This window comes from Simochromis diagramma, unplaced genomic scaffold (genome assembly GCF_900408965.1).
Source record: "Simochromis diagramma unplaced genomic scaffold, fSimDia1.1 OVJJ01000113.1, whole genome shotgun sequence".
Taxonomy (NCBI): Eukaryota; Metazoa; Chordata; class Actinopteri; order Cichliformes; family Cichlidae; genus Simochromis; species Simochromis diagramma.
Window position 1 is genome coordinate 478802 of NW_024387142.1, and position 65988 is coordinate 544789.

Sequence of the window (65988 nt, forward strand, 5' to 3'; positions counted from 1 at the left end):
GATAAGACGAGGCCTGATTATTCCAGACCTTCCATTTGAGGAGAAGAATTTTAAACACTCCTGTCATGTTACTTTCACAGTGCTAAATGTGTTTTGCCCAGTGCTGGTTTTGGATATTTTTGTTTAGCTTTTTCATTCTACAGAACTCAAAGGGATCTATACACATTATAATTTCACACCGCTTGCTCCTCTTTTATCCTTCAAGTTCGGGTCCTCTGCCAGAGGTCTGGGAGCTTGAGGGTACTGTGCAGTATCTTAGCCGTTCCTAAGACTGCGCTCTTCTGGACAGAGATCTCGGATGTCATTCCTGGAATCTGCTGGAGCCACTCACCTAGCTTAGGGGGTCACTGCCCCGAGTTCTCCGATGACCACGGGGACCATGGTTGTCTTATTCTGCTTCTCCACCACTACTATATTTGGTTGGTTAGCCATCGCCAGTTTGTATGACTGTATCAGTTGGCTTGAAGTTAGCCTCTAGTGTTGTTCGCCACATCCCCATTGAATTCCTGATGAAGGCTCTTGGTTGATCTTGTATAGTTCTACACATTCAAGGATCCATGTGTGAGGCATCCCGTGACCAGACTTTCTTGTAGTCAATCCAGGTAGTGCACAGGTTGGTCAGTCTGATCTTACAATCTCGTACAACTGCTCTATCTACCGGGAGCAGGACTGTCCAGCCTTCAGTTAGCCATTTTGGGTGTGTCTCATTCGTTAGCAACTGGTTCATTTGTGCTACCAAGCACTCATGGAGTACAGTTAGCTTCTTTAGCCAGTAGGTTTGAGTCATGTCAGCGTCTGATGCTGTCCAACTCTTCATGCTTGAGACTCTGTTTTGGATGTCTGCCACTGTGATGGTTACTGGATCCTGTTCAGGGAGGTTGCTGTGGTCTGCTATTAGCTCCACTAGCCATTTAGCATTGTTATGTCTTGTTTCCTCCTTTCATGTGATCTTCCAGTGTTGCTCCATCTCCAGCCTTGGTGGGGCTGTTTTCATCATGTTCCCCTGCCATTTAGCGTATACTTAACCTGTGGTAGCTATAACTCAGGTGCTAGAGCAGGTCACCTACTAATCAGAAGGTTGCTGGTTCGTTTGCCGAATGTTCCAGTCTGCATGCCAAGTTGCCCAAGTTGCTCTCTGATGCATCATAATATGAATGCGTGTGATTGTCAGATAGAAAGAGTATATAAAAATAGTTTTTTCCCACTGTCACTAAGTGTTTGCTCATAGGTGGCTGTATGATTGTGATGATTTTTTTCTAATATTGTAGGGTTTACCTTATAGTGTCAGGTGCTTTGAGGCAACTGCTGTTGTGAAGGGTAAATGAAATTGAATGGAATCAAATTAACACTGGGACCACTGGGACCACCTTTAAAAAAGTTATCTTTGAATTGTTTCAGGGCGTACCGAGCTGCTCTTGACTACACCAAGACCAGTCTGGGTATTTTCATTGACCTGGGCTGCAAGGAGAAGGAAGCATATGGCTGGCTACAAGCCGGGAAGATCTACCAGCTGCTGGGCCAGATTGAACTGGTGGACATTTATGTTCAGGTCTGATACCAGTGTTTTCATTTGTATTGTCTTAAACTTTTATTATTCTCAGAATTGCAAGTTTACATTGAAAACTATGTCAGCCATCATGAATATCTCTCAAATTCAATCCATCCATTCGTCTTCTTCCACTTATTCTGGGTCAGGTTATGGGGACAACAGCCAACTGCCCAGTCACTTCCTCCAGTTTATCAGGGAAACACTGAGGCATCCCAGGCCTGGTGAGATGTAACCAGGACACACTGGTGATGTAATCTCACCAGTGTGTCCTGGGTCTGCGCAGAGTAGAAAAGTATTATAAAAGAATTACTCCACTTACCACAACTCTTAAGTCAGATAATCAGCAAAGAAAATGTGTGGACGAAAGAGCAGTCTTCACAATTTTAGCGATTTCGGCTTTGGCCAAAATGAAATTTGTTTATCATACACTGAAATCCTGTATTTCTGGTGTTTTCAGGCAGCTCAGGATGTAGCTTTGAGCACAGGAGACACAAGCTTTATCTTGAAGCTTCTTGAAACCGCAGGAGACATTTTCCTCGACAGCTGCCGGGACCGGGACAAGGCTGTCATCTTCTACAGGGTACTTCATATTAGAATAATGTGATTTCAGTCATTCTTATGTAGGATTAGATTATTTATCCATGTTTGTTAAAACCTTTTCAGCATTATTGTGCTATGATGATGTTACTGTAATTTCTCCAAAATTGGTGCAAACTAATAAAAGCTGTAATTATCATAATTAAATGGCTGTATTTTTATGTTCATTGCATGTAGGACCGTGCTCTGCCAATCGCAGTGAAGAGCAACAGCGTTCACAGTAGACTGAGGTTGTGCAATAAGCTCACTGAAGTGATGTTCTGTCTCAAGCTGTATGGGGAAGCAGTGGAGTTTGCTCACATTGCCGCTGACATCAGTAAGAGTCTGGGTAAGCAAAACCAGCACACACCAAAGTCGTTTCCATCTTTTGTCTTTCATGAAGTGTGTCAGCACTGGACCAAAGTGTATTCTCTGTACTTTTCAAAACTATTGCTACTATAATTAAAAGCACTTTAAAGATGCAGCCGGTCCCCTTTTTTCAGGCTCGTCAGGTGCTGATGCTGACCTAAAATATTCAGGTTTAGGACTTGTTGGTTGTTCCCAGTGTGTACCTGTACTGTCATTGATTGCTAACCTACATAACACAGAACATAATTTAACTATTTTTAAAAACACTTTGGATAATAGGTGTGTTTTCAGGTGACTACATGCTGAACTATGGAAGCATTAATGGCATGTCGGAGCGGTAACATTAACAGTTTTACAAACTGTACATATGTAAGGGGCTTCCATTTGTCCTACAGGCAACTTCGAATAGACACTCAACCAAGGGTTTCCTCAGCACACAATTATTGCTTACTAATGTTTTCTGTTCCTGTCTATTGCCACTCAAAGTAAGAGTGTTAGTTGGTTATTTGCTAACTTTGTTTTGTAGCTTTTTTGTGGTGCTTTGTGCATCCACAAATCCCAGAGCCTGAATCCAGTTAAGCTGCTTCACACTGCCCACATCAGCTGTTATTTTAGATAAGCTGCCTTCAACATTAACTTCTCTATAGTGTTCTGAACATTAGTTTGTCTAGTATTTTCATTATCTCCTGTATGACCTGAGACGCCTCAAGGTACTTTGAATTGTGAGATAAAGACTTTAAAATAATACAGAGAACATCCTAACAGTCAAACAAACATTTTCATTTTTAATGTAATTTACTTGCTGTTTGCAGTATTTTTTTCTTATTAATCTCTATTAATATAATGACGATAAAATTCTAATGTCTTCTTTTGGTTTTAGTAATTTTGGGGTGTGTAATGACAAATTATAATAAATCATGACAGCTGTGAACAGCAGGTACAGTTAGGCTCCAAAGTTTGCTCCTATGAAAACGTATCACTGGCTTACTTGCTGACATGAGGTCCTGTGCTAAAACCAAATGAACTGTGTACACGTAGGTGAGCGTCTGAATGAGCGAGTGGCGTGCCACCGTCTGGGCTCCCTGTACCACTGTCTGAAACACTATGAACTGGCTGAGCACTATTACCTGAAGACCCTGACCCTCTGCCCAACACCTCTGCAGTTCGATGAGGAGCCACTGTATTATGTGAGGCTGTACCAAACACTGGGAGACATTATATTCACTGATCTGAAGGTAATGGACTGGGTCATAGATGTGGGTTGTTTTCTGTATTTGAAACAATAAAATGTGAATCTGATGAACAAAGTGATCGGCGATATGCCTAAACTGAAATCCTGCCTCGACAGGACCCTTTTGATGCTGCTGGATACTACCACTTAGCTCTCGCTGCAGCCATGGATCTGGGCAACAAAAAGTCTCAGTTGCAGCTGTGCACCCAACTCGCCACCATCTACCACAACTTCATCATAGACCGGGAGCGCTCGCTCTTCTTTTATCAAAAGGCACGAGGATTTGCTGCAGAGCTGAACGCAAAGAGGATAAATATTTCCCCAGGCCAGCAGTACAGCAGCGCACAATACAAGAATATAGGACAGTAGGAGGGACACTGCATGAAGACAGGAGATGTTATTTGTTGGTACAGAGTAGACATGAAGCAACGCTCCACACTGAAGCTGCTTTTCAAAGTTTCACGGTTTTGTTTTCCAACATGATGATAAAATCAATAATTCCAGAGAAAAAACAGATTTTTTCAGCAGTTTAAATAATAAAACGTCATAACTCTGAGCGTTGCTGTAAGACGAGCGTGCCAGCAGCATAAACCAGGCATGTACTGAAATCTTATTTTTTTTATCATTGAAATGAAATACATGAAATACATAATGAAATATTTATTTAATATCGTTTGTTTTAGGTCACATAGAGGGATCTTTGTCTCAAACCTAATTAAGCTCTTTAATTCGATGTTTCTTTCTGAGACGCAGCGTGTTTGATGCTGTTTGCTTCCCTGAAATCTGAACGCCCGTAACTTTATCTTTGTGTTTGCTTCATATTTCATTTAAATAGACAACTGTGAACAGCTACGTCCTGACACGTGGAAACAGGGAAACACTGTTCACTTGTTTAAAAGCGACAGCTGGTCACTAGTGAACATCCCAGGCTGGATCTTATTCATGTAACTTTCCAAAGTACACTTGCTTCTACTTTGATGCGACTTTGATGGGAGAAATAATTATTCAATCCCCTGTTGCATTTTTATTAAGTGAATAGTCTTTTACTTCTGTAGTCTAATAGTTCTTTATAATAATTTCAGTTTAATGGAGAGAGACAGAATCTCAAAAAACTCGGAAACATTAAAGTTACTTGAAGTTGATTGAAAAATTAATTTGTGCATTTGTACATCAGACTTGGTCAGAATTTTGTGTTGTGCTGTTCATTTTGTCTGCTGTATATTTCTTTATGTAAGCTCTTAGTGGCAGCTGACTAGCTGGAGACCAAATGGTACTGACTATAAACTGGGATTGGAGCATAACAGAATGCATAAATGTACTGTCAGATATTATCTGTCACGCTGTCCCATCTAGAAAACATCTTGTTGGCAACAGCTTCATTCTGTAGTTTGGAAATCATTCCTAACCAACGCAGTAAAATCATCGTAGAATAGACTGAAGTCATGGATTCGCCTTCCGAGAGTCTGGAATCTCAACATGGAGGAGGTAGTGTGGGATTATATAGACACCGACAGGAACAAAGGAGAGATTGTTGAAAGAGTGCAGATCATCTACCTCCTTTAAGATGCTTGGAAAACTGTAGACCTGAAGACTATTTAAAGGAAGTACAACAAATGGCACCTAAGAGAGTCCGGCCTGTGTTGAAGAACAGAGCTGGCCAGTAGAAATGTACAAAGCCTGGTTTTGCCTCATGTACTGTTTTTCCATGTAAATTAGGTGCAGCTATTGATTAAACCTATTTCCCATTTTCCTAGCAAAACATTAAAAAGTGACGATTGACCCAAGACTTTTGTATAGTGCTGGAAATAGTTTTTGTTTGTAAATCATACAATTTTAAATTCTAAGTCTTTTCAGTTTTTATTCTTTAAACGTTTTAGTGTTTCAGGAGCTCAATCCTGGATTTGTTTGTTTGTTAACAATAATAAATGTTTTTGGATATCAGAGAAACAACCTTCTGTCTTCTGAGTTGACACAAGGACAAAGTCATTAATATAAAAAACAGAAAAACCATTAATGCTTCTAATGATGTCAGTGACACACGTTGTGTAGTTTACATTATTGGCTCTAAGAAGACGGGAAAGAGCTTGGGTTTGGACAAATGCTGTGGGTGGAGTTACAAACAGTTTGTACGTCATGAATCCGTTACCCTGACCTTCCATCAGCAATGACACCAGTCTGAAACATTCTGTGGAAGCTGGTTTCTGCTACTGGAAACAGTAACTCCAAGAATAACTCAACATTTCAAGTTAACAAGTAGAAATTTAAGAAAAAAAAGAACAAAAACATTTGACGTTAAGTTAAAATTTCTAGTGAGCATTGCCAGTCTTGAATTACATAATTTCTTCCACTTCTGCTTCCAGCTTCTGCTTCAAGCGTAACAAGGACATTACGTAACTTCACAGCACTTCCTGACTGCCTGGGCTAACTTGAAATTTCGAGTTCACTCGTCAGAGTTAAATGACTTATATGAGACTGTGAGACTTGGATCTGACAAAAGAAGCATTTGAGTTATTTAGGTGTAGGCTCTGTGACGAGCACTTCCTGCCTCAGCGAACACAGTGTTTTTATTAATATGTATTGTGAGTAGGATCTTGTTCTATTCTATTAAACCGATCATAACTTTGTTTATTGCACTGATGTTGAAGATCTTATGGTTTGCAATGAGTTTTGAGTATGATGCAGATAATCGGAGGCTGTTCATTAACCAGCCTAAAATATGTAACGTGTTCAGCTGCACATTTCCTTTGCATCTGTGCCAACTGGTCATTCTGTCTAGTTAAGGAACACCTATGAAAACAAACTATCTTACTGAATATCTGTATTTTTTAATGTGGCATCACTGAATTCAAACATTCAAGACTGATTCTCAAGTGCTCGAATTTTACACTATTCATACTCTGATTAAAATAAACTTTTAAAAAAAAGTGGACAAGCGGTTCTTATGTTTTTAATCATATTTTTAATAACAGTATTACCATCCCCAGTAGCATAGTTTTTTTTAAATTATGATCTTTTCCTAAAATTGCATAAACAATAATCTCATGGCTGAAAACTTTGCTTTCACCATTTTTCAGTATTTTCATCTCTTGGCAGTATGTTACATGACTTTAGCTGCCAATGACCTGTTTTTGAGTCCGATAGCTGTGATGTCACAAAACAGGACTGCTCAGTTGTAATGATGGTGCTGATGAACATTTCTCATGACTGTTGGAACAACATTAACAGGGAGACTCAGTACTAGTTGCTTTGTTTTGGTTTGGTAAAGAAACTTTCACTTGAGGCAGATAAAACTGTGGTGTCCTTGATGTAGTCTCTCTCTTCACTTGCATACCTACAACTGAGGCCATCAGAAAACGCCTACAAGAAGACAGAAGCGATCACCCCCGATCAGATCTGCACACTGTTAGACCTCTGCCTCACCACCACACATTTAAATACAACAAGGGTTTTTACAGACAAAAACATGGCTGTGCCATGGGCTCCCCCGTGTCACCTATTGTAGCCAACCTTTACATGGGGGAAGTGGAAAGGAAGGCTCTTGGCTCTTTCAAAGGAAGAGTACCCAGCCACTGGTACAGATATGTGGACGACACCTGGGTCAAAATCAAGACACAAGAAGTGGAATCCTTCACTGCTCACATTAACGCTGTGGATAAAAACATCAAGTTCACCAGGGAAGACACAAAGGATAACTGTTTGCCTTTCCTGGACTGCGCTGTGCACATTGAAGAGAACGGCAACCTCAACATCGAAGTTTACCGGAAGCCCACACACACGGACCAGTACCTCCTTTTTGACTCCCATCACCCTCTGGAACACAAACTTGGAGTAATTAGGACCCTACACCACCGGGCAGAACATGTTCCCTCTAAGCCTGAAGGAAAAAAGAAGGAACACACACATGTAAAGGAAGCACTCAAAACGTGCGGCTATCCTAAATGGGCGTTCTTAAAGTCAGCAAAGAGGCACAGAAAAGAAGACCAGACACCAGCGAGGGAGGATAAGAAGGACAGACGCAACAACATTGTCATCCCCTATGTAGCCGGTGTATCAGAGAAACTCAGGAGTTTTCTCCAAGCATGACATCCCGGTGCATTTCAGACCCAGCAACACACTCAGACAGAAACTGCTTCACCCGAAAGATAAAACGCCAAAACACAGACTTAACAATGTGGTGTATGCTGTACAGTGCAGCGAGGAATGCCCAGACCTCTACATCGGAGAGACCAAACAACCACTTCACAAGCGCATGGCACAACACAGAAGAGCCACCTCCACAGGACAAGACTCAGCAGTCCATCTGCATCTTAAGGATAAAGGACACTCTTTCGAGGATGCCAATGTTCACATTTTGGACAGAGAGGACAGATGGTTTGAAAGAGGAGTGAAAGAAGCCATCTATGTCCACTGTGAGCGACCATCTTTGAACAGAGGCGGGGGTTTACGACACCAACTCTCTGCCATCTATAATCCAGTTTTGAGTTCCCTTCCCAGACGCCTTAACGCCCACTCACATCCTGGGCCATCTGACCTCAGGAATTCGCATGATAAGGTGGGGCCAGGTTTCACAATGAGCTCACCCTTTACCTTGGCTCATGTGATTAGGTAGAGGATCATTAGGGGTTGTGCGGGCACTCCCACAGGGCTTATATCTGGGTTTTGGTTCTTATTGTCATGTTTCTGCTTTGTGTAGCGTTGCCATCCAGTCTTTAGGTTTCTGTCACCATGCCTCCCCTGTGTGGTCGGCGTTCCCTTTCTGTCTCTGTCTCAGTCTTTTTTCCATGTCCGTTTTCTCCTTTGTCTCCTTGAGATGCACTTTACAAATTTGATATTTAAGAGTTTGAGAGTGCGGGCACCACGGTGGTGCGGTGACTTGCGCTGTTGCTTAACAGCAAGGACCACATTCATTTGTGGGGTATCTGGTTTTGCAGCCAAGAAACTGGGATTTATGTTGTGTGTGGTACTTTGACCAACATCTAGACACGGCTGTAAAACTTTGTATTTCTTGTTTAATGTTTATTAAAAATTGTGAAAAATCTTGACAGAGCTTTCTTTTGAAAATAAAGATTTTCAACATCTCCAAACATGTCAGTTTCTTTAAAAATCATACATTTTGTCAACACAATTGCAGAATTATTTCAGAAAAAACAAAAGTGAACAAGTTCAAAAACTGAGCTTTTATTTAATTGAGCCATAGAACGAACCTCTGCTATGCAGGAGGTGCTTTAACTGGATTTTTCCAGCCATGAGCATTGCAGAGTTTTTTCTACAGTATAAACACTTCAGCAGTGTTTCAGCTGACACAAAGAACATGGGGATGTAGTGATAGCCTTATACTATAAATGTTTTTATGCAAACACATAAAAATAAAGAACATAAAGAATAAAAATGATGTTAAGTTAGATCAGAGTAAAAACGGCTGCTGCTACCCTCCTGTAGATGCTCTTGTAGAATAAATGTGAGTTATCACATTTACATTCAGTTATCTGGATTTTCACGACACTTGATCTCTGATCTTGATCTTGGCTTCAAGATCACTGAGATGTGAACTTATCCAAGAATTTTAGAATCTGCACCTTTGGTATGAATTTTAAAATCCTGTCACCTCGTTCTGGGGTTATGACATTCAAGATAAAACAAACCGATGGTTGAGTTCGGCAGGTTGGAGACTTCTGTGAACAGTGTTAAAGAGATGCTTCAACAGGTTTCTGAAGAAAAAATGAACAAAGATCAAACAACCTTGCTTGAAAGTTTCAAGGACGCTTCTTTTCAGGACTTTGCAGACTGCACTTGGACGAGATGGCTGATCATTACTGAGAATAGCATTAATGAAGCGGAATAAAGAAATGAAAAGGTGACTCTCACATACACTGCTATGATCAAAGCATGGTTTTAAAATGGCTACAGTGTAGTCTCATTGTGTATCATCTGGTGGTTTAAAGGCAGAGTCGGAGAAAGCGACACTGTTTGCCAAATCAGGAGCCTTAAAATAAAAGCAAATTTTACAGGAAAAAGCAGCTAAAGTAAAAAAGGAAAGAAAAGAGCTGGAGATAAAAACGGCTGTAACAGTATCTAATGCTTAATTGTAGCTTTAACTACTATTACAGCAGTTGTTATAGCTGGTGGCTAGTAGAAGCTACTAGTGAAAGGGGTTCGTATCTCAGAGCATCTATTTGTGATGGAAGGATAGAGAAGCTAAGAATCCCTTATTACCAGCAGCCAAGCACAAAGCAACGACATTTAACGCCCAAAGATTAACTGCCACAGCTACTCAGCAACAAACAAATCAAATTTGAACCACTAAAGAAAAAAATTACTCAATGTTACATCTGTGAAATGGTTATCTACAGCTACTCTTAGTACCATTGATGTTAAGTTAGACTCTTTTTCTCCAATTGATCTTTCTGAGTTAACTTCAATAATTACTTCCTCCAAACCATCAACGTGTCTTTTAGACCCCATTCCTACAAAACTGCTCAAAGAAGTCCTGCCATTAATTAATTCTTCGATCTTAAATATGATCAACCTATCTCTAATGATCGGCTATGTACCACAGGCCTTCAAGCTGGCTGCAGTTAAACCTTTATATAAATGTATATATATTTATACTATATTTTGCATATTTGTCACACTTAAGATGTTCCAGATCAAATACATTTTAATATTAGACAGTAAAGATCCAAGAAAATGCAGCTGTTAATTAATAGCATTTATTAAAGGGAAAAAGCTAAACTTACCTAAGCCTGTGTAAAAAAAAAAAAAAATAAAAAAAAATAATTGCCCCCTAAACCAGGTAACTGTGCAGTAAGAATGTCAGTCAATGGCTGCGAGTCTTTCACCTTACTGTGGAGGAGCTTTTGTATACTTGGGTCTAGTCTTCTTTGCAATGAAACAAAATAAAATGAAATCAGCCACCCTGGAGTGTTTTCCAGCTCAAAGCCTCAGATTTAAGTCCGGACTTTGGCCAAAATCGTTTTTTTCGGTCGTTTAGAGGTGGATAGTGGAGGAAACTGTGCTGAGGTGGACGGATCACAGTCCTGTTGAATAGCCAGAGTGTGTCTGAGCCTCAGAGCATGAACTGATGGCCCAACATTCTGCTCTTTGTTAGAGAGCAAAACTCGTGTTTTTGCTGCATGAAGTGACAAAACCAATCAGGCTTCAGGGTTTTTTTTCCTTTTAATTAAATTGTCATTTAAAAACTGTATTTTAAAAAAAATAAAAGCTTCTTATTGGGTAAAATTTATATGAGCAAAGGGTGAAAAGGGATGTTTTCGTACAGAAGGTGCGCCACATTTTATTTGATGATATATACACATGTATATACTGTATAATGCATCTTTCTATATCTAGTTATAGTGATACACAAGTCTATGTGTAGATCTACAAATGTGATGGAAAAAAACAGCATATCGACATTTCTGGTGTGAAGTTAGAAAAACTGGACGCAGAGACAGTTAAACTATAAAAATATACCAGCTATCAACCAGCAATGATGTTACCAGAACTGCTGAAGCATGGCGAGGTCTCAGGGCTGCAACTAATTTGAATTATTGTTGAGTAGCACAGTTTTCTTAAAGTTTAAGCACTCGTGTGCAACTAAATGATAATGAAAATGTCGTGTATGGAGCAGAGGATTCATGAAAGCTTGTTGAAATCTCGAGTGTCACAGTTTGTAAAGTTTTTAATGGACTTGTTAAACATTTCCTAACATTGTTGGAATTTGAGCCCAAGCAAGTTCAGGCACTGCACAGACAGGCAGAGGTCCTTTGCAGAGCACGACTGGGTTTTAGAGTTTAGGCCGCAGAGATCCAAGCACAGGTTTGTCTGAGCAGAACTCCTTCCACCAGGATGGACGCTCCAGCACTTTGCTGCCCTGCATTACTGTGGACCACAGGTGGTTGTAAATCTGCAGGAAGAGGACAAAGGAAAAGTGTTTCTTCACTTATTTAACACGGATTCTCACGCTTATTATCTGAGATTACTTGTGTTGCGATGTAGCCAAATGTAAATAAAAGTGAAATGTTTCAATGTCCTTGAAATTTGACGGACAGCAAAGTCTTTACGATACAGCTGGATTTTCTGTGTTTGTATGCGTTTACCTGTCCATCAGCGCAGCCAATAGGTGAGTTGAGGATGAAATCAGTGGGTGCCATGACATCCACCAAGGCTACTGCATCATCCTTTAGCTGTGAGAGAGACAGAGCAGATTTTACAGTCAGGCCAAGCCATCATTTCTTCAATGTCCTTCTGTTCTAGGAAGACATTCCCAAAGTACAGGAGAGCACAAGTAAGGCGCTGTTAGACCATACGAGTCAGTGCGTAACTACACGGTCCAAACGATGGATGGAGCCGCTTTGAGGTCACCGACAGATTCTGAAGCTTTGAGTTTTTTCGCTGTCTTTGTGTTTAGAAATCAAATGTTGTGAATCACAAATCTGACTGAGAGCCAGGATGCGGCCTTCTCCGGTGGACATGTCAATCAAAATGTGGACACGCCCTGAAGCATACCAGAGTTTGACTGGTACCAAAACAGTCAATGTCACGTTTAAGATCAATGTGTAAGATTATCTGCTTTACTCTGTCAAAGGAGCCACTCGTGTTTTTATTGCTCGTCTCTTAACTCATAAATACAAACAGCTGAATAAAGAACAAAAACACGACAGTACGAAATGCACACGTGTGCGTATTACAGCAACCACATTTGTAATTGCTTTGATAATTAGTGAAGCTGCGCCCTATACATAGGAATGTATATGCATTTCTATATACTTCCTGTATATCTGCCATAAAACAGATCCGGCCTCTTTCTCGTGTACCTGGGAGCAGAGAGTGAGGATTGCCATCTGGACCAGCTCAGCAGGCTTACGTCCACTCCAGTAACTACCTAGAAACAACAACACTGTGTTACATCACTACGATGAAGATTTCTCCGGGTATACAGCATCGAGCCCACTACATACCCTGGTACAGTGTCGCCATGTGGCTGCTGAGGCTCCACAGCCCATACAAGGCACAAAGTTTCCTTAATACTGGTCTGAGACCAGCTGGTGTGTCCTGATTAGTGGTCAGCTCATGAAATCTCTGCAGGCAGGTGTGCTCAATGTAGGCCATGGCCAGTGACCTGCAGTAGTAAACCTGTACACATACACATACATTTAAGTACACTGAAGACATAAAAACACAGAAACAGCTGATTTGTAATCTAACCACGTGCACGTGATCTGGACGTGTCAATCCGCAGGCCCACAAAACTCCTCTACAGGAAGCTGATCCTGGCTTTTTAAAAAGTCTAAACCTCTGATCCTCCGAGTCTCACCAGTAGATAAAGCAGAGTTTAACTGGAGCCAGTGTGGGTAAGGGGCCTTACCTACCTGCTCACCCTGGTATGAAGAAACCTGACCAGCCTAAATCAGACCCTATCAGTCCCATCTGTTAGCGGTTGCTGCCCACTTGTTATTTGTGGGATGATTTCAGTAGCCTGGACAGCAAAGAAGGATGATTTTTTACCCTGTATTTGTCCCACTAAAGAATAAAATTCAGACTTCTACGTTTCACCAAAGATGAAAAAGTGAATGTTCACTATTTGAAGCAACTTAGCACTAACAAAATAACAATCAAATACTATACTTAAACTATAAACCAATACTTATTATACTATACTAACCAATCTGCTCTGAGCCAATGCTGACTCTGTTATGTTTGGTAACAGGAGGTTGGAGAAAGGATGAGCACAGAACGATCCTGTTATTCCAGGCCGAGCTCCTGGACGTATGATGCAAATCGAAATCCTTCTGATTTAAGCTTTTAGCACAGAACAAATGAGCAGACAAAAAGCCACAAATTAGAAAATCACGTCACAGGTCGGACTGCAGCTCCGCCTCTACTGCTGCCATGTTCAGCTGTGACCGTCTGAGATCTTCTGAACTGCTCATCTGACACAAGATAAAAGGGAAGAAGCTCAAATCTATTTTACACCCCACTTTGCACTTTGGTACCTGCTCACCCTTTCTCCCCCCTCTCTCCTGCTGGGCGTCACATCTTTGCATGTTGACCATCCAAACATGTAACCATCAGTGTCCACCCACATTTATTCTACTTCTCTCTGACTCTGAGTTTAAACTTTAAAATCACTTCATTACAGTTTCTTTGCTTTTCTCAAGTTCACATCACACTGAAACATTCAGTCACATTTGGCTTCATGCTTCACTCAGTTTATTCTAATTAGATCTGTGTAATTTCACATGAACATTTCTGTAACATGAACATCAACTCAAATACAGAGTAAGACTTTCTTTTACTTTTAAACTCTGTTAGGTTATTTATTTATTATTTATTTATTTCAGGCCCGTTCTTGTTGCCTAAAATAAACTTCTCTGTAAGTCAGACGCTCTCTGACGTTAGCGTGTCGCTTTCACACACACACACACACACACACACACACACACACACACACACACACACACACACACTGCAGTATATACAGTACTGCAGATACAGGCTAATGTCTGCATCATGGTGCTGCACAGCCTGCTATGAGTATTTCTGACCTGATCTGTTTACTATGATTTACATCCTGAGTAGACGATATAAGGTTGGAGCGGACAGACAAATCTTAGAGTTAGAGGCAGAACATTTCATAGTGTTCATACTCTTTTCCCCAGACCATAGAAGCTTCCTGCTGACTAAGAAAAAAAGGCAATCAAGTTCCAAGGTCCATCACTGACAGCAGCACAGGCTGTGTCAGTAACAGGTCATCTCAAATACTGGGTTCATGCCAGTCTGGAGTAAGTTCATCTCAGATCGATGAATCCAAATCAAACGACCTTTAGCTCAGTCTGATTTGGATAAAAAGCATCAAGTTTCTGTCCAAACTTCAGCCAGTGAAGCTGCATGTGATGCTGAATGTAGAGATGGCACGATACCACTTTTTTATGTCCGATACCGATACCGATATCATAAATTTGGATATCTGCCGATACCGATATGAATCCGATATAGTGTTTTTTAATCAACAAAACTGTTTTTTAAATATCTTGCTGCATTTTGTATAAGTTCATACTCAAGTTTAAAACAACAACTACACTAAAGCTATTCTGTTATACCTGTATGCAAAAAAAATATTTCATAGTTCAACAATACTGATCAATCTGATAAACTTAAACCTACACCATCCTCCCTATTCTGGTATTTTAAAGAGTACTTAGCATAAATATTAAGCAACCTAACTAATAGGGTTCCAACTCCCAGCAACAACAAAAATAAATAAATAAAAAATAGGGAACCACCCCTCACGCTCCACCTCATGATGCTTAATCGACGTAATCAACCTTAATTTGATGCAGTGTGAAAAAAAAATGCACAGAAATCAATTATTTTTCAAGAAATATTAAATAGATTCAACATCTTTCTTCAACAAAATTGCAGACTGCACAGATGGTACCTTCCCAAAGGAAAAAGTACTATAGCTTACTAGGGTATATATATTAGACTTAATTACTATATACAGTAATGGACTTCTATTCATTTTACATCAGATTAAAACTTTGGGTGTCAGATAATTATTTATTAAAAGCTAGACATTTTAAATGAGAATAAGAAAGAAAAGTATGTCTTTGTGCCCCCTTTTCCCTGTTAATGTCCTATCGGCCCCCCTGGCTAAACTTTGCTAGATCCACCCCTGCACAGTTACCAGCGTCAGCTACGTAGAAAAAGATCCTCGAGTAGAAAGTAATATTAAATAAATTCTAACAACAGCTGATCAAGCTTAAACGTGCTGCTGTTGTTCAGCCGCTGGTTTCCTCTTTCTGGTGCAAAGTGGGCCAAAAGCAAACTAGAGACACGGACTCGCGAGAGAAAAGCCGATCAGCTGATCATTAAGCAGTTTCATGATTGAAGTAGCAGCAGGAGAGGCAGTCGCTCCATATATCGTTTGTTAAGCTTAACGCAGGAATGCTTTACAAACATTCAGAGATGGACTTACACACTTGCTTTACTTCTCTCGGGGATAACTTTGTCGGAGATGAAATGCCGGGTTGCTAGCGAAGCTCCACATGCTATCCAGACCACCGACAGGTCCCGCATGCCACAGCCGCTCTATCACGTGATGCATACTGCTCCGACGTGCTAACGTTCTGAGGTGAGTTACGGCGTGTTGCAAGTTTTGTGAGGTGCTTTCGTGATATTTAATGGATCGGATTACATTTTTTTATTTTTCTCCGATATCCGATCCAGTAATTTAGGTCAGTATCGGACCGATACCGATACGTAATATCGGATCGGTCCATCTCTAGCTGAATGCCACCAGAATCAGATGTTTGGATGTATGTGTGTGTCTGCACACAGTCGTTGGTCTTACTTGGCAGTTGTTACGGGCTTCAAAGTCATTGTTGCCCAACGCTCGCTCTTGTTCCAGCTTCTTCTGACTCTCCTCCAGCAGGAAACACACAAGCCACTTATAGGCTGCCAAAGGCACTGACAGACAAGGGGGAGGATGTTAGCTACACTGGAAAGGTTTCAGTAATACAGTCTGTAGTCAAGCTGAACCAGTCACAGCAGAAAGGCAGATACATTTACATGTTTATGGCCAACTATTATAAATCACAATCAGGCAGCTTACAGTGCAGAGAAGCAGACACATGCGGCTCTATCAGTTCCCCTTTTTATTTATGTTCCTTTTTTCTTAAATGTTCCCCACCTCCCCTCCTTTGTAATCACATCGATGGTGTTGGGTTAGGACCAGCGTGCAGTGTGGGGTCCTCTCAGACCCACAGCAGAGGCCTGTTTCTTACTGGGTCAGCAGGGAAATGAATATATGACTATCAGGGCTAAGTGACTAAAGTTCACTATACTCTTGTTTGTGGAACATATTGAAAATTACACATTTACCTCATTTGCAAATCTCGCTCTGTTTTAAAAGGTTTAGTATATAAGAGGATCTGAAAGGAAGGAATTCCACTATCTCATGTAAAAGTTGATTGGAAGCTGTAGCAGAAAGTAACGTACCTGCAGAATCCACACAGTCGTCCACTGTGAGTGCAGTGAACCTGCTTTTGAGGATCTCCTGAGACTCCTCCAGAAAATCCACGGTGTGAAAGGGAGACTCAATCCGCACACCATCTGACCCCCCATAACCAAACACCAAAGAGAGAAGCTTCAGTGACTGACCCAGCCCATCTATTGACCTTTACTGCAGGTATTTATAATCTGTTGGTGAAAGGAGGACTGACCACGCTGTTTTGCATGGAGCCAGGAGAGCAAATAGCTGCTGGTCTGTTGCAGCAGCACGTTGTTGTCTCCTTCATATGTGCAGTTTGGGTCATTGTCATCACGCAGGTCACCCAGCCGATTCACTGAAATAAAAAAGGAAACACTGACGTATACACACAGTACTGCGCACAAGTGTTAGGCAGGTGTGAAAAATGCTGCAAACAAAGAAAGCTTTCAGAAGAAATGATGGTTTATTGGCCCCAAATGTATTCTGCAGCAGGACAACGAGCCCAAACACACAGCCGGTCATGGAGAGCTATCTTCAGCGTGAAGAAGAACAAGAAGTACTGGATGGTCCGGCCCCCACAGAGCCCTGATCTCAACATCGAGTGTGTCTGGGCTTACAGACAGAAGGATGTGAGGACGCCGACAACCACAGCAGACCTGTGCTTAGTTCTCTGAGATGTTTGGAACGACCTACCAGCAGAGTTCCTTTAAAAACTGTGTGTGGACATAGAAGAAGGCAAAGGTTGGTCCCACCAAAGATTGATGTGATTTAGCTCTCTCTCGATACCTACTGCAACCATTACCGATCTACACCACAGCAGCAGTGATCAGTGAGATGCTTGGCTACAAGCTCAACAGTCAAACAGAGCAGTACCCTCCACAGAGAAGGAGACTAGAGGCTAAGCTCAAGGTAGCACAGAGGGAAGTTAGCAAACTATCGGAGCCCCAGAAAGGTGCAACAAAGAAAGTGCCTAACAAGTACAGCAAGCTGTCCATTCCCGAGGCCTTGGAAACTGCCAAGCAACGACTCACAGCCTTGACCAGCCAAGGAGGTTCACCAGAGAGACAGAAGGCAGGAGAATGAACCAGCTGTTCTCTACAGAACCATCCGAGGTGTTCTCTCAGTGACACGAGAACAATGTTGCTACAAAAATGGTGAGAAAAAGCCAGTTAACAGTGGAAGAGAGACAGACCATCATGACACTTAAAAATATAGGTCTTTCCTCCAGAAACATTTCAAAGAAAGTCGTCAGTGAATCGATTCCTTCACCATCCAAAGGCACTCAGGAACTGTGACAGGAAGAGGTCTGGCAGACACAAAGACACAGCTGAATCAGAGGACAAGTTTCTGAGAGTTAACAGCTTGTGTGATGGCGGCTCACAGATCAACAGCTTCAAGCGTAATAGCGGTCGTAGTGAGCAAGTCTCAGCTTCAGCTGTGAAGAGAAGACTTCGAGCTGCAGGTTTGACAGGACGAGCTGCAGAAAGAAAGCCAGACGTCAGACTGAGGCTCGTCTGGGCCATGAAATGCTACCATTGGACTACTGAAGACTGGAAGAAGGTGTTATGGACTGATGGATCAACATTTGAAATCTTCGGTTCGTCACGCAGGATCTTTGTACGCCGTCGAGCAGGTGAAAGCTCCACAGTGTGTGGCATCAACTGTCAAACATGGAGGAGGAAGTGTGATGGTCTGGGGCCGTTTGCTGATCCAGGGTCAGTGATGTGTACAGAGAGAGAGGCTTCCTGAACCAAACTTTAACTTTACTGGCAACCAATGAAGAGAAGCTAAAACTGGAGCGATATGTGACCTCCTGTTTGTGCCAGTTAAAAGTGTTGCTGCAGCATTCTGCACAGTCTAAAGAAACAAGCAAAGAGACTTTTACAATAATCCAAACAGGATGAAATAAAAGCATGAAGAATCATCTCAAGTTCTCAAGATCCTTAGATCAGGGGTCTCAAACTCCAGGCCTCAAGGGCCGGTGTCCTGCAGGTTTTAGATCTCACCCTGGGTCAACACACCTGAATCAGATGATTAGTTCATTACCAGGCCTCTGGAGAACTTCAAGACATGGTGAGGAGGTCGTTTAACCATTTAAATCAGCTGTGTTGGATCAAGGACAACTTAAACCTGCAGGACACCGGCCCTCGAGGCCTGGAGTTGGACACTCCTGCTTTAGATGATAAAAACGGCTCTGAACCAGCCGTTTGGAGTGATGCTCTATTGAACTGTTGAATATGACACTGAGGTTTCTGAGGTCCGATTTAACAGAAGAGTCTAAGAAACTGATATGCTGTCCAATAATCAAATTATTAATATTTTCATTCATCCAAAGACAAACATTTAAACATAGGATAGTAGATTTTTCCAGAGGTGCCACTTTGTCTAAAATAGAGTTAGACTGACTGCAGAAGGATGAAACCTTTGAGTCCACATCACTAAGTTTAAATCAGCATCAAACATGGCAGAGAACCTTTCAGCAGCATCCTGGTTTATAATTCGTCTTGGAATAAAATGACAAAATAAAAAATATGCAGCTGTGGTCACTCACATGGAAACCCTCCACACAAACAGCAATTATAGTTAAATCCAAGGAGAGAACAAGGACCAGTGTGTGTCCTTTATATGACTGGGACCAGAAACACGCTGCCTAAAGTGAAAAGATTCTGTATTTTTGGATGAGTGCCTCCCTTTTATGACACTGGTTTGGTCAGGATGCACTGTGCGTTATCTTCTCTAATCTTTTTTGAGAGGGCTTTGCAGATTATTTTAAGTTCAACATTAATATACTTGATAATAGCTGACATGCAGACTTGGATCAAACCAATGTTCTGATTAGTAGATGACCTGCCTGTCCTCCTGAGAGACAGCCAGCCCTAAGTGAGCATGTGCAGGAGTGACATTGAAACAGAGAGAGAGAGAGAGACTGACTGGCCAAGTATCCGTGTCCACCACAGGCCTCCCGGCACTCCTGGATGCCTCTTTGAGCAGTCCATGATCCCAGTGGTTTGCTGGAGCAACCAATTGCATGGATCTCTCTGCCCATCCCTGCCTGAGAAACACAGATATATTCAACTTTACTTCACAAAAACCGAGCATTCCAAATACACACATGCTGCATGCTTACTCACTGTGTCAGTGTTGTCTTTCAACATCTGTCCAATCTGAAACTCAACAAAGTTCGTTATGATGGATTTGGTGAAGTTTTCAAGAGCATAGGCTGCCGCCAAGTACGGAATCAGACGCCATTGCTGGGAAAACACACAATAAGTAGATGGAATATAATAACAACAGCCACACTCATTCACTTATTTACTGTTGCTGTTCAATATTAAAAAACATGATTCCCACAATACACTGATGGACTCAGGAAACTCAGAATATATACCAAACCTTATTTACTCTGCACTGTGTCAGCATACAGATCATTACATAAATCGTTACTGTATCTGAATCCTTCTTATGTGAGGATTTATAATTTCTGGATATTCAGTAGTTGAACTGCTTTCACATCTTCATTAACAGCAGTGTGACGGTGTGTCCCCGAGGAAAGATTCAAAGCTTCCAGTCCAGATTTTATAATTCATCCAACTTCAGTCGTTTGTTTTATTGTTACTTGGCATCCATTTCCATAATGTATAAGATATTTTAATGATTCAATTATACTTTAATTCCAATAATAAAAGCCGCACACAATAGTGATGTAACTGCCACAAACAGTAACTTTAAATCTAAACAGAAACTCACCACAACTCAGACCTAACGCTGAAAATAAGAATGAATGAAACAGCTCTGACAGTGGTTAATATTAATCTATGGATGGCTCCTAAGCAATGATTATTTAGTAAAACTGACCACGTTTTAGTCGCTTCAGAAAGGCGAGCTGGTCTGATGGGCTCTAACAGTAACTGTCAGCAGTCCTTCAATCACAGAGCTCACATGCATAAATGTGCACAGCTTCCTCATTCTGATAAAACCAGGGATGCAAAACTCAACCTAAGGTCCTGTTAAAGGTTTTCACACCACTGCTACGTTGGAGCAGTTGTGTGCATGTGCAACTTTAACATTTCAATCCGAGCCCCTCTTGGTCGGCACTAAATCAACATGAACCAACAGTTTCTCTGTTACTATCAATAACTCGCCGGTCTTCGTTTCTTCCTCTGTGAAAAGTTTGGGTGTCAACCTCGACAGAGCTCTATCTTTCAATTCACACATTAATAATGTTACTCGGTCTGCATATTTTCAATTGCGCAACATTAATCGTCTCCGTCCTTTTCTCCGCCCACGTCGCTGCCATTCTTGTCCACAGCCTTGTTACTTCCTGGATTGATTATTGTAATTCACTTCTTTTTGGTCTTACTCAAAAATCCATCCACAAGCTCCAGCGCGTCCAGAACTCTGCTGCCCGTATCATCTCCAGGACCCCTTCTATCCACCACATCACTCCTGTCCTGCAGCAGCTTCATTGGCTCCTGGTCAAATATGGCATCAATTTCAAAATACTCTTGCACACATTTAAGGCTATTCATCATCTCTCCCCTCCATATCTCTCTGATCTGGTTAAGATCACCGCCCCATCTCGGTGTCTCAGATCTTCTTCTTCCCTTTCGCTCTCCGTCCCCTCCCCCCGTCTTGCCACCATGGGGAGCAGGGCTTTCAGCTGCTCTGCTCCACGACTCTGGAATTCCCGACCTCCTGATTTAAGAAACATCTCTTCCTTCTCTCTCTTTAAGTCCCAACTCAAAACCCACTTGTTCAAAATAGCTTATCCCACATAACCTCTCCACTCTGCTCTTTTATTATTCTACTGTGACCTTGAGTGTTCTGAAAGGCGCTTTCAAATAAAATGTATTATCATCATCATATTATTATCATTATTATATTATTATATTGTTATTATTAAACTAACCTGGGGATTATAGATTACATAGTATTAGTACACTCTGGTGTTATCTTTCACGCTTTATGCGGCTATCTTAGTGCAGGCAGCACCAATGAATCAGCTGCTAATATACGTGGCACACTTGGAAACCCTAACAGTCCAGGTCAGTCCTGATCCTGAGAAGGGACCGGACCCGTCCATCTGCTGGCCAATAACCTGCCTCAGTAACACACGGGGCCTCCTGTCCAGCATCAGAGGGGCAAACATGAGCAGGCAGCTCGCTTACTAACATGCTGTCTATCTGCTGATTCCAGGTCTTTCTGCAGCTCTCCACAAGTAGTCACTGACTCTTGGACAACTCATATTTCATTTCACCCCTCTGTCTGAAATCTTGCACCTGGTCGTGGACGGTTTATGTGCTCACTCGAGCCTTCAGCAGTTTGGAAATTCTCGTTGACATCAGTATGTTTCCCAACAATAAGGTTGCAAAGGTGTTGAGAAAGCTCCCTGGGGTTAAACATCGAGAGGTTTCCTGTGTGACACCTGCTTATGAATGAATCAGCTGGTATTAATGTTGATATCGTGGCAGTGCTGTCTTCTAATTACTGACAGGTGGCAGCTGTCAGGCTTCAGTGTCCTAACTTTCCATGCATTTGGCACCTCACTTCCTTCATGTGCTCAACACCTTTTCCCCGTTTCACATGTCATTTTACACGTAGCTTAATTCATAGACATTTATGGTTTGATTTTTTTGAGTAAATTGAACATGTTGTTCCCAACACCTAGTGAAAATGTCAAAAACACCTTTACAAATGTATTTAGTTAGAAAACTGGGTGAAACTTATTTTACCCACTAAACGTTACCTGTACCTGATATTATTACCTGTAACTGGTACTCTAAAACAGGGATTTCCTCTGTGTCTGTGGGTCCAAACTGTCTCCTGGCAGCTGAGAAGCGGATTGCCACTGTCAAAGCTAACTTCAGGTTGTTAAGAGCCATCCTGGTGATATACACTCTGCCCCCTGATAAGGCACCAAGAGATGCCCCAAAACGCTTTTTAGGGTCCTGGAAGAGACAAAAGAGACACTGATGAGGACTGATTAAAAACACAGCAAAGATATTATTATTAGTCATTTATAAAATGGCCGTGTGGTCCTTCACAGGATTGCTGAATTGCGTTTCTGAATATGAAAGCATAAAGTGATTATTTAACTGCACTGCTAATGTTCTTGCATAAAATGCAGAAACCAAATGTGAATTCATTCATTTCTGGATCCCACAGTTCCAGCAACTACATGCCATTCAAATGCTGGGCAGGCACAGAGTACTGACAGAAATATACACACAATATTTATGCCAGTAATATGTGCTGCTCTGTTCTAAACATTTCATTTGATTATTAAGGTCAGTGAAACACTGCTGTAGGAGACGGCCTGAAGCTTCGAACTGAATCGACCTTTAAGCACCGTGTCACAGTCTGCTGATGGCAGAATTATTACAGCCTGGTTACAGAAATCAGGCAGGGTAGGATGTTGGCTTTGTTAGGGATCTGTTAAAGATCTTTGTGAAGGCGCCCATAAGCTGGTCAGCACATGCCTTGAGTACACAAACCATCAGAGGCAGCAGCCTTCACTGGGTTCACTGCACTGGGCACTGGGTCTAATGTGTTTTTCCTCTGTTGGCACATTCTACGTACTGTGAGTCCGTCTTTAACCATGCTTTGTTAGAATCACCAGCACTGATGAAAGCCCCGTCCACCATGTATTTGGTGATGATACTGTGCACCTGGCATTAGCCATGCTAACGTAACCCAACCACTGCAGGAGCCTTCCTATACCCTGCACCCTGCACTGCGTGGTGTTGGATGAGGGTGCACAGCAGAGACGAGTCGGACACAAGTGTTCGATTTGTGGCTGGACTGCACAGTTTATTCAGACTAGGGTCGGGTGATATGTAAAAATTTTCCAACCAACAGTCAGTCCAACAATCGCCGATGGGCGATATATTCTTTTTGATGGGCGGGGCAATGTAATTATGCGCAGACGGATTTGCACATTTACAACACAGAAGAAGTCAAACATGGACGAACTAGTTTCCAAAAACAAAAAAACCTCGCTGTCAGCGTTAACGCGGCTTAAACATAGTCATCACAATTAAACATGTTAACACGTTCGACACATCTGGAGTGCAGAACGAACAAACTTTCGACAAACTGCTTGAAATGCGTTGACAGAGACATTTCAGGGATTCAGACTCAGTCTGCACTGAGTACGTAATATCGGATTGGTCCATCTCTACTATATACCACGATGGCGGCACACACAGTTGGAGCAGCTTATGGCTCTCCGTCTCAGTTCTGCTTTCAAAATTTGCTGCACCCGCCAGAGCCTCTGATAAGTGGCCTGACAATAGGTTGGAGATGGTCCAGGATGAGTCTTTCCAGGGTCTTCATGACGTAAGAAGGCAGTACCACAGGTCTGTAATCCTGGGGGTCTCTGGGACGCGGCGTCTTCGGTACAGGATCGAAGCATGATGTTTTCCACAGCACTGGGACCCTCAGATTCAGACTCCTCATGAACAGTTTATGAAAGACTCCACAAAGCTGGGGGGGCACAGGGCTTGTGGACGTGGGGACTCACCCCGTCTGGTCCAGCAGACATGCCACTCCACACCTCTCTCATGCTGCTGGAGTTTCCACTCCACCTTTCTTCTGTAATTGTTCTTAGCCTCTCTGATCTTGCCCTTAAGAACACCTGAACCATTCTCACCTCCTCTTGTTATTTGGGTAACAATGGACCATCCGAGCTGGGACAATGGACTAGGTGCAAAAGGTTGTGTTGATACACTCAGTAAGCTCATTGATGTCCTCACCATGTCCTCACCTCACAGAGTGTCGCCCAGCCTATCGCCTCAAAACAGCCCTGTAGTTCTGCTAAGCCCTCCTTCATCCATCTCCTACTAGTGGTCACAGGCTTGCCTTTCACACAATAGGCACAAAGCGGGGAGCGAGATGAATCAGGTGGGGGCTGTGGGGTTAGGCGAGGGAGGAACATAAAGAGCCCCCAACATTCTCCAAAAGTTGATCCTGTTCATCTGGACGTAGCGTTTTGTGGGAGAAACGTTTCGTCATTCATCCAGGTGACTCCTCCAGTCTCAGCTGACTGCAGGTTTCAATCTTATAAACAGGACATTTGCATAATGACTGAAACCAGCCCACTGAAGGAACAACATTACATGTGGGGGGGACTCCCAGCAGCTTTCAACCGCTGGTTGTCAGAAATGCCGCTTTCAGCCAGATAAGTGACTGTATCTCTACATTTACTGTTGATAAGTTTTTAACCGCTTATAATTTCAATAACTTATAAATAATTAGTTCTTTAAAGAAAGAGCATCTCTGAAATAAACCCATTGTTCTCTAGAATATGGTTAAAGGTTATATCTAAATAAGCTAAGGCACAGGAAATCAGGCTGTTGAGTTTGAAGTGCCTTCTTTGGCTGCCACTGGAAATCTGCACTGACCTTAAATGGTGTCACGTAGCGACCATCAGGAGTCAGATCTCCGGTCTTATTCAGCAGGTTCTCGCGTGGGATTCTCACATTGTGGAACATCGCAAACCTGTTGTGAGAGAAAGATGTAAATGTTACACAAAAGAATTGGTTACACATCAAAGAGCGAGCCATTCAGTGGATCCTAATGTTTCTTTGTTTCTGGTGTGCAGGCAGGTCAGGCAGATATTTGTTGTTGTTGTCATCATCATGATCATCTTTTTTTTTTTCTAATTTTTAGTCTTATGGCACCAACACATTTAAAAGAAAACAAAAGTTTGGACGGAGGCAACAAAGGACTGTAAGATGAGGCGGTACATTTTCTCAGAAAGTAAAGATGGGCAGAGGTGGAACCATTTCTGAATACTGCTAAAATAAAATTGTGAATTTTATGAATATCATCATCTACAGTACAAAGTGTTAACAAAAGATTGTGGAGCAGTTTTCTTTTGTTAACACTATATTAACAATCCAGTATTGGATGACCATCATCTTTAGGCCACAGGTGGCACCGGATTATATTCTATTATTTAAAATATAGCGCAGGGCACTGAATTGGGTGATTCCCACAAAGCTGTGGTTAGTAAGTCAGGTCATATTCTCCAAAACCAAAGAGACCTCCAGGAATAAATGTTTTTTTTTTTCAAAATTCTCATCACCAGTATGTGTCTGGATCAATTTTTTTTTATGTTTTTCATTAATGTCATAAAAATCCTTATCATATAAAATGGATATAATTCTGCCAAGCTATGTAAAATCTCTATATTTATGCCTAATATTAATATATATGGTATTTAACCAAAGAAAATATTTGAATTTATTGAAAATTACTGTGTCCACGCTAAATGTTTCTCATCACCTGCTCAATAAAAAGTACTGTGTCCCTTTAAACTGACCAGCAGTCCCACAATGCATCTCTTCAGAGATAAAATCCAAAATGGACATGTGGTCAGTTGTTCCCTCTTCTCTTACTTTGTGATGTTTTTGTAATGTTACTGAATCTTCTGTCGTTATCATTACCGATATGAGATTATTCTCAATACTTTTTTAAAGGACAACATGGAGCGTCTGATGGTCTTCTAATCCCGGGTGGGATACTGTGGATCCAATCCGAAGTAAAGTCCGGGTTCAGACTGAGGCCAATGTCTATCAGTTCCAGATGACTTAAAGTAATTAGTGCGTTGCAGAAGGACACAATCTTAAAGTCTTACTCTTTACTGGAAGCATTAAATTACTTTGGTCAGAAGCACATCGATGGTTTATTATCCCCTATGTGCTGATGTTTAGTTATATCTGTGAATAGGCTTTGTTGGTTATTACAAGGTCTGGACAAACACACAAACATGATTGGACTTTTGCCCTCAGAGATCTCTGATCTTTCCCTTCCTGGGAGGCGTTCTCACTTGATATTGGCTCTCTGCAGTAGAGTATCACTTACTGTTCCTTTTATAACACTAGTGGTATTTTTGTGAACCTTATCTATGTAGCCAGTTTAATTAATAACTCATAACATCTTATTTTATAAGTCTAATCTTCATGTGTTTTATCTTGTTCGATCACCTGCTTTTTCACAGTATTCATTCACGTTGTCTGTAGGGATTCACCAGCTTAGCTTAGCTCGTAGCCTACTCACTAGCAGCATGGCACCTCCACCTGTCCCTTCTGCACTTTCCTGCTCAGTGTTCCAAATGTTTAGTTATGCACAGCTACTTTCAATACCACTGATATTTAGACTCTTTTTGTCCAATTGATCATCGAATTAACTTCAACAATTACTTTCACTAAACCAAGGGTTCAGTTGAGGAGTTGAGGAGGTCATTTAGCCATTTAAATCAGCTGTGCTGGATCAAGGACATCTAAAACCAAAAAAAAAAAAAAAGACCTGGATGACCTCTGCTTCCACATTCAGATAAAACTGAGAAATCGAGGAGGATGAGGATGATGTTGATGATGATTTATTTTTCACTTGCAGTTGCCTGCAGTGAAATTGGACCTCTTCCAGCCATACATACATTACACAAACGTCACATCGGTGAGACAGGTCAGAACAGGTAGCGTAAAGAAAAACAATGAAATGTCCCTTCTTCTTTTTGCGTTATCAATTGATCCATTTGTGATTAAGCTGCAAGCTGACAGTTGCATTAAGGGCATCATCAGAGCTGACCAGGAGCACAAAATATCCTTATATGCTGACGTTCTCCTGCTGCATATGTCAGAGCCTTTATGCTCTCTTCCCCGTGCTCTTGTCATTTTTGAATGTTTTGGCAAACTTTCAGGTTACAAGTTGAACCTGCATAAAAGTGAACTTCTCTGTGTCCACTCTGTAGCCAGGAAGGTTTCATTTTCAAATTTACAATTTAAAGTTAAATCAGAGTATGTGACCTATCGGGGGTTAAGGTTACCCACTCATACAAAGGTCTTTATGAAAGAAACTTTGTCCCGCTGCTTGAGAATACTGAGACAGATCTTCAGAGATGGACCAGTTTACCACTGCCATTAACTGGCTGCATCAGTTCTACCAAAATGAACATACGACCCAAGTTCCTTTATTTGCTTGCTACTTACCCAATAAGTATTTTATAACACTGACTAAGCATATCTCTGAATTTGTTTGGAATGGCAAAAGTCCACGAATTCGTAAAGATTTCATGCAGAGGACTAGGCCAAACTTTCAGTCTTATTATTGGGCAGCAAATATTTGAAATATGCTGCACTGGATGAGTAGTTTCACTACAGAGACTCCAGCTTGGCTCCAAATTGAGTCATTGAGTCAAACGTGCCTATGAGCTTTGTTGAGTGCAGCTCTCCCATTAGAACTGTACGACTATAAACGTAACCCTTTGCTGTATGACGCTCAGAATCTGGGTGCAATGTAGGAAAAGGTTTGGGTTACACTTAATGTCAATTAAAGCACCTATCAGCTCAAATCATATGTTCCCTCCATGATGGACTCTGCCTTTAAAATATGGGAAAGTAATGGCCTTAGAAATATCAAAGACCTTTTTGTAGATGGGATTGTTGCCTCATTCACGCAGCTCCTGAAGCAGTTTAATGTTCCTCTGGAGCATTTTTTACGCTATTTACAAATTCTCCACTTTGTAAAGAGTCGATTTCCTTTATTTCCGGAACTACCTGAGGAAACTTCTTTGGATAAAATTATTAATAAACATTCATAATACCGCCCACCCCTAAGACACAGTCATACAGTCTACATGTCAAATGTGTGGTTAAAAAGATTCATGAAGATAACTAATGTTCTTTCAGTACTCTGAAGCACTGTGTACCACTCCAGCAGACCAACAACTCTACCTGTTGACTGCAATAGCCAGTGAGAACATATTTCCACAACATCAAGGGCATCATGTCTTTATTTGCTTGTGTTTTCCATCTTATTTTACAAATGCAGCATGTGCAGTCACCTACCCATTATCCAGTCCGTTCTGACCCAGCTTCTTCCCCATGTCTCCGACCAGCACACCAGGCAAAGCCAGCAGGGTCTTGGGATCTCTCAGCTGGAGCAGAGTGATTACAGCTTAACTGGCTGTGTGTCAAATAATACACAAATCTACACAAACAGCTGAAAATAACACAGTATAAGATACCTGCAGTATGACAACTCTGCTGATCATACATGATTTCTAACGCTTTTAGAAATCGTGGTGTTCAAGTCTTTTCAGACAGTTATCATTTTTAAGAAATAATGAAAATGAAAATAACACACCATTTTGCTTTTATTTAAAATAAATAGTCTTTTGTATGCATCTTCCTTTTTGTAAGGGCCGTGCAGCCCACGTTGTAGGTTATGCACAGCGCACAAGTGAGCGATAGCAGAGAGTCCAGGCAGGGTAGGTTGACATGAGGATTTGTGAGAGAAGAATAGCAGTAAGAGTGAAAAGGAAAGGTTTATCTGGTGGACGTGAGACCTGCTGACAGGATGACAAGCTGGAGGTGGCAGAGTGGAAGATACTAAGGCTTCTTTATTGAGAGTGAAGAGAACGGACCAAATTAGGAATGACATAAATTAGAGAGACAGCACAGGTCAAGCATTCTGGAGACAAAATTAGACAGACATGCAAGCAACAGGAAAAGAGGAACCACAGAAAAGATTTACATGTCCTCCACTAAGGGAAGACGTGTAGAGGGCTGCTGTAGCAAGAGGATGCTTGGGACGGGGTGAGACGGAGGCAGATATCTGCTGTGGTGCAGCTGAAAAAAAGTTACTTGAGGGACGCCATCTGAGCTTGAACAATGATCAGGTACTAGTGATGAGCAGAGCGAGGCGTGTACGGAGGTTTCAAAACAATCTGAATCCCATCTCCACAGTGACACCTGCTGGCCAATGTGGCTATTGCAACCCCGTGACAATCTTATTCTGTGAAACCGTAACACAGACAAGTCCAGCACAATTCCTAACAAAGCTACTTATTCCACCACACTGTCAATAATGGTGACCAGCACACACTTTGGGGAAATCCCCGCACAAACAAGGCAAGAAAATATTGAGCCTGCTGCAACTGTAATGAACAGGGATGGAAATTGAGAAAACCAGTTCCCAGTAGTCCAATTCCTTGGACTTGTTAGTCTGCCTATCGATCCAGTTCTAGCACTCGCACTACAATCAGCTGATTTCAGTCTGCGGGTCAGAGGAGGAAAATAGCAACATTTACATTTATTGCACAAAAGGATGAGATAAACGGTAAAGTGGGAAACTGCATGCAGGACAGAAACAACCGCAGAATGTTCCTCACACAACTTTGACAACTTTGGCAAGCATCTGCCAATAGAGCATGCTAACGCAAAGCTAGCTAAGAACACAGAGTGAAAGCTGAATGAGTGCCGAGCCCAGCAGCCATCTTTTCTTTTTGCAGTCAGCTTTGAATTCTACTAAGACAAAGACCTTAGAGATGGAAGATTTGTGCTGGTGTGTGGAGTTGTAGCCTCATTGTTATTTTTATTGCTAGCTTTTTTATAGAGCAACTTATGTAACAAGTAGTATAATAAATAACCTTTTCCCAGGAGTAATTAAGTATCATACTGCATTACTTTTAAGTAAAGTGTTCTGTGAAACGTGTAATAACGGCGTTTTTAATTAACAACTCTAATCACAACAAAGAAGGTAAACACCTCAACAACCGTGGACACATCTGACCCACAGCATGGAATTAATCTGCATGACTGTCATTTCTTTCCTGCTGCTTAGCAACGGCGGTGACTCTCAAAACAAAGTGAACATGAACCCAGTGAGACTCGATAAGAGAACAGATAAGGTATCAAACTGATATTGATAACGGAATAAGAATCACTACATTCTTATCAATTCCCATCACCAGTAATGAACAGAGTGCTTCAACAAAATTCTCCCTCTGTTAACATTTGTGTTGTTCACAGTAACTCAATAAAATAAAACGTAAATGATAATATTAAGTATAACCACAGGTTTTTTGTTAGCTTGCTCACAGCCCTCAGAACTTTCTAGGAGCTCATGTCATCAGGTTTCCTCTACACACTGTCAAGTAAAGCTAGTAGCTGGCATGTGTTAACTTTTATTTTTAATTAATTTAAAATTATATTTAAATGAAAAAATGTAATTTGTTTCCTTCTTCATAAAAACAAACATTTGTTTACAGGGTCTAATTCAGATCAAGTGTAACAGTCCATTTCATGCACGTCCATCAGTTAAATCATCCTCTGCTGAAGCGCACCGAAATCTAGTTCGCTCTGAGTCGCGTGACCTGGATGATTTGAACCACACTGAAACATCAGCACCTCAGAAGCTCGACAGAGTGTCAAAACAGCAGTAGTGAGCTTCACATCCCTATCAGTTACTAGAAACTTAGCTGTGAGGTCTCCTATGGCTCTAAACACTGTTGGAGTGGATGGTCTTATTTCAATAGCTACCTGACAACACACAAGCTCTTGGACTTGCTGATAGTTGCCTTGTACCTTGTGATGCAAGCAGCCATTTCTTTAAAGATATTCAAATTCACCAGAACTCACCGGGACAACAAAAGAGTGCAGTCCGTGGCACACCTGATCAGGTGTGTAGAGCTGAGCATACACCACAGCATGGGTGGCAGTCTTTCCCAGGTTCCCCACCCAGAACTTTGCAGCCTCAAAGTCCGGAGAGTTGATCACGAACTCCTACAGAAGAGAAACAGAAATCAGTTCAAGTGAGGAGAAATTGAAATTCCTCCATGTGACCCTCAATTAGTCAAATGAAAAGTCAGCTATTAGAGACTTACACTGTATGACCTAAGGGGTGCGCTCTCAAATGCCCTCATAATTTTAAATTAAAATTTTATTTGATTTCATTATCTTATGACAAGATCGCATGAAACGGCCAAAAGTCGACAGTTAAAATTAAGCTCACAACTTTAACAAACTTATATAAAAGTCTTAAAATGTAATGTGGTTGGTTGGAAGTGGAAGAGAAAGCTTAGCAACTTCTAGATAAGAGCCCAGATGAAGCATTTCTGGAGGGTGTAGCTGTAAAAGGGAGTTTTTCCTTCCCACTGTTGCCAGAGCGCTTGCTCATTAGGGGTGTCTGATTTTGGGGGTTTCTGTATTATTGTAAGGTCTTTATCTTACAGTATTAAATGCCTTCAGGCGACTGTCGTTGTGATTTGCCACTATATAAATAAAATTGAATTGAACTGGATCTACAGGGCAGAGCCCCACACCGTAATCACAGTGCAGTCAGACAAATGCCATTTTCCAGGCGACCACCAAACCAAGACTGCTCGATCAGATCAGCAGTAGGAGAAGCAGTATGAGAAAATACCTACCAATCCTGGAGACCGAGCAATACTGGAAGACCATATGGGAGAAGGACGATGTCTTTCACCCGAGTGTCTTGCCCAAGGACACAACGACCGAGACTGTCCAAGCCGGGGCTCGAACCGGCAACCTTCCGATTACAAGGCGAACTCCCAACTCTTGAGCCACGATTGCCCGTACAATGTAGCTTGCCATCACCAGTGTGTGAATGGGTGGATGACTGGATGTGTAAAGCGCTATATAAATACAGGCCATTTACCATTTACTTAACAACAACGCTCAGTTTCCACAAGAGTAGACCACAGCAACCTCCTGAACAGGATCCAGTAACCATCACAGTGGCAAACATCCAAGAAAGAGTCGTCAGCATGAACAGCTGGATAACACCAGGCCCTGATGATCCAAACCCACTGGCTGAAGCAGCAAACTGCACTCCATGAGCACCTGGCAGCACAAATGAACCAGCTGCTATGGAAAAGACATGCTCAGAAGGGCTAACGAAAGGCGAAACAGCAGCTACTGGTAGACAGAGCAGTAGCCCGAGACTGTAAGACCAGACTGACAGACCTGTGCACCGCCTGCATTGACTATAAGAAAGCCTCAATGACTCAATGCTCCACACATGGATCCTGGAATTCTTAGGGATCAAGGGGACCCTCAGAACCTACAGTGGGGATGTGAAGAACAACACTAGAGGCCAACTTCAAGCTAATAGCGCAAGTGGCATCAAGTGCACGATCTACCAAGGAGATGCTCTCTCCCCACTGTTCTTCATAAGCCTGAACCCCCTCGGTGAAGTCATCAAATCTGGCTATGGATACCTCCTCTACATGGATGACTGTACTCCAAGAGTTCACGAGACATTGATTAACTGATCTATACCACTAGGATCTACAGCAATGACACTGGAATGTCATTCGAACATGAGCAGTGTAGTTGGATGGTAACAAAAACAGGGAATAATCAGCTAGTCAAAGGAGGACAAGCCCGACCTCAGCATGCATGAAGGGTTTCACTCCAAAGCACCCTGAGACTACAAGCTAAGGCGAAGTAAGGTTGCCATGGACTACTGTGTGTAAAAAACACTTTTCAAGATGAAACTACAAAGATCCATGAGTACATTAGGAAGATGGCCACATTCGATTATGTGTTTAGTGAATTCCTCAGGCAGCAGAAACCCAAGAAAGATGAAGAGCAAGAAGTGGAACCATCATGGAAGAAGAGGCCCCTGCATGGCATGTACAACCAGCAGACAGAAAGTGGCTGATATCAAAAAACCCCAGGAAGCGGTTCCTGTGGTACTCTGAGCATTTGGTGCAGTAACCCCAAAAATGGGAAGTTGGCTCCAGCAGTTCCCAGGAATGACATCCAAAACCCATCCAGATAAAGACTGCCTGCAAGGTGGTGTGTGTGTGTGTGTGTGTGTGTGTGTGTGTGTGTGTGTGTGTGTGTGTGTGTGTGTGTGTGTGTGTGTGTGTGTGTGTGTTTGTGTTTTCAGAGTGCACTGACCTGAGTAGAGGGGTCATACTTGGCCGTGGTCCTCATGGCTCTGGTGTTACTGCCATGGCTCAACTCAGTCAATGCAAAGCATCCAAAGATCTATAAGCACATATGTAAAAGTTTCATGAACACAACAGCAGACAGTGAGCAGTCGACTCCTTTCTCCTCTTACTCAGGATTCGCTGTCTTACCCTCAGGTCTTCGGTGTTTTCAACAAATTTCTTATGTCTGCTTGACCCTGAGTTGGCAACAGTTGCTCCAAACATCTGAAACATAAAAGGTTTTGAATCTAAGTCACTGACTGACACGATAAAAGAAAAACAAATAATAACAGCTATGTGAAGATATTAAACAAATGAAAGCTTTTCCACAATTTTAAAAACTGATTTTAACACAACCGATCTTTATGCAGAATACCCTTTTAGTGATGTTTTGCTAAATGCATCCTGGAGAATAACAATAGTGGCTCAATCCAAAAACTAGAAACTTCCTAATGTTTGTGGAAATTCAAACAAACAAACAAACCACACGTTCTATGGTTTAAAATTACAGTGTTGCTTGTTTTAGAGTGAAAATGGCTGTGGCTTTGCAAGTCATAAACCTTCTTAACATTGCTCAGAAACACATTCTTAGTTATTTCATATAACATACACTCTGTGTGTCTGTGTGAGGACATTTTACTCAAACACAATTACCCCCAGGCTGAGGAAGAGCTTAGCAACCAAGGCCCAGTCATACATGCCCAGACAGTCGTCGAGGTACATCGCTTTCCAGGGACTGGCCATCGCCTCTTCCTTGGTGACAAAGTTGTACCGAAGCAGCTGCTTCATTCTGTGAATTTTCATATGGAGTTTTATTGTCTTTAGAAAGTACCGACTTACAGAACAGAGGACACGACAGGTGCTACATAACTTCAGCTGTAGTTTACCAAGTAGATACCTCAGAAAGTTCAACTCTCTCTTTTTCTCTATGGGGACATCTTCACCAGGCTGACGGGCAAACAGAGGGTCGTTCTCCAGTGTCCTGAACACATGTTGCTGTAATGTGGAAATGACCAGACAGAGTAAGACAAAGTGAAATCCACCTGACAAAATGCTTCATAGTTGATAGCCATGGCTTAATGGAAAAAAATATGAACATTAAAAGAGGTGAAATGTCTCCATGTGATCTTGTTTGCATGACATTCATTGTATAATACAGTTGTTTGTGATATTGACATTTTTCATCCTAAAGTTAAATCTAAGCTGATAGCTGCTTGAGCTTTCATAAATTAAAAGTATTTGTCGCATAATTCTGCAGATGAAAGTTGAGCCCTGCTCTGAAAACTGCCAGCGTTTGAAGAAGAGCTGCAAGAAGCTAAAGTGTTAGCCAAAGAGGAAGGCAAATTCAAAGGTTGTTCTTCAGCCTGGAAATGGTAACAAGAACGTACAAGAATCCCACATTCATCTTAACATCAACTTATCCTGTATGTTAAGATTTTATTTTGGACTACTTACTTTAGGAACACTAAGGAATACTTCAAAGAACCTCCTTAATCCCACAGACACATGCTCCATAGAGGAAGCAGAGTCTGGAGACGAGGGGGGCGACTCATCCTTCAGTACGGGTGAGGTCACTGAGGCAGTTAAACAAATGCTTAGTGGCAGAGCTCCTCGGGTGGATGAGGTTCTTGAAGGTTCTGGATGTTGTAGAGCTGTCTTGGTTAACACACCTCTCCAATATTGTGTGGAGATACGGGGCGGTACCTGAGGAGACAGTTCCCATTGGCAGGGAGGGAGACCGAAGGGTGTGCTCCAACTATAGGGGGACCGGTTCATAATTTGAATGAGAGTGTGTGTGTGTGTGTGTGTGTGATGTTTAACTTCAAATCTTCCTTCACAGAAGGCCACACTCTGAATAATGATAAACCGTGAGTAACCTTTCAATGCTTCAAAGATATGTCAGCAGTAAGAATCAAAAGCAACAGCAGGAAGAAGAAACACGAAAAGCTGGAGGAGTACCAAGGGCTCAGAGAAGAGCTCGAGAAGATGTGGAGGGTGAAGGTAACGGTGGTCCCCGTGGTAATCGAACCAGTCGGTGCAATGGCCCTCAAGCTAGGCGAGTGGCCCCAGCATGTCTCAGGAACAACATCATATCTCTGTCCACAAGATATGATGCTGCACTGGACCTGCAAGCTGTGTGTGTGTGTGTGTGTGTGTGTGTGTGTGTGTGTGTGTGTGTGTGTGTGTGTGTGTGTGTGTGTGTGTGTGTGTGTTGGTCAATAGCTCAGAAGCAGAATCATGGAGAAGTGTGATGATTTATTCTAAGAGAAGTGAAAACGCAATAGTTAAAGGTGAGGATGTAAATACATCCTCCTGTCTAGGGATGGGTATCGTTTAGGTTTTATCCGATACCGGTGCCAAATCGGTACTTTTGAAACGGTGCCGGTGCTTAAACGGTGCTCGAACCGGTGCTTAAAGAATGGAGAACACAAAATTGGTCCAAAAACCTCTCATGTTCAGCTGGGTTTTTTTGTAAAAAGATAACAATGTTAGCCTTTTCTGCAGCTATGTGGCATATATGGTATCACTCTTGGCTGGAAGCAGTGCTTAAACAATGGAAAAAACACAAACTTTGTCCAAAACCTCTCATGTTTAACTGTTTCCCACTTTTTCTTTGGTCATTTTAGCCTTTTGGGCCAGGGTGAAGGGAGTATCTGCCATCAAACAAGAAGACAGCCGCATGTAGCTATGATGATGTTTGCTAGTTCACCTTACATGCATTAATGTAATAACGTGGTTAGCCTACTCAACGTAAATTACACACGAACAACATTAAGCTACTCACGCAGAGAAGAACGGCTGCTGCTGCATCATCATCCGTCATCATTTCTGCTACACTGGCAGGGCTAGGGGCCAGGACTCTATTCTTCGGGTTTTTGGGGGATGTTGCTCCGGGTCCGATAACTGGCAACCCACCCGACGTGCACAGTGTGAGGTCTCGCAGCAAGCTATCAAATGCGGCGCATTTCTGGGCTTTTAAAAAAAACGCTATGCGTCGCCAGCTGTTTAATCGGATTCTTGGTGTTACCTCCTTTGACAGTATCACAGTATCAGCTTAAAGCACTTGTTGCAGGCTGCTGAGTTTGCATATTTTGCTGTGAAGTACAGCCAGACTTTTGACCGCTTCGCCTTGGACATTTTAAATCTGTAGCTCTGCTCTAACAGAACGTACGTACCTGGCCCCGCCTACTATCCTCGGAAACGTAAAATGATTGGCTAGAAGTGTATCACAGCTCAGGAAAAAAAAGCACCGAAATAAAGCACCGAAATGTGCGCTGCTTTTCGGTCTGGTTACTACCGTTTATGTCAGAACCGGTGCCATCATGGCACCGGACACCGGTACCCATCCCTACTCCTGTCTATGCTCTAAGTGAAAATCTCTTGGCTTCTCAGTGGCAAGTTACAACAGTTTAGGCTTACCATATAATTTTCCTGATCTTACGCAAACGCTGTTTAATACACAATGCCATGAGTACAGCCTGTGATGTTACCTTGAATAGATATACATCTTCTCCATCTATAAAGCGGACCATGTCCTTCCAGCTGAAGGAGGCTTTGTTCCTGTAGACATCGAGTGGGCCGCTGGGGAGGTCAGCCACGTCACGGTTCATCATGTTTTAAGGCACTGTGCACTCTGAAGAGATACAAGACAGAAGAAAATGGGACAATAAATGAACAGAACTGGTCCTAGCACTGGACGCTGTGAAAGCACACTTTAATGTGTGCACTGAAATATTATGCTCAACAGTACTGAATGCTGCAGTGATGTCTGGCAGGTCAAGCACAGAGATGAGTCCAGAGTCAGAGGCCTTACTAAGACAGGTCCTGTGCTGTGATGAGAGCTGACTGAAGCGCAGTATCAGATATTTCTTTTAAGAAAGTGTACAAGTCAGATTAAATGCATTAATGTACACATTTTGGTGGCCTTGAAGATTCAATAACATATAAATGTAATGCTGGGTTCAAAATTGTGCATTAACACCTGATAACTAAACTGCACACGCGCTTAATTTAAAGTATAATTTTAATGACAAGTTTTTTCTTCGTTGGTTTAGTGACGCTATGCAGGTACAGGTCAGTCACCCACGGGGAGGCCTACAGTGGCATTCACTGAGTGTGTATTTGCACACAGGCTGATTGTAGATTTGACCAAAGTCTTTAGCAAAGGTTTTACAGCTAGCACATCAACAATGACTACTGCACTTCAAATAAGCTCTTTCGTGTTGATATCGGACGCACAGACGGACTTTTTTACGGCTCAAGAACATCACCGACGATCAAAGACCAGCGTGACCTTTATACCTTTTTGTAACTTATCAGCTGCCAAACGCGGACCAAAGTTCAAAGCTAACAGCGTCTGGACCCGCTAATGCACGTGAAGGAGTTCCACGGCGTTGTGCTCAGCGTCACCTGCTGTGGACTGGCAGGTGTGCAAAACTAGAGAAGTGACGAAAGGAAATCCTCAAGGTTGATTCTGGTCATCTGGACGTTTTCATCGAGAGAAACGTTTCGTCACGTATCCAGGTAACTCCGTCGGTCTCAGCTGACTGCAGGTTTCCCCAACATTATAAAAGTAAAGTCTTCACTTGAATAAGCCTTTAGGTGCATACGTCACGTCACGTCACGTCTCATATCTTACCGAACGCTGCGGTTGTCACGCCGGTGTGTTGCTGGCTTCTCTGTCAGTTTCCCAACTGACCTGTGAGCTACGCGTAAGAAGGTAAGTAGGAAAAATGACGCTTCCTAACAGCGACGACAACACTTCCTCTCTGCATCCTTCAGAATAAAAGTATCCTCTAGCGCAGTGAAAAGTAACATCATTTGTTACATTTTAGGAAATCCATGCGGAATCACGTGATCACATCGCTTATTACTAACGCTGATGTTACACTGACGTAACATATGTAAAACTCCAACGGTAAAATATCACTTTATGAGTTGATTATTACTGTGGGGCTGTATACTGTTGATCTAAAGTGGAATTACCCTGTGGAAACAGGAATTTTCCATTTTAGAGCATTTTGAAATCACTGAAAGGTAGGTCAATTATGGACAATTTAAAAAGGCTTTTATTTTTGAGAGCAAAATCAGAATGACTTGATATTGATATGGTATCACTGTGGGGTTAGATACTGTTGATCTAACATGGATTCATCCTGTGGAAATAGCAAAATTCTGTTTAAGAACATTTTGAAATCGTTAAAAAAGTAGGTCGTATATGCTCAATTTGAAAGGGCTTTTATTTTGGAAGGCATAATCAGAATGACTTGATATTGATATGGTATCACTGTGGGGCTGTATACTGTTGATCTAAAGTGGAATTACCCTGTGGAAACAGGAATTTTCCATTTTAGAGCATTTTGAAATCATTGAAAGTTAGGTCAATTATGGACAATTTGAAAAGTCTTTTATTTTGGAAGGCATAATCAGAATGACTTGATATTGATATGGTATCACTGTGGGGTTGTATACTGTTGATCTAAAGTGGAATTACCATGTGGAAACAGGAATTTTCCTTTTTAGAGCATTTTGAATCGTTAGAAGATTAAGTCAAATATCGGCAATTTCAAAGGGCCATTACTATGAAAGGCAAAATCAGACTGACTTGATATTGATATGGTATTACTGTGAAAAAGACTGTGGTTGGAAAGTGGTGATATAAAGTTCAAATAGTATTTGGAAATACGACTTTTGCTTTTAAGAGCATTATTAAGTAATTGAAAGAGTACTTCAAAAATGAAGATTCACAGGGCTTTTACTTTGAAATCCAAAATAAGATGGCTTTGATAGTGACAGGGCACAATTAGGGTACAAGGCTGTGTCATATAGATCTAACATTAGAGTTTGTAAAAAAAAAAAGAAGCCTAAATTATATGTTATTATGTTCTTAACATATCTGTTAATTCACTCGAAGTTGGCTTTTATTTTGAAATCCGGTTTCCACATCCATTCCCGTAATACTTTGAATACACAGGGAACGTAAAATAAACTGGAGGCTGGCTTGACTGCAAGTCTCGAATTGGAGGCTGGCTTGACACCAGTCTTTGCGACTTCGAAATACCCGCCTTCGAGTATTTCGAAATACAAGTGAAGAAGCGAGAAACCGCCGCCTGTCCGCCGAATTTGAAGTCAATTTAGGATACTTTTCTTTAATAAACGGTAAGCATTATACATATGTTCCTCACTTGGCTTGCTGTTTGTTTGCTAGCGATAGGCTACTTGACGACAGCATTAGCTAACCAGTGTTCTCTAGACCAGCGCTCCCCAACTTTTTGGGTGTTTCGTGGCCCGGGGGTTGGGTCAGGCAAAATTGCAGTAGCTTCCCTGATCATTTTACAAACATAAGTGAAGAGAATCTGGACTAAAAGGCCTAGACTTATGGTTGTGTGCTGAATCTATGAATCAAACTATCACCTGGAAACATAATTAACTGGTCCATAGCTGTGAAACTGGACATGAGTTCTTGATTCTATGGAGATTAACAGTAATCCAGAAATTTACAAATTTGTCCCTGGGACATCGTGTAAATGTTGTCCCAGGGACATCGTGTAAATGTTGTCCCAGGGACATCGTGTAGATGTTGTCCCTGGGACATCGTGTAAATGTTGTCCCAGGGACATCGTGTAAATGTTCAGGGACATCGTGTAAATGTTGTCCCAGGGACATCGTGTAGATGTTGTCCCTGGGACATCGTGTAAATGTTGTCCCTGGGACATCGTGTAAATGTTGTCCCAGGGACATCGTGTAAATGTTGTCCCAGGGACATCGTGTGATAGCTTGTTAATAATGGAATGAAAATTATTGATTGTTATTAACTTGTGAAAAAGAAGTGTAACAAATCCACATGTTATGTTCTTACACCCTTACAGAAACTGTGACTCCTTCACAATGTCAGGTAAATGTCAACTCATGTTGAATAATCAACCAATCAAGCCTTTTATTATCAATGCAATGTTACACGTACAACTGCAATGAAAATTTCACCCCCTTCTGACCATACATATATTGCTTAAACATCACATTGGGAAGACAGGTCGGAAACAGTTAGGAAGGTCAGAAAACAATTTAATTAATAGATGAGGGGAGAGGAGGAGAAAAAAGAACTACAACCAGACAAAGCTCCTAGAAGACTGAAATGGATGATGGTTGCAGCATGCAAAAAGAAAATGATATCTGTTGACTACAGCATATGCTTTCTCACAGATTACCTTGTGGGAGTAGCTGGACCAAACTCTATTGGTATTTCAAGTTTGAAATCCCTGTTTGACCAGACAAACATTTCAGATGAGGTACCTCTTGACATAAAAATCGTTTTATGTTGTCATAAAACTAATATTAAATTCTGCTTTAAATACACTTTATTGTACAATTTACTTAATGAATCGTATTCCTTAGTTCTGTTTTTATTTATATGTATTTATTTATTTGTTTTATAAGGTAATAGATGGCCTAATCTATTTGCAGTGTGAGGTATGTTGAAAAGCTTGTTTGATCATAATGACATAGCATGTTTACGTTTTTTGTAATGTATTTGAAAACATAGGTGTATTTATGTTATTTTTATAGAATTTCCCTCACATTTATCCAATACCAAGCCAAATCACTGGAAAAATTTGGATGGGTCCACAAGAGCACAAAGTGCATACTTTTTGAAGGTATGACTTGGACTGTGGTAACTATGTTCTTATCACAAAGGGTTTATAAGTTGCCACTATAAACAAACAGCATTTTCCAAAAATTGAAGCCTTGTCAGAAGAACCTGAAAAATACCTTTCTGAAACATTTTCTGTGTAAAGACTTGCTCAAACGCAATGCACACAGATTAAAACATTTCTGTCTTGGCCAACTGATAAAGAACACCAAAAATTGAGTGGTGCGTGTTGAGTCTGTGGTCTTGATTTGTTTTGTACACACTATAGAAATTAATTAATGTAAACAAAAAATGACACTTTCTATATGTTTGTGTATCTGCAGAATTAATTACAAGTCTCACCTGACAAGCTTTCGCAGTTTTGCAGTGTCATTCTTGACAGAAAAACATACTTGTCACATTCTTTTTATTTCCAGAAAAACATCTTTCAGATGTATGAGAAATTGATTGGAGCCTGTCTGGAAAACGGCAGCCACTGGACCTTGTTTGTAAGTTGCACAGATTTTGCACTCTCTCTAGTGCATGATACTTTTCAGTGTCCCTCATTAGGAAAGCTCAAGGCCCAAGCCTACCATATCCATCTTTTTACAAAACAGTTTTGTGACATACCCAAGAGGACCATAGTCTATATGAATTCATTTGGCGAGTTGGAGGTCAGAAAAAGTGCGGTGTTGAAAAACTGGAGGTAATTAATTAACATATTTCACATAACATATTTAATTTCATTGAAATCATTACCGAACGTGGTTATTGATTTCTCTATATGCTTTTTATTTGTAATAACTGCGATCTCTCAGCTCATTTGCTTCAGCAAGAGGCTGCACTGGAGAGTGGACCTTGTCACATGTGAGCCACCCACATCAACAGGATGGGAACTCGTGTGGAGTGCATGTCATAATGGTACTGAAAACTATAGCTTTAACCTATATAAGTAATGTTTACATTTTTGCCTATTCAGTTTTTAAAGCCTTAGAGGCAGGATGGTAAAATCTCAATTTTTTTTGTAGATTGAACCATTTCAGCAGTAATGCTTTGCTTTGGTTGCTCTGTTTTTTTTTTTCTCGGGGGGGGGGTTTAAAAAAAAAAAACATTTCTTTGTTAATCTAATTTCTTTTTGTTCTTTTTTTTTTTTTCTTCTTCGTCAATTATTAGTTTGCCCAATCTCTCATTGACGGTAAAACACAAGTGGAGGAGTACAACACTGAAATCACAAGGCTCAGGTCCCGACTTTGCCACTACTTATTTTCCTCAATAGGTAAAGATAAAATTAGCCGCCTTCTTTTTCTCTAACATTGGAAAATGTAACTTGTACTTAAACAAATTATATTTTGCAGATCGAACTAGGAAGTGCAGTCAGTGCTGGTGTGTGATTGCAGCCAAAGACCGGGTACACTATGACATGTCTTTAGCCATATAGATTGTTTATATAATGGACTTTGTTTGTTTGTTTTTTGTTTGTTTATTTCTTCTTTTTTTTTTTTTTAATTCACAGGTGCAGTGCCAGAAATGTGGTGCATACAAGCACATGCGTTGTTCAAAGTCTGTTTGTGGCATCTGTATCTTCTGTGAGAGTAAGTCACACTATAACTAAACAATGTCCAAAAATGTTTAAAGTGAAATTTTTTTTCGTAATTTTGCCTTTGCACACCAGGACTGTGTAATTAAAGTGGACGTTTCAAGATCCAGTTTTTACACAAAACTATTTTAGACATAACTGTGTCGTATTGTGGGGATTTCTCTTCACAATTAAATTGATATAGTGCTGTTTATATCATTCTTCTTTATGTAACAGCACAGTGCAGCACAGCAGAGGGAAAGGAGTTGTGCAGCATAGTAGGTGGCTATACAGGAGGAGCAATAGAAGTAGCCAGTGAAGAATGTCATCAGGGAAAGCATCAGGCAGCGAATAACAAAGGAAAAGTTCCTAAGGGAGAGAACATCTGCAGCAAATCGACAAGTAACAGTGAGATAGGAAGACTGACAGTCAGAGATGAAGGTACACAGACTGAAAGAGATGAAGGTACACAGACTGAAGACAACGAAAAAGAAGCAGAAGTATACGGCACAAGTCTGAGTACAGATAATGCTGCTGCTGATGATGTTGACAGGATCGATGCAGATACAGAATTCCAAACTGATTCAGAAGGAACTACTAGAGCAGGGCGATATGGCCAAAAATATTTATCACGATATATATTTGAAAATTTGCGATAACGCTATAACTGACGATATAATTGATGCGAGACAAAATACAACTCCACAACATTACTAGCGCAAAAAGACAACCTTCCATTTATTTTCACTTAAACAAGAAGCTGGTTTTTATGTACATTAAAGCTTTATGAAAATGTAACAGTGCAAATGCAAATTCCTTGCTGAAAGTTTAACCAAAAGGCATTTCCAGTAGAAATGGGCTGACATATCCTGAGCATAACCATATATAATATCCACTGAAGTTAAAAAGAGGTGCTTTGCAACATTAAACTGCAGTGTGCAGTACGTATTTTTCGGACCATAAGGTGCACGGGATTATAAGGCACATTAAGCAGTCAGATAAATCAAACTTTATTAAACTCATTCTTCTTGCTTCCTCCACTTCTGTACCATTGATTCATTAATGTTGAATTCTCTGGCAGCTGCTCTATTCCCATGTTGTTGCAGTATATGAATGACTAACCTCGTATTGTGGATGGATTATCTCAGTTGTTCTCCTGACTGAAGTTTGGTCCGTTTACAGCATCCTGCCATGCGATTGCATTTGTCTCTAACCATGAGGAACCTTCACGTTAACTTTTATAAGTGGAAAAGTATTAGTGTTCGTCCTCCAGCTTCACTGTTTATGTTATGCTAACATAGCTGTGTCGCTAGCGATCACGTAGCACATCATTATATACCAGCTAGGCCAACTTCAGTAACCCTACAAACGTCACTGCTGTTTAGTTTCCTGTCTTCATTTATGTTGGAAGTGATAACAGAGCTGTACGTTTGAATTTTTCAGAAATCTCTCAGTCAGAACATGCTATGTCATGCTTAGGTAACTAGCGAAACTAGCGAGCTAACTTCCGCTAGCTTCCTGCTAACTTCTAACTCCGTTAAATGTAATAAATTCTGTTTTCATGGATGCCTGGAAGTTAAACTTCATAGTTTCACCTGGTAAAGCAGCAATGCTGATTGTTTTATTAAAGATGAAAGAATTTAGACAGTTTTTAACTCTCAGTGATGCTGCAGTGTTCGTTTGACCAGAAGCATACAGAGTTTAGGACCCAGATTACTCCCAGATTTAAGAGCATCTTAGCTCGACAAATACGACAATAACGACGGTCACTTGCATGTTCGGCAAAAAATGTGCTTTGTATCTGATGGACAAACACCAAACCAGTTCCACATCACTGAAGTTGCACCATTTTTACAAACTAATTCTGGTTCATCTGTTTCACTCAACAATCGGCCATGTGCGTATGAAAACAAAGCCACTGCGCATGCGCGTTTTACTCCCATTCTATCGCGATATTTCATTTTCCTATCGTTGCCTAACATTATACCGGTATTACCATGAACGGTATAATATGGCCCAGCCCTAGGAACTAGTACAATTTACAGAGTGCATGGTCGCTTATCTGTACCAAGCTCAAAAAAGAAAACCTACACAATAACAGAAGACGAGATCAAGCGCAGAATCAACGCAGAGAACATGTCAGTTCATGTTTTCAGAGGTTTGATTGGGGTAGGTATACATTTCGTGATTTTGATGTCACCTGAAATAAATCCGGGTTACTCGTATCAATGAAGTGACAATGTGGCTGGAAATTGTGCATTTGCTGCAACATATACACAATTACACCATGTAAACAAAAGCATTTAACTTTGTGCGTGTGTGTGTGTCTCTCTCTGCTCTTTTGGTGTTTTGTACTTTTTCTTTTTTAGGGCCGTAAAGCCAAACTGCCCGCAATGATTCTTGACAGGCCTAAGAAGGCCAAAACTAAAGTAACAGTGTTTAGTGTTCTGAGTGAAGAGGAGGCTGGGGAGCTAGCCCTCGGGTTTGCCGGAAGATTGGCCTGCGATGTCACAACAGACATGGTCTGTAAAGGCATCGACCATTCAAGTGCTGATATGACAAAGTAAGTTAGTAAAACAATATGAAAGTTGTATCTTTTTTGGTATTATTTGTCATTTCCCCGTATTTGGGTTATTGGTGTAACATTGTTAATCTTACTTTCTAATAACAGACAGACTCTTCTCAAAATCCAACACAACCTTAAACATGAGCTGACTGATTCCTCAACCTTCAGTTTGCTGACACACACCTTTGGCCCCGCTGCACTGGATTCTGTCATTTCATTCCTGTGTGAAAAACTTGATCTTGTCTCTTAAATAATGAAACCTTTTGTGACTTTTGTTTGTTCTGTAAATCAGAATCTTGAAAATTGTTCATTGTTGTTCTAAGTTTGTGTTAACTATTTGGCAAAAATGATTGGTTCCTAATCCAAACAGCATAATGACTAGGGATGGGTATTGATAAGATTTTCACGATTCCGATTCCATTTTCGATTCTGTTTAACGATTCGATTCTTTATTGATTCTCTTATCGATTCTTTTTTTTAAAAAAAAAAAAAAGGAGAACACTAAGGTCGATTAGCTTAGAACTTTGTTTTATATCTTCTCTTTGAACAAGGTAGACATTTAGGAGTAACATGGCCTTACAAACCCAACAGTGAGATCTTAAGAGATCCAGCCTACGGCTCTTCAATGGGGTGTCACAGGGTCCCCAGGAAAAAAAAATTGTAAATGTAAAATAATAAAATAAATATTCGTCTGTAGCAATAACAAAGTATAACATAAATTGTTCTGTGGCAATTACACAAGAATATCCAGTAATGTCCCTGCCTACAATTAAACACATTCACTTACCGAAAATCGGGGACATCTGCTGTGGCAAATGGGTGCAAGCCTTTGACCACAAACTTAGTCACTGCTCGGTGACATTCGTCTATCCTGGCCTGAAAGGAGACACTAACGGTAGACTGCAGCGAGAACTGCCAGCATCTGAGCCAGACTCTGTCTGTCTTTCATCATGGTCACCTAAATGCACAGTAATGGCAGGTTTTGTAATAAGGCAGATCGCGCTAACATAATATGCACTGTTAGTTGATTATTTACCTGCCGCATTAACGGGAGAGGACGTGCAAACGTTACCGCTGCTGCTGGGTTGAGATTCACGAGTCCGGAGCGGAATTAAAAACACGACATTCATTTAAGGTCATCGCGTGTTTTGTGAGCAAATGCTTTTGCATATTCGTAGTATTTCCTCCCTTAAATGAAATATCTACTTTGCAAGTATTGCAAGTTGCCCTGTTGTCATCCGTTCTCGTAAAGTATAATCAAACTTTTGAGCGTTTGAGCCGCTTAGGTACCGTGTTTCCTGCCAGGCAAATGACGCCCCGCAACGTGGTGACGTCATTCGGGGCGACTGGAATCGATAAGGGAATCGTTTGCAAAAATGGCAAACAATTCCAAGGAATTGAAACAGTGGGAACCGGTTCTCAACAAGAACCGGTTTTCGATACCCATCCCTAATAATGACTGTTCTAACACACATCTTAAAAATGCTACAAAGAAAGAAAATTATCACATATGTTTCAATATGAATGTAATTGTGTCACACTCGGTTTGTAGTAGCTTTCCTGTTTTATTTTGAGTTTTGGTATGTTTACACTGTTGTCATTGTTATTTCCCGTGTGTTCGTCTTCCCTTATTAGTTTTACTGTATTTAATTAGTCTGATTTAATAACTTATAATTATTTACTTTCCAGTGTGTATATATGCTCCTCGTTTGGATTATTGTTTGTTTGAGTTCTGCCTGTCTTTTCTATTAAAGATTTGGACTTTTGGACTATTAGTGGACCTCGTAGGTTTTTATTCTGTGCAATTGGTAATTGACTGGGTTTAATTTAGTGGCCTGGAAAACAGGCCGGAGGGGTCTGGTCATTTTAACCCCCTAAGACCCGAAATCTTCCATGGCATGCATTTTTAATTTCTCTTTGATATTTGGGCCGATTGGAACCCGATGAATGTAAAAAGAAAGAATTACCAGGTTTTTTGTTTTTTTTACCTAATTTTTGTTTCTGAGAAAAATGAGAGCCACATATGAGGACATTCATTTGAAATTTCGATAGAACAGTTGCAGTATAATGTCCTCGTAACTGTATATCAGGCACTTGTTGATCAAGATTTAGTATTTTGGTCTAAATAACCCAAAATGTGATGTCCACATATGTGGACGCCAGGCTGGAGTAAAGTGTTAGAGCTATTTATACCTATGTAAACTTTTATACACTGGTTTTTACCTGTCTTGTTTCAGAAAGGTTTAAAAGGGTAATGTCCACAGTTTATTTGTTTATTTATTTATTTGTTTGAATTCAACATATTTTATTAAAGTAATTGAGCTTGAACACAGAAAAAACTGAATCAAATAATCATAAAATCAAATCACTTGCACTATACTGAAGTCTAATCTACTCTGAGCTAATGCCGGTTTCCAACACTAATGATCGGGTGAAGGAGAGAGATGAGGGTGTGCACGGCCACTGGTGCTCTTATCCCTGTTCTTTGTGATACAGTCCAACAGGAAAGCAGTGAAACCCTTGGACATTAGCCAAGTTAACATTCACAAATATATACACACAGAGGAACTCTGAGCCCCAATGTCAGCATTAGCACAAACATGCCACTTCATACCAAATCTCAGTGTGAGGTCAGGTGTTAGTCTCATTCCATTATTCTGGCTATATTTTCTTACTCATCATTACTATTAAACTTATACTTAAGACTAACTATTAACAAAATCACACCCCAATAACTCTGTTATTACACTTTGTATTTAATCATAAAAAGGCTGGATGTTGAAACGTTTTACTTCTATTTTGTATGAGCCGGGGGTTCTCAACAGCTGATACTCTATGTCCAAAAAGTGACAGGTACCGTTTTATGGAGCAAAAAACTTAAGAGCACATATTTTATAAATAATACCAACAATTACAAATGCAGACCTTTAATAGTAATAAGTAATCCTTTATTTATAATGCATAGCAATATAAAAATAGTAACATATGAAAATATTATAATGGGCACAGATGAATTTGTATCAAAAACAGCAACCAAGCCAAAGTAATGAATAACACACATAAATAACAACTGCTTGAGAGAGCAAACTATTTCTTTTCATCTGTTCCTTGGCAGAAAGTTAAGACAGCTATTCAGCTTTAGTTTCAATAAACAGAAGTAATGGATGCAGTCCCTTTGAAATGTCACACAAAAGTCTACTTGTGCATATACTTAGCTTTAACTCTTCTCTTTTTTGTTTTGTATTCCAAAAGGTTTTCATTTTCTCCAGAGGATGTCTCTCTTTCAGTGGTTATCGACTGTTCGCATTCATTTTCACAGACTGTTGGAATGTCGATGCTGGCCGAACGTTCCTTGCTAGAATGCAATGGCCTAATTTTGCGTGCATTATCTGTCGTCTTTATTTCGTACTGGCATATACTTTTGCCTACTTCTTGTTTTGTTTTTAAGACATTTGTATGCAGTTCATCTATCATTGCAGTAATACCCTCTGGAATGAATGCCCACTGTTTAACTGTGTCTAAAACAGCATTTAGTTTTCCAACAGCATCTTCTGTGCATTTTTTGTCTGTGCTTTCAACTACAGGAGTGTCATTCAAAGTTGATAGAGGACTTTTCAGAGAGTTTTTCATTTGTTTAAAATGGCTACAAGCCACCTTCAGGCAAGCACATGTGTTATAGTGAGAGAACGTACAACAAGTGCACTGAAGTGTTTCAGCCGATGCAAAAAAACACAGATTTCCAAACAAACTTGGCATTTTTATCACTTTCAAGTCCTCACAGTGTACAAAGTAATGCCTTTCTTTCACTGCAATTCTTGCCAAGGTAGAAATGTCTGTTTCCATGTTTGGATAGATGTCATTGTCAACCTCTGCTAATTTTGCAAGTAACACTAGATGCTTGCAAAGAAGTCCTCGTAAGCCATATGTACAGTTGCAGTAGGACTCAACAGGGCAGACATCATACACTATGTCTTCTCTTGACTCAGATGGGACTTGATATGCATTAACTCCATGGCTGTTCTTGACTGTAATTTTAAGAGCCCAACCACTTTCCATCAGTCTTGAAGCAGAGTCTGAAACTTGAGACAAGGTGTCAGCAAACCTGTTTTTCATGCGGCCCACATCTTGCAGGGTTTTTATGACTGAGAAGTAGTCGTCGGCCTTCCCTAGGAGCACTTCAATCAGATCATCCAGACGCCTATTCTTGTAGCCAGATAAAAACTGGTATTTCAGGCGGTGGAAAAATCTGAAAAACAGTTATTTGAAATGATTAGTAACTGTAATTGAAGGAATTTAAAGTTTAAATCAAGACTGTATTATTTTTTTAAAAATTGGAATACCTATTGCACACATCTTTTATAAAGGAATGCTCTGTGCCGGTTTAGCTGATTTAGGCAAATCCACCTACTCTGTTATTTGTTGTGATAACATAAAAAACGCTGCTAGAATTTAAAGGATTTGCCTAAAACCTGTTCTGGCAATGACATGACGAACCTACTCAGTTTAGCCTCTTGGATTAAAGCATAATATCTTTTTTTCAGCAATAAAATTGAATGAGGTCAAAATAATAAATCATACCTTTCAATCACATTGTTTGTTTCAGAACGAGCGTGACTGAAGCGACGGCCGTAGTCACACCACATGTGGCCAATGCCTTCCCAGTGCTTCTGAAAATACTGGCACACCAAAGGGTATTGCTTAAATGTCTGGCAGAACTCTGCTGATGTGGCTTTAAAGTCGTCCTCCTAAGAGAATTGGATGCAACAGAATATATTTCAATCCATTTAACAGACCTATTGAAATCTTTAATATTATGTATTGAAGCCCTTTTCCTTTTATTGAATAACATTAAGAATTTTAAGTTATTAATAATATGTCGTGTTTTTGTATTAAGAAGCAATTATTTCTTCCCTTACAATGGCTAAGAAGGAACACTAAACCTATAAGCATATTTGGTTTCAGCATCTGTCTGTGAAAGAATCCCACTCACAAGTTCTACTGCACAGTGGGTGACACAATGATGTTCTGCGCAGCTTAAGTACTTGTTTTGATAAGCAAGATAAGAAGCCAGTTTTAGAAATTGTTTCAAAAATCTATTTTGTATCTCTCTGTAACTTTTTTTAGCAACTGAAAGTTATTATGCTCTTAGTGTAATCAAGAAATCAAAATGTGAAATAGACAAATTACACTTACAGATGTGCAAGCTTTCAGCTTACAAAAGAAAGAAATGATTTCATTTCTCTTTTGGGTGTTAGAAAGCCCATGGACCCCGGACTCTGATTTTGAAAGCCATCGATTAACAGCCTGTGAATGTAAGAGAAAAAAAGTTAATCTGGAGAGAGAGACAGAGGAGTAGCTGTACAAAAAGCATAAAAGAAAGCTGACGTCCAAAAATAACTTTGTCACTCACTGGACAAGAGGACCTGTGCATTACAGAAATCAACCAGGCAAACATATTTTTAAATGTCAAAAAGAGCTTTGGGAAGCAGCCACCAGAAGATGAGTGCACTGTGGTCTTAAATGAATGGACAAAGTCACTCAACATTTTATCCCTTTATATTCATTAACCTGAGTAGGTGAATATCACAATGAGGCAAATCATAACAACAGGACCCTGTTGTAAAAATGTGTTTCAGGTGCATCTTAGACAACCTGAAAAGAAAACAATGTGGTTTACCTGCAAGACATGGTACCAGCATAGAAGGATAGCTGACTCTGGAAAAACCTTCTGCAAAGCATTTATTTCCGCAAAGTCTTTGTCAACCATAAATGCTCTACAGAAAAAAAGAAAACACTAAATGAGATTAAACAGTATGAAAATGTTTTTGCTATCTCAAAGCACCACTTCAATGCCAAATTAAACATTTCAACTCACAAGTAGATACAGTGGGGCAAAAAAGTATTTAGTCAGCCACCGATTGTGCAAGTTCCCCCACTTAAAATGATGACAGAGGTCAGTAATTTGCACCAGAGGTACACTTCAACTGTGAGAGACAGAATGTGAAAAAAAAATCCATGAATCCACATGGTAGGATTTGTAAAGAATTTATTCGTAAATCAGGGTGGAAAATAAGTATTTGGTCACCTCAAACAAGGAAAATCTCTGGCTCTCACAGACCTGTAACGTCTTCTGTAAGAAGCTTTTCTGTCCCCCACTCGTTACCTGTATGAATGGCACCTGTTTGAACTCATCATCTGTATAAAAGACACCTGTCCACAGCCTCAAACAGTCAGACTCCAAACTCTGCCATGGCCAAGACCAAAGAGCTTTTGAAGGACACCAGGAAAAGTATTGTAGACCTGCACCAGACTGGGAAGAGTGAATCTACAATAGGCAAGCAGCTTGGTGTGAAAAAATCAACTGTGGGAGCAATCATCAGAAAATGGAAGACATACAAGACCACTGATAATCTCCCTCGATCTGGGGCTCCATGCAAGATCACATCCCGTGGGGTCAAAATGATCATGAGAACGGTGAGCAAAGATCCCAGAACCACAAGGGGGGACCTGGTGAATGACCTGCAGAGAGCTGGGACCAAAGTAACAAAGGTCACCATCAGTAACACACTACAACGGCAGGGAATCAAATCCCGCAGTGCCAGACGTGTTCCGCTGCTGAAGCCAGTGCATGTCCAGGCCCGTCTGAAGTTTGCCAGAGAGCACATGGATGATACAGCAGAGGATTGGGAGAATGTCATGTGGTCAGATGAAACCAAAGTAGAACTTTTTGGTATAAACTCAACTCGTCGTGTTTGGAGGAAGAAGAATACTGAGTTGCATCCCAAGAACACCATACCTACTGTGAAGCATGGGGGTGGAAACATCATGCTATGGGGCTGTTTTTCTGCCAAGGGGACAGGACGACTGATCCGTGTTAAGGACAGAATGAATGGGGCCATGTATCATGAGATTTTGAGCCAAAACCTCCTTCCATCAGTGAGAACTTTGAAGATGAAACGAGGCTGGGTCTTCCAACATGACAATGATCCAAAACACACCGCCCGGGCAACAAAGGAGTGGCTCCGTAAGAAGCATTTGAAAGTCCTGGAGTGGCCTAGCCAGTCTCCAGACCTCAACCCCATAGAAAATCTGTGGCGGGAGTTGAAAGTCCGTGTTGCTCGGCGACAGCCCCAAAACATCACTGCTCTCGAGAAGATCTGCATGGAGGAATGGGCCAAAATACCAGCTACTGTGTGTGCAAACCTGGTAAAGACCTATAGTAAACGTTTGACCTCTGTTATTGCCAACAAAGGTTATGTTACAAAGTATTGAGTTGTATTTTTGTTATTGACCAAATACTTATTTTCCACCCTGATTTATGAATAAATTCTTTACAAATCCTACCATGTGGATTCATGGATTTTTTTTTTCACATTCTGTCTCTCACAGTTGAAGTGTACCTCTGGTGCAAATTACTGACCTCTGTCATCATTTTAGGTGGGGGAACTTGCACAATTGGTGGCTGACTAAATACTTTTTTGCCCCACTGTATATAAAATACTGCATACAGCCTATAGGAATAACTTTAACAACTGGAAAGGAAAGTTTTTTGCAGCCCATGCTGCAGCTATAGCATTAGATTCTGGCATGTTATAACTTTTTTGAAAAGGAATTATTTCAAAATTAATAGCTGTCAATGTATTATTTACCTCGGGGAAGTTGGGAAATGCTCACAAACTATTCCAAGAACAGTTTCCAGGGTTTTCTGACTTTCGTTGCTGACAATAGCATAGGCCACAGGGACTCCATGCCCATGATCATCTCTTACAACAAGTGTGAATAAGGGAAATGAATACTGGTTAACGCAGTGCCTGGTGTCAACAAATACTAACTGTTTTGCATAGTTCTCCATGTTTGATTTCATTGCAGGTGTCTGCAAAACAATCATTAGTTCTTGGTCAGATGTGTATGGTTGATAGAAGAGAACATGTTCTTGATGTTTTCCATTAAGTAAGGTATGTACACTTTGACTGTCTCCACAGTTAAAGTGCTTCTTCCTCATCATGCAGGTTCTAACACTGTCAATGTCACGTGGTATGACAAAATGCTCTCTGTTGTGAAGATCTCTGTGTCCATGTTCTTTGGCCCATTTATGACATTCGGTTAGTATGATGGCTGGCTTAGTCCCAAGGGAAAGCAGTTCCTCAATCTTCCTCCTCAAATCACTGGAAATATTGTTGAAATGTGCGTCTTTTGGGTCCGAAGGATCATGCCCATCATGCTTATCATATGTACGCTGCACGATGACTGTGTGGTCTTTCCAACATTTGAGTACTTTAAATGAAACATAGGCCTTACAGCCCACTGCTCTGTTGTCCCAGGGACAACATTTACACGATGTCCCAGGGACAACATCTACACGATGTCCCAGGGACAACATTTACGCGATGTCCCAGGGACAACATCTACACGATGTCCCAGGGACAACATTTACACGATGTCCCAGGGACAACATCTACGCGATGTCCCAGGGACAACATTTACACAATGTCCCAGGGACAACATCTACGCGATGTCCCAGGGACAACATTTACGCGATGTCCCTGGGACAACATTTACGCGATGTCCCAGGGACAACATTTACGCGATGTCCCAGGACAAATTTGTAAATTTCTGGATTACTGTTAATCTCCATAGAATCAAGAACTCATGTCCAGTTTCACAGCTATGGACCAGTTAATTATGTTTCCAGGTGATAGTTTGATTCATAGATTCAGCACACAACCATAAGTCTAGGCCTTTTAGTCCAGATTCTCTTCACTTATGTTTGTAAAATGATCAGGGAAGCTACTGCAATTTTGCCTGACATTGTTATGACAGCTATATTCACCTGTACATTTATTATATATCATAATATATTGACGGGAGAGGTTTTCAGGTCAATAACTTTTTTATTATCCACATTTTCAGTTATATTTTCCACTAACTCCATCATTGCCATATGTGTAGTCATACTGACTCTACATTAAAATATTATTATTCTCAATGAAGTTGTAGGAGCGACCGTGGTTTAGGGGGTTGGGAAGCTCATCTCGTAACTGGAAGGTTGTCAGAATATGAACGATAGTTAAAAAGCACTGAAAGTATAGATAATAGTATGGGTGAATGTGCCGTGTTGCATTAAGTACTCCAGGAGAGCATCTTCATTAATTGTTATTAGGGAATTCAGAGTCTTATTCTTCAGAGGACAAATGTCAGTGTCTGTCTTATGGATTTCTTCATAACATAGTCTTAGACTTGTGTGTCTTTATGCTAAAGAGTGTCTTATCTGTGATTGTCATCTTGACAATCGAGTGTGGGCAGGGTACAGAAACTTCAGCAGGTCCAAGTTCAATTATCACTCCTTCCAAGAAATACATGACACCAGGATTTTCAAGTTACTGATTAATTTAATTGCTACGTGGCACTTCAACATCATTGTCATCAGATTCACCATCAAACTGTGCAAAATGCATCATATTGTACAAACAAGCATGCATCACATCATACAGACGGCACAAATTAAACTATAAACGTGTGCCATGCAGAATAAACAAATAAACAAACATACCTTGCTGCACACAACAAAGAGGGAATGAGTCAATTTGCATAGCAAAGTTCTTCTTGACAAAAGATGTGCGATCCATGTCCCCTTAAGCATAATTCATTTTTTTGTGGACTGTAAACTCCTCCCACATTTAATGTTGACTCCTGGCAGGAATGGCAGTGCGACACTAAAACATGCCCCCAGGCAACACAAAATGTAAACATATTTGCGTTTTCTCATGTAGTGTTAACACAAATAAATTATTAATCATAAAAATAGGCTTACTTAAAATTGTATTTAAACAAAACACACATGCAATAATGATGTAATAATTATGGCAGTTATAAATGATGGAGTGGACTCAAGAGCAGACCTTGAGACAATCAAAGTTCAGTGCATTTCCCCCAGTGCTTCAACAGGACATCTACAAAATTGCCGGGGTGAAATGGGACCCCAGAGGTAAAAGGAGGCAATCCAGGGAAGGTCTGAACACAGGAAGCAACAAAGAAAGTTCTTTCAAGGCAAAAATACAAGCTAAGGTGCCAAATAATGTCTACCTGGAATGAGTGTCACTCAGGAGCACAGACAACATCAAACGATCACAGAAAGACAGGAAAGATAGAAACTGATGCGGAGAGAAGACAAAAGCTAGCAGCATCAGCTCTGGAGAACTGAGGCACCATGAAAGATTAAGTTTAGTTGAACAAGTCTCAGCAAAGGACTACAGCAAGTATGCTTTGAAAGAACCATAGAACATTCTCTGAAAGACTGTATTGCTCAAATGAATATATATCTGTAGTTTATCACCGAGAAAAAAAAAGGTCTCCGATTATTCTGTGGGTTTACTGCTCATGTAACCTAAAGTTCACAAGGACAAATTCATCATTTGTCAAATAACTCGGAGTTTGTGCTGGATGATGAACCTTGGTAAAACTGCCCCTCATCCTTTGCTGTTGACTCACCTCAACAAATTAATTTCATTTTTATACTACCAAATTTACAACAGCAGCAGCAAAAGAATCACCATCATTTGTTGATGAACAGAATATAGATATATAACCATAAAGATAACAGACTCCGATGGCCCATCTCAGCAGAACGGAGCTCCAGCTGTGAAAGGAATTAGAGCAGGATCCCCCCGAGCCTAGATGCTGGTGGTGGAGATGAAGGTGGCTTGAATGGAGCTTGAGTGATGAGAGGTGGAGATGAGGTGGATTGGACAAAATGTGTCTGCAAAAGACAGATGCAGAGTAAGATCTCAAGAACACAGCATGAATGCTGATTGGCCTGGAGAAGGTGATTAGCCTGGACACACAAACAGCTTGACACTGTGAGAAAGTCAATGTGATAAACCTTAGATTCATCCAGCAGCACCTGAGAGCAGACAGATGTAGGCCATAGATCTTTCTAATTGAATTTACACATAAGCTTCATACATATTTATCATACTTTTGGGGACAAGCCATCCAAAAGGCACTTAGAGCAGCCTTCACGTCACCAGCGGCCTGGATGTCAGTCTTCCAGTGGCATCAGTTTCCTCACTTGACAGCCTCACAAATATGGATAAAATATCACAATTGCCCCCTAGTGGCTTGCTGCAGTATAGGTATGATCCTTTTAACACTGACAAAGGCTGAGACCCTACAAAGGGTCCCTTTGTAGCAGGGGTCACTAACTCCAGTCCTCGAGGGCTGCTGTCCTGTAACCTTTCCATTTGTCCCTGTTGCAACACACCTGAATAAAATTATTGCCGTAAGTCATTAACTAGAGTATAGAACTTGACAGCATGCTGACGTGGCAGCCTCTAACCCTACTCAAGTAAATTTAAGTGTTAGGAAAAGTGTACTTTTAAAATACTTGCACCATGTTCATTCACTCATGAGCTGCTGTAACATGAATCAAAGGGCTGAACTGCCACTTCAGCATGCAGAGCACCACTTTCTATCCCTGAGTTGCCTGACGTTTTGTCAGGATGGCTTTAAGGCATCTAAACTTTTCCCTTGGCCTCACCAAACTCCTCCCACACCCGAGTTTTTGCTTCAGCCACTGCCTGAGCCGCATTCTGCCAGTACCCATCAGCTACCGCCAAAGTCCTGTAGGCTAACCAAGCCTGATTCAACGCTCTCCTCAGCTTGATGGCTCCCTTCTCTGGTGTCCACCGTCTGGTTCAGGGGTTACCACTGTGACAGGAGCTGAGTGTAGCAGTCTCAGCAATGGAGGTGCTGAATATGGTCCGTTCAGTGTCCCCAGCCTCCATAAAAATACCACCAAAGCTCTTCAGGCCTCTGCCAGGCGTTCCCAGCAGAGGCCTGCTATAGCTTTGGACGTGCCACGTCTGTCCAGCGTCTTCCCTGCCACCCGATCCAACTCACCACCAGGTGGTGATCAGTTGACAGCTCCGCCCCTCTCTTCACCCAAATGTCCACGACATATGACAGCAGATCTGATGATATGAAGCCACCCTTATGTTCAAACATGGTGTTCATTATGGAAAAACTGTAGTTTCCACAGAAGTCCAATAACAGAGTGTGAAAGACGCACGACAGACACGACCACTTGCTCATGCTTTTCAGCATACTTTTATAAACCACGGTTGCTGTTACACACAACACGGCTACATCTCTGCAGCTCACTGCCGGACACATACCAACAACAACCACAACAGTCAGTCAGCACAGACTTTAGGCCGGCGAGGTGTGATTGCAGATGCTGTTTCTAGTGTAAAGCACTTTGTTTAAATGTGCTATATAAATAAAGTTGTATTGTATTGTATGCCGTGCAGGTGAGTCTGCCTCCCCTGCAGACCACGCCCTGCACACAGAGCACTGCTCCAGTTCAGATCAGGTCCCAGTCACGCCCCTCCAGGTCTGATCTGATGCTGAGAGGAGGGAGGTTGGGGAGAGAAGGGCTTTGGCCACGACACAGTTATCTCTGCTCCTTGTAGATAGACTGAAATAGGAAAGGAGGCAAATCCTTGGAAGTTGTAATCCAGTAGAAAACTCCTTTGAGGTTATACGCCAACATGGCAACACTGAGCAGAGACAGATATAAAACTACTGTGTGAGTCCACAGTGTTCGGGCGATGGCTGCTCCTCTAGCAATTCTTGCTGTAATTTCCAGCTGTGGAGTCCCAGGGCAGAGCTTATGTTCTCTTCCTCATGTAAAGAAACCCCAAATGTTCCTAGACATATTCTTTTATACTCGCCCACATGCACCCTCGTCTCCCTCCTCCCCTCTTTCTCTCTGAAAGTCACATCTCCTGAGATGACAATCACCCAGTGTCCAGACACACCCTGTTATCCTCTCTCTCTGACTTTTCACCACTTTAACTACAGCAGAGGTTACTTCATTAAAATCATCTTTAATCATTTTAACATGATTTCTTTTTAGCTCAGTTACACAGGAATGCTTTTCCTCACCTTACTCTGTTTGTCAGTCACAGTAGACTCAACTTATTTTTAAAAATCATGTTAAAAGTCAGGGATTCTTACATCTTACTGTCTTTTACAATCTCTCTCTAACACACACACACGCACACGCACACACACACACACGCACGCACACACACACGCACGCACACACACACACACGCACACACACACGCACGCACACACGCACGCACACACACACGCACACACACACACACACGCACGCACACACACACACACGCACACACACACACGCACGCACACGCACACACACACGCGCACACACACACACACGCACGCACACGCACGCACACACACACACACACACTGTCAGGTTTATATTATTGGATTGTCATTTATGCTTAGAAATATTTACTCATATGTTCTTAGAGTTTTATAATCGATGGCATATTGATACCTATGCATGTAACTTCAATGAAAGAGCAGTGTTACGGAGGGTCTCCCTCGTGCACGAGCAACATAAAGAACTTTGCCTACTTGTGTCTTGCTTTGCTGTTGTAGTAAAATTGTCTGGTTCCAGTGAGCTGTTGTGCTAGACAGACCCATCACACACACACACACACACACACACACACACACCATATCTACCATGCTCCCAAACACACACAGAGACAGGGACACATCGTTGCCATAACAGTGCCAATTTTCTTACTCATCATATTTATTCTTTATTTCTTAATAATACTTTGATTAGATTTGAGCAGGATTAACTGTTGTCATGATCACATGCAGAGAGATGTTATAGCGCTCTATCACCTGGATATTAAGTCCTGTTGTCTCTCTCTCAGATGTAATGAGAGGACTTCTATCCCACCTCACTCAGCATACCTCATGGTCATTGCCCGGACACTTTTTTGACTTACCTTTTGTTCTTTGCATATAATTAGCGTCCCTTCCTCTCTTCTAAGTTACTCCACTCTTGCTTTTTGTGTCCTGTATAAATAGCATTGTTGTAGATAGCTCTGGGTTAGTGTATCTACTCAGATCCACCCTCTGTGTGTTGGTATACATGCCAGCATACTTTAATAAACACATCACCAGTTAGGTTCTAAGAAGTTTTTGTCCAGCGCTGTAGAAATCCCTTTGCAGGTATAAAAATACAATGTTACATCCATCAAACCTTTTTATCTTTGGTATTTTTTGTAGATTTGACTAAAGAAGGGAAAATATGTGTTTTTGTAACAAGCTGCTTATAAGACTGAAAATTAGAAAACACAAACAAAAAGCAGCAAATGACCTTCAGAAAGCTTTTCCGTTTATAGATGTGCTTGATGTTTGTAGCCTTAAAATAAAGCCAGCTAAATTGTGTTTTAATTTAAGCTCCTGTCACCTCACTCTCTAAAGACAGGAAATAACACGACTCCTTCAAATGTGGAACTATTTCTTAACAGATATCAGCTATTCGCTAATCCTCAGAGTATTTAAAAACATCTTAAACAGAAAGAGAAAAATAATGTCGAAGAAAACACAGACTCGTTACTTGCCTTTACTTAAAATACAACAAATGAGAAAGGTTTGTTCATGTCATTCTAGAGGTCCCAGGCCTTATCATTCAAGACATGTTTAAGCAAGCAATATAAATGAAGCACAGGGAAGGCTGAGAAGTACATATAGTCAAGATTTGCATCACTGAACACATGAAAAGAAAAGGTTTTTTGAATACTACACATTTTTGCATCACAATTGCTAATCTAACTTCTTAAAAATGTATCTTATTTCTATTTTGCATGTAACATTATTAGTTTTCAAGGTTTCTAATGACAACACAGCTGTTAATGTACGGGAGTAAAAAGAATAATATTTTCCTCTGAAATGAAAACTTATTGGGTTTCACAAAATGGAATCACACACACATAAAGTAGCTACAACACTAAATGTACGAGTATATTTTGTTATCTCCTGGTTTTATAATAAACCCAAACCTGCATCATAGTTTCAGCACACGTTAAACAATGTTTGTTCTGTTAATCTGTTAGTCTGTTTAGAGAATAAAATATATGATTTCATTTTCATGTGTAACTGCTCTACATGTCTCCTGTGACGTGGTTCACGTTCGAAGGAACAGACTGACAGAGTTTTGACGTTTTACATTATGACGCTGCATCATTGTTTTTGCACATTGAGATGTGTGACAAGAACGTGAGGTTGAGACTGCTTTACATATGATGGGAGCTTAGCTATTATTGCCAAAGACAATTAAAGTGCATGTTGCTTACCCACTAACTTAATGGCATATACAGCAATTCATAAAACATACATTAATATAATACTTTGCCCTATAATGCCTTTGTCTTTGTTTATTTACTTGTATACTAAGTAAACAATCCTCACATCTTTAAGACAAAGTGATATAACTGACCTCAAATTAAATAGGTTATTATAGGTTATTTAACAAACCAGGCAAAGTTTAAATGAATTTTCAAACAAGTCTTGCATTGAAAACAACAACAACAACAACAAAAATTGCCGCTCTTTCATAAATTCATTCAGATAACCAGTTCAGCATGAAATTTGGCACTTTTTCCAGCTTTCCTGTTGCACACACGGCTCAGTCATGAGCACGAAATCGCCTGAACATATTCTTTTTGTGTGGTATTTACTGCGTAAATGAGTCTAAGCAAAGAAAAGGCATGAAAACGATGGAAGCCTGTCTGATCTATGACTTAGTTGTTTAATATACTGTCCCCAATTCATATCCTCAGGCTTGAAAGCAGCACAGGTGCTGAAGCCAATCTTAAGCTGATTGAATTGATATTAAAATATTTTGTTCCTATTGTCCGAACAATTAAATATGTCATTTGATTTGTGCTTGCTGGTGATTTGTGCCAGTGTCAGCTGTAAAGTGTCGTAATTCTTAAACTGACAAACGGCTTTTTAAATATCTAATTGTCCAAAAGTAGCAATGAACCACTGGAACATGGACAATGAAAATCCCTTAGGTTGTGTGTATGTTTCTGTAGTTTTCTAACCTCCAAGCACAGGATCCTGCAAATAACTAAATACAAAATCGTGTGTATTGACTGTGCAACCACTGTCTTTTACAGAAGCTAGCATACCGAAGAATCATGGCTGTTTTCTCAACAGCAACCAAATTGTTGTGATTATGTCGATTTAGTTTGTTAATAAGGAAATAAGTTTTAGGTGGAGATCTGCAAACTTTGCCTAACACTACGCAGCTTTTTGTGTTTGCATTGATAAAACTGCTTCGTTTGCATTTCCTATATGTGCAGTTTGAAGTTATGTGTGAGGACCACAAAATGGAAAACATGTTAATGTTATGCCCAAATCTGTACAAGTATCAGTGAATTAACACCCCAAACCTTTGCATTTAAACAAATTGTGAGTTTGAGTGTATAACAAATTCATTAGACCACCAAATGTCACGTTTATACCAAAGTCTTGGTAATTTTTGTTTTCTGTGTTTCTGTGCTGGTCAGTCCACCAGTATGCACAAGCTGTGTAATCAGAATTATATGTTAAGTGTTAAAATATAATTAATGTTGTTACCCATGGGTTTTCAAATTTACTGGTTAACACAAAAAACAAAATAATAATAATGATGGTAATAATTGTTATGCACTTTTTTATTTAGTTGCCAAATTACATTTTTTTTCTTGCATTTCTGAACAGAAGTTTTACTGGTTGAATATTATGATTCATTCATTTTAGACTTTTTAGGAAAGTCCAATGTGCTGGATTAATTTTGGGTGTAAAAATGTTAATTTAATTTATTATTATAAATAACAATATGAATTTATTTGTAAACAGGTTTCGACAGATTTCTAAAATATTTGTGTTTTGTTCTTATTCTGACAGGAGGCCTAATAAACTTGTTAACCAACGTAGAGAGGAACATGTTGCAGAGCTGCACAGTTTGCTAATGAATGTGGTCACATTCTCTGCAGTCGCTTTCCAATAAATACACGATTTTTTTCAGAGCCAAACACCTTGTTCATATATTTTTTTATGACAAAAAGTAACTAAACTTGATCCATTTATTTGCCTAAGCTAGCCCTAGTTGCTATTAAAAGATACATTTAAGCTCATCAAAATGTTTATTTGATTGTGATTAAAATACGTAGCAACTTATTTAATACATGCTTCAAAGATTTGAATGTCTCAGTGTGTATTTAAGACTATAAAATGAACTTATTGTTGTTTTTTTCAGTTGTTCCCTGCAATGACTTCTTGTGATTACAAAAATCAACCTAACAAACTGACTTCTCATTACACAACAGCAGTAGAAAGTTATGGTACATTATGAAAACTAGTGGTTGGTTGAGTCACAGCTGGGAAACAAATTTCAGTTATTTTGATTTAAAAGTGGAGGAAATATGGAATACGGGATTAACCGGCAGTCAGCAGTCACATTGTAACGAAGTATTTTGTTCACCAGTAAACAACAACGTGTCTTGTTTATGAGTAAGACTGAGAAGCAGCAGAAGAGGCAGACGTTTATAGGGTTGGCCAGGCTGAAAGCATTGCTTACAGCAGTGTGAGACAGAGGGATACTGTCAACGTTACTCTCTTCTGGCACACTGGCTTAGCTGAGGATATACTTTCTTTGGTTACAACCTATCGAGTGAAAAGCTGACCGCCTGTCTTGTTAGAAATGTGCTGAGGATGTGACGACTCAAAAAGCAGGATGAATTCTGTGTAAAACTAAAGATTTATCTTTCTTATAAAACAGACACAGTCATCCTTTCACGTATATTTGCATACCAGAAGAAGAAGGTAGTCAGAGTCAAGATTAAAGCTTGCCAAGGCAAGGAAACTAGTTTTTACAAATGAAAGTGTATTTCTAAAAAGTTACACACTATTTACCTGGTCTCACTCTCTCTGTGTATTTGGTCATTTAAATAGAGAAATAGAGATATAATACGTGGAGATGCAGATGTAATTTCAATTCTGTTCAGTGAAGAATTATAAAGAACAGTTAGGCCATAAAGCTTCCTCGTAAAAATGAAATATGCTGTAGATAAAGCACTAATGCAGTACAGACAGGTGAGACTCTACTAAATTTAACACATTTGTGCTGGAATTTGGTGGTAAAGTAACATTTTAGACAAAATAGACCAAAAAACTTTATATGATGATGGCGCTGATTTCAAAAGCCAAAGATTTTTCCTTAGAACACTTTTCAGGACAATCATGCAAACACATCCAGCAGAGCACACTTAAATAGCCTATAAAAGTAACACTAAAGCTGTTTCTCGTTGTGGATCGAAACATTTTGCATTAAAAAGCAGTCGAGTTTGTGTTTAAAGTGTTGTGATTTTATTGGGCGAGGTCTAGCTGTACACAAACTAATATTATCTTTGAAAAAGATCCTTGAAGGCTACTTGACATTAAAAATGTAACAATATACTAAATAATTTGTTAACGCAAACTTTTACTTTCATAACGTTCGTCTCTGTTTTATACAAAGCCAGTAAGCTGCACAGTCATCAGCGAAGTATTTTTGAAACATTAGCATTTTTGTTTGGCATTGTTGTAAGAAAGTACTCAAGCCTAAATTTGTCTTACCTTTTAAGAAGTTAATAATGGTATTGCAGCAGTTACATATGAACTCAGTAACATGTGTTTAAAAGAAAAAACATAAACCTGTCCATATTTGACCTGTCCATTCCTGCTGTTGACATTCCCAAGGTAATGCTGGTTAAAGATGATGTTACCCAAAATTAGTAAATTACTAAAGCGCCCTTCATAATGTTTGGGACAAAGTTTTGCCTTTGTACAACTCCACAGTGGATTGTAAATTAAAAAAAACTGTGATTGATGAGCTGACAGTCAGCTCTAATTTAAAGGGTTTAACAGAAAAATTCAATGACTTGTTTTGCAAAGCCCCATTTTCAGAGGTTCAAAATTTCTGGGATAACATAAATTTATGTCTTAACATCAATTTTAAGACACTTTAAAAAACGAAGGACTGCATTTTTCAACCAATGTCTGCTTGAAGTCTAGAAACAATGGACATCAGCAAATGTTGTTTCCTTTGAGTTGCTCGGCTCGATCTTTACTCAAGACAAAAATAGATTTCCCTCTATGTGCTGACATACCACTTTGGATTTAATCCTCAGTTATTATGAGACTGTGGCCCTCTTCCACAGTGTGTCCTGAGCTCTGGCTCTCTCTCCTACCCCCTGCTGGTTGCGACAGATGGCTGTCAGTCCCTGAGCCTTGTTCTCCTCGTCGGCTGACTGTTGGGGCTTGCTCTCTATGTTTTAGGGTCTTTACCTTAACACCTAAAGCTCCTTAAGGTGGCTGTTGTGATTTGGTGCTTGCTGGGTTGAGATCATGTGACAGACTTGGGCATGGAAGAACGTCCCGTTTCTTTTACCTTGAGAAACTGTTGGGTTGCTTTTTCAGTATGATTTGGGTCCTAATCTGTTTGCACTGTTAGTGCTGTCTGATCATTTTCTGTCTGAGCATCGTTTGGTTAGGTCTGAGCAGAGCATAAAGCGCTGCACACTTCACAATGAATTCTGCTGCTTCTATCAGCAGTCACATTGTCAGTGACCCAGTTTCACTGGCACGATGCTGGCTCCACCATGTTAGGCAGATGCTGTGTGTAACAGTCACAATTGTGTGGTGTCTCTTTAAGACAACTTAAGTTAATGTTAATGATGTCACAAGTGTGCGCCACTGCTCTCTGTAGAGTGGGAGAAGTGTGCTTGCACATGGACGTATGGACTGAGATGGACCTCATAGCTTTATCTCCTAACTCAAAGTAACGTTACAGGTGGTATGAACACAACTCACCTTGTAAGGTTGGTGAAGAGTGTGTTTATTAAAGGATGAGCACTGTGGATTTTTGCGTTTTGTGGGAGAAACGTTTCGTCATCATCCAGGTGACTCCTTCAGTCTCAGCTGACTGCAGGTTTCAATCTTATAAACAGGACATTTGCATAATGACTGAAACCAGCCCACTGAAGGAACAATGGGCTGTGAGGTCAGTTCCTTAATCTTAATCATGCAGATTTTCATGACCATTAATTAACAACCACAGATTAATGTCCATGAGTCCCATTCACAGAGAGCTGGGGAATGGCTGCAATCACAGCATGTAAGATGGTGATTCAGAGATGGTCTTTCCCTTTTCACGTAAATGGCCTCCTTGACTCCGCCCTCAAACCAGCGTTCCTCCCTGTCCAGGATGTTACATCCTCATCATTTAAAGAGTGTCCACTGGCCTGTAGGAGTAAATAGACTGCAGAGTCCTGGCCTGACGAGGTGGCTCTTCTGTGTTGTAGCCAGAGGTTGTTTGGTTTCCCCGATGTATAAATCCTGGCAATCCTCCTGCACTTAACAGCGTACACTATGTTACTCTGTTTGTGTCGGGGGACCTGATCCTTGGGGTGGACCAGTTTTTGGCGCAGCGTGTTTTGGGGTTTAAAAGCCACAGAGACCCGGTGTTTGGAAAAAATCAACTGCTCCGATACTCCTGACACATATGGGATCACTACAGGTTTTCTCTTAGTCAGCGGTTGTCCTTCTCTCCTGGATTGGCTGCAGCTTTCCAGCCAATTTCCTGCTATTTATAAGGTTGGGGAAACCTGCAGTCAGCTGAGACTGAAGGAGTCACCTGGATGAGTGACGAAACTTTTCTCCCACTGAAAACGTCCAGATGAACAGAATCAACCTTTGGTAATGTCGACGTTCTTCACCTGCAAGATTTCGTTTTAAAATTACGGTAAATTTACAGTGAAACACTTTGAATTATGATTAACCTTCAAATATTATGTCTGCTTTCTTTTTCACTAAATAACAGTGAA

General features: G+C 40.7%; 4 protein-coding genes and 1 long non-coding RNA gene across 20 annotated transcripts in view; 2 read left to right on the forward strand and 3 right to left on the reverse strand.

The window, feature by feature from the left end:
• LOC120743547 (SH3 domain and tetratricopeptide repeat-containing protein 1) overlaps positions 1-6640 on the forward strand; it is a 22817-nt gene extending 16177 nt beyond the window's left edge. For both annotated transcript variants that reach the window (XM_040047210.1, XM_040047209.1), the window contains exons 15-19: positions 1399-1549; positions 2007-2129; positions 2324-2474; positions 3533-3729; positions 3843-6640. In XM_040047210.1, coding sequence (XP_039903144.1) covers positions 1399-1549; positions 2007-2129; positions 2324-2474; positions 3533-3729; positions 3843-4094 — 874 coding nt within the window. In that variant the 3' untranslated portion in view covers positions 4095-6640. The remainder of the gene's footprint in view (positions 1-1398; positions 1550-2006; positions 2130-2323; positions 2475-3532; positions 3730-3842) is intronic.
• Positions 6641-10898: 4258 nt separating this feature from the next.
• Positions 10899-38245, reverse strand: acox3 (acyl-CoA oxidase 3, pristanoyl). 4 transcript variants are annotated; one of them, XM_040047140.1, is made up of 19 exons: positions 38106-38245; positions 36958-37100; positions 34365-34462; positions 34121-34256; positions 33617-33691; positions 33435-33524; positions 31146-31289; positions 28572-28660; positions 25122-25218; positions 22485-22667; positions 19851-19970; positions 19651-19771; positions 16952-17074; positions 16728-16841; positions 16081-16196; positions 12686-12860; positions 12542-12609; positions 11825-11911; positions 10899-11631 (listed from the first exon to the last, which is right to left on the reverse strand). In XM_040047140.1, the coding sequence occupies exons 2-19, from the start codon at positions 37078-37080 to the stop codon at positions 11512-11514; spliced, it is 2079 nt and encodes a 692-aa protein (XP_039903074.1). In that variant the 5' UTR covers positions 37081-37100; positions 38106-38245; the 3' UTR covers positions 10899-11511. The 4 variants fall into 4 exon arrangements, with proteins under 4 accessions (XP_039903074.1, XP_039903076.1, XP_039903075.1 ...); XM_040047142.1 differs by lacking the exon at positions 38106-38245 and adding an exon at positions 37877-38082; XM_040047141.1 differs by lacking the exon at positions 38106-38245 and adding an exon at positions 37769-38082.
• LOC120743516 lies at positions 34599-36951 on the reverse strand. The gene is made up of 2 exons (XR_005698225.1): positions 36820-36951; positions 34599-35776 (listed from the first exon to the last, which is right to left on the reverse strand). It is a non-coding gene; the product is annotated as an uncharacterized LOC120743516 (long non-coding RNA).
• Positions 38246-38906: 661 nt separating the features above from the next.
• On the forward strand, positions 38907-51017 carry LOC120743514. Of its 12 annotated transcripts, XR_005698224.1 has the most exons (12): positions 38907-39625; positions 40336-40361; positions 40670-40755; positions 40904-40936; positions 41033-41121; positions 41534-41605; positions 41714-41802; positions 41915-42017; positions 42270-42372; positions 42610-42688; positions 45042-45235; positions 45344-45701. XR_005698224.1 is itself a non-coding variant. In XM_040047149.1 (11 exons), the coding sequence occupies exons 6-11, from the start codon at positions 41549-41551 to the stop codon at positions 43329-43331; spliced, it is 1014 nt and encodes a 337-aa protein (XP_039903083.1). In that variant the 5' UTR covers positions 38907-39625; positions 40336-40361; positions 40670-40755; positions 40904-40936; positions 41033-41121; positions 41534-41548; the 3' UTR covers positions 43332-43372. The 12 variants fall into 12 exon arrangements, 9 of the variants coding, with proteins under 9 accessions (XP_039903083.1, XP_039903082.1, XP_039903084.1 ...); XR_005698223.1 differs by lacking the exons at positions 41714-41802; positions 41915-42017 and adding an exon at positions 42452-42504; XM_040047149.1 differs by lacking the exons at positions 45042-45235; positions 45344-45701 and adding exons at positions 42452-42504; positions 42910-43372 and having other exon boundaries at positions 41534-41802.
• On the reverse strand, positions 48161-53545 carry LOC120743513. The gene is made up of 5 exons (XM_040047144.1): positions 52888-53545; positions 50916-51012; positions 50432-50542; positions 49817-49983; positions 48161-49484 (listed from the first exon to the last, which is right to left on the reverse strand). The coding sequence occupies exons 1-5, from the start codon at positions 53241-53243 to the stop codon at positions 48434-48436; spliced, it is 1782 nt and encodes a 593-aa protein (XP_039903078.1). The 5' UTR covers positions 53244-53545; the 3' UTR covers positions 48161-48433.
• Positions 53546-65988: the final 12443 nt, after the last annotated feature.

Bases quoted from the DNA above. Each gene is read 5' to 3' on its own strand.
- acox3 (XM_040047140.1), bottom strand. From the start codon at position 37,080: ATGATGAACCGTGACGTGGCTGACCTCCCCAGCGGCCCACTCGATGTC. The intron at 33,692-34,120 runs GTAATTGTGTTT...TTTATGTTTCAG, and splicing joins AGCTCTTCCTCAGCCTGGGG to ATGTTTGGAGCAACTGTTGC. The intron at 12,610-12,685 runs GTATGTAGTGGG...TGTTGTTTCTAG, and splicing joins CATGGCGACACTGTACCAGG to GTAGTTACTGGAGTGGACGT.
- LOC120743514 (XM_040047145.1), top strand. From the start codon at position 40,543: ATGAGGGGAGAGGAGGAGAAAAAAGAACTACAACCAGACAAAGCTCCT. The intron at 40,937-41,533 runs GTATGTTGAAAA...TTTTATTTCCAG, and splicing joins TAATCTATTTGCAGTGTGAG to AAAAACATCTTTCAGATGTA. The intron at 42,689-42,909 runs GTAAGTCACACT...TTTATGTAACAG, and splicing joins CATCTGTATCTTCTGTGAGA to CACAGTGCAGCACAGCAGAG.
- LOC120743513 (XM_040047144.1), bottom strand. From the start codon at position 53,243: ATGATGAGGAAGAAGCACTTTAACTGTGGAGACAGTCAAAGTGTACAT. The intron at 51,013-52,887 runs GTAAATAATACA...TTTTTTCTGTAG, and splicing joins CATTTCCCAACTTCCCCGAG to AGCATTTATGGTTGACAAAG. The intron at 50,543-50,915 runs GTAAACCACATT...TTACATTCACAG, and splicing joins GCTGGTACCATGTCTTGCAG to GCTGTTAATCGATGGCTTTC.